The following is a 72,089-nucleotide window of genomic DNA, read 5'->3' on the forward strand; positions in this document are numbered from 1 at the left end:
ACATTCCGGAACCTTGGTGCATTCCGGAACTCTGAACATTCCGGAACTCTGAACATTCCGGAACTCTGAACATTCCGGAATTCCGAACATTCCGGAACCTTGGTGCATTCCGGAATTCCGAACATTCCGGAACCTTGGTGCATTCCGGAACTCTGAACATTCCGGAATTCCGAACATTCCGGAACCTTGGTGCATTCCGGAACTCCGAACATTCCGGAACCTTTGCGCATTCCGGAACCTTGGTGCATTCCGGAACCTTGGTGCATTCCGGAACTCTGAACATTCCGGAATTCCGAACATTCCGGAACCTTGGTGCAATCCGGAATTCCGAACATTCCGGAACCTTGGTGCATTCCGGAATTCCGAACATTCCGGAACCTTGGTGCATTCCGGAACTCTGAACATTCCGGAATTCTGAACATTCCGGAACCTTGGTGCATTCCGGAATTCCGAACATTCCGGAAACTTGGTGCATTCCGGAATTCCGAACATTCCGGAACCTTGGTGCATTCCGGAATTCCGAACATTCCGGAACTCTGAACATTCCGGAATTCCAAACATTCCGGAACCTTGGTGCATTCCGGAATTCTGAACATTCCGGAACCTTGGTGCATTCCGGAATTCCGAACATTCCGGAACCTTGGTGCATTCCGGAACTCTGAACATTCCGGAACTCTGAACATTCCGGAACCTTGGTGCATTCCGGAACTCTGAACATTCCGGAACTCTGAACATTCCGGAACCTTGGTGCATTCCGGAACTCTGAACATTCCGGAATTCCGAACATTCCGGAACCTTGGTGCATTCCGGAATTCCGAACATTCCGGAACCTTGGTGCATTCCGGAACCTTGGTGCATTCCGGAATTCCGAACATTCCGGAACCTTGGTGCATTCCGGAATTCCGAACATTCCGGAACCTTGGTGCATTCCGGAACCTTGGTGCATTCCGGAATTCCGAACATTCCGGAACCTTGGTGCATTCCGGAACTCTGAACATTCCGGAATTCCGAACATTCCGGAACCTTGGTGCATTCCGGAACTCTGAACATTCCGGAACCTTGGTACATTCCGGAATTCCGAACATTCCGGAACCTTGGTGCATTCCGGAACTCTGAACATTCCGGAATTCTGAACATTCCGGAACCTTGGTGCATTCCGGTATTCCGAACATTCCGGAACCTTGGTGCATTCCGGAACTCTGAACATTCCGGAATTCCGAACATTCTGGAACCTTGGTGCATTCCGGAATTCCGAACATTCCGGAACCTTGGTGCATTCCGGAACTCTGAACATTCCGGAACTCTGAACATTCCGGAACCTTGGTGCATTCCGGAACTCTGAACATTCCGGAATTCCGAACATTCCGGAACCTTGGTGCATTCCGGAACTCTGAACATTCCGGAATTCCGAACATTCCGGAACCTTGGTGCATTCCGGAATTCCGAACATTCCGGAACCTTGGTGCATTCCGGAACCTTGGTGCATTCCGGAATTCCGAACATTCCGGAACCTTGGTGCATTCCGGAATTCCGAACATTCCGGAACCTTGGTGCATTCCGGAACCTTGGTGCATTCCGGAATTCCGAACATTCCGGAACCTTGGTACATTCCGGAATTCCGAACATTCCGGAACCTTGGTGCATTCCGGAACTCTGAACATTCCGGAATTCCGAACATTCCGGAACCTTGGTGCATTCCGGAACTCTGAACATTCCGGAACCTTGGTACATTCCGGAATTCCGAACATTCCGGAACCTTGGTGCATTCCGGAACTCTGAACATTCCGGAATTCTGAACATTCCGGAACCTTGGTGCATTCCGGAATTCCGAACATCCCGGAACCTTGGTGCATTCCGGAACTCTGAACATTCCGGAATTCCGAACATTCCGGAACCTTGGTGCATTCCGGAATTCCGAACATTCCGGAACCTTGGTGCATTCCGGAACTCTGAACATTCCGGAACTCTGAACATTCCGGAACCTTGGTGCATTCCGGAACTCTGAACATTCCGGAATTCCGAACATTCCGGAACCTTGGTGCATTCCGGAACTCTGAACCTTCCGGAACTCCGAACATTCCGGAACCTTTGCGCATTCCGGAACCTTGGTGCATTCCGGAACCTTGGTGCATTCCGGAATTCCGAACATTACGGAACCTTGGTGCATTCCGGAATTCCGAACATTACGGAACCTTGGTGCATTCCGGAACCTTGGTGCATTCCGGAACTCTGAACATTCCGGAACCTTGGTGCATTCTGGAATTCCGAACATTACGGAACCTTGGTGCATTCCGGAATTCCGAACATTCCGGAAACTTGGTGCATTCCGGAATTCCGAACATTCCGGAACCTTGGTGCATTCCGGAATTCCGAACATTCCGGAACTCTGAACATTCCGGAATTCCAAACATTCCGGAACCTTGGTGCATTCCGGAACTCTGAACATTCCGGAATTCTGAACATTCCGGAACCTTGGTACATTCCGGAATTCCGAACATTCCGGAACCTTGGTGCATTCCGGAATTCCGAACATTCCGGAACCTTGGTGCATTCCGGAATTCCGAACATTCCGGAACCTTGGTGCATTCCGGAATTCCGAACATTCCGGAACCTTGGTGCATTCCGGAATTCCGAACATTCCGGAACCTTGGTGCATTCCGGAATTCCGAACATTCCGGAACCTTGGTGCATTCCGGAACCTTGGTGCATTCCGGAATTCCGAACATTCCGGAACCTTGGTGCATTCCGGAATTCCGAACATTCCGGAACCTTGGTGCATTCCGGAACCTTGGTGCATTCCGGAATTCCGAACATTCCGGAACCTTGGTACATTCCGGAATTCCGAACATTCCGGAACCTTGGTGCATTCCGGAACTCTGAACATTCCGGAATTCCGAACATTCCGGAACCTTGGTGCATTCCGGAACTCTGAACATTCCGGAACCTTGGTACATTCCGGAATTCCGAACATTCCGGAACCTTGGTGCATTCCGGAACTCTGAACATTCCGGAATTCTGAACATTCCGGAACCTTGGTGCATTCCGGAATTCCGAACATCCCGGAACCTTGGTGCATTCCGGAACTCTGAACATTCCGGAATTCCGAACATTCCGGAACCTTGGTGCATTCCGGAATTCCGAACATTCCGGAACCTTGGTGCATTCCGGAACTCTGAACATTCCGGAACTCTGAACATTCCGGAACCTTGGTGCATTCCGGAACTCTGAACATTCCGGAATTCCGAACATTCCGGAACCTTGGTGCATTCCGGAACTCTGAACCTTCCGGAACTCCGAACATTCCGGAACCTTTGCGCATTCCGGAACCTTGGTGCATTCCGGAACCTTGGTGCATTCCGGAATTCCGAACATTACGGAACCTTGGTGCATTCCGGAATTCCGAACATTACGGAACCTTGGTGCATTCCGGAACCTTGGTGCATTCCGGAACTCTGAACATTCCGGAACCTTGGTGCATTCTGGAATTCCGAACATTACGGAACCTTGGTGCATTCCGGAATTCCGAACATTCCGGAAACTTGGTGCATTCCGGAATTCCGAACATTCCGGAACCTTGGTGCATTCCGGAATTCCGAACATTCCGGAACTCTGAACATTCCGGAATTCCAAACATTCCGGAACCTTGGTGCATTCCGGAACTCTGAACATTCCGGAATTCTGAACATTCCGGAACCTTGGTACATTCCGGAATTCCGAACATTCCGGAACCTTGGTGCATTCCGGAATTCCGAACATTCCGGAACCTTGGTGCATTCCGGAATTCCGAACATTCCGGAACCTTGGTGCATTCCGGAATTCCGAACATTCCGGAACCTTGGTGCATTCCGGAATTCCGAACATTCCGGAACCTTGGTGCATTCCGGAATTCCGAACATTCCGGAACCTTGGTGCATTCCGGAACTCTGAACATTCCGGAACTCTGAACATTCCGGAACTCTGAACATTCCGGAATTCCGAACATTCCGGAACCTTGGTGCATTCCGGAATTCCGAACATTCCGGAACCTTGGTGCATTCCGGAACTCTGAACATTCCGGAATTCCGAACATTCCGGAACCTTGGTGCATTCCGGAACTCCGAACATTCCGGAACCTTTGCGCATTCCGGAACCTTGGTGCATTCCGGAACCTTGGTGCATTCCGGAATTCCGAACATTCCGGAACCTTGGTGCATTCCGGAATTCCGAACATTACGGAACCTTGGTGCATTCCGGAATTCCGAACATTCCGGAACCTTGGTGCATTCCGGAATTCCGAACATTCCGGAACCTTGGTGCATTCCGGAACTCTGAACATTCCGGAATTCTGAACATTCCGGAACCTTGGTGCATTCCGGAATTCCGAACATTCCGGAACCTTGGTGCATTCCGGAACTCTGAACATTCCGGAACTCTGAACATTCCGGAACCTTGGTGCATTCCGGAACTCTGAACATTCCGGAATTCCGAACATTCCGGAACCTTGGTGCATTCCGGAATTCCGAACATTCCGGAACCTTGGTGCATTCCGGAACTCTGAACATTCCGGAATTCCGAACATTCCGGAACCTTGGTGCATTCCGGAATTCCGAACATTCCGGAACCTTGGTGCATTCCGGAATTCCGAACATTCCGGAACCTTGGTGCATTCCGGAACTCTGAACATTCCGGAATTCTGAACATTCCGGAACCTTGGTACATTCCGGAATTCTGAACATTCCGGAATTCCGAACATTCCGGAACCTTGGTGCATTCCGGAATTCCGAACATTCCGGAACCTTGGTGCATTCCGGAACTCTGAACATTCCGGAATTCCGAACATTCCGGAACCTTGGTGCATTCCGGAATTCCGAACATTCCGGAAACTTGGTGCATTCCGGAATTCCGAACATTCCGGAACCTTGGTGCATTCCGGAATTCCGAACATTCCGGAACTCTGAACATTCCGGAATTCCAAACATTCCGGAACCTTGGTGCATTCCGGAACTCTGAACATTCCGGAATTCTGAACATTCCGGAACCTTGGTACATTCCGGAATTCTGAACATTCCGGAACCTTGGTGCATTCCGGAATTCCGAACATTCCGGAACCTTGGTGCATTCCGGAATTCCGAACATTCCGGAACCTTGGTGCATTCCGGAATTCCGAACATTCCGGAACCTTGGTGCATTCCGGAATTCCGAACATTCCGGAACCTTGGTGCATTCCGGAACTCTGAACATTCCGGAATTCCAAACATTCCGGAACCTTGGTGCATTCCGGAACTCCGAACATTCCGGAACCTTTGCGCATTCCGGAACCTTGGTGCATTCCGGAACCTTGGTGCATTCCGGAATTCCGAACATTCCGGAACCTTGGTGCATTCCGGAATTCCGAACATTCCGGAACCTTGGTGCATTCCGGAATTCCGAACATTCCGGAACCTTGGTGCATTCCGGAACTCTGAACATTCCGGAATTCCGAACATTCCGGAACCTTGGTGCATTCCGGAACTCTGAACATTCCGGAACCTTGGTGCATTCCGGAATTCCGAACATTCCGGAACCTTGGTGCATTCCGGAACTCTGAACATTCCGGAACTCTGAACATTCCGGAACCTTGGTGCATTCCGGAACTCTGAACATTCCGGAATTCCGAACATTCCGGAACCTTGGTGCATTCCGGAATTCCGAACATTCCGGAACCTTGGTGCATTCCGGAATTCCGAACATTACGGAACCTTGGTGCATTCCGGAACCTTGGTGCATTCCGGAATTCCGAACATTCCGGAACCTTGGTGCATTCCGGAACCTTGGTGCATTCCGGAATTCCGAACATTCCGGAACCTTGGTACATTCCGGAATTCCGAACATTCCGGAACCTTGGTGCATTCCGGAACTCTGAACATTCCGGAATTCCGAACATTCCGGAACCTTGGTGCATTCCGGAACTCTGAACATTCCGGAACCTTGGTGCATTCCGGAATTCCGAACATTCCGGAACCTTGGTGCATTCCGGAACTCTGAACATTCCGGAATTCCGAACATTCTGGAACCTTGGTGCATTCCGGAATTCCGAACATTCCGGAACCTTGGTGCATTCCGGAACTCTGAACATTCCGGAACTCTGAACATTCCGGAACCTTGGTGCATTCCGGAACTCTGAACATTCCGGAACCTTGGTGCATTCCGGAATTCCGAACATTCCGGAACCTTGGTGCATTCCGGAACTCTGAACATTCCGGAATTCCGAACATTCCGGAACCTTGGTGCATTCCGGAACTCTGAACATTCCGGAACCTTGGTACATTCCGGAATTCCGAACATTCCGGAACCTTGGTGCATTCCGGAACTCTGAACATTCCGGAATTCTGAACATTCCGGAACCTTGGTGCATTCCGGAATTCCGAACATTCCGGAACCTTGGTGCATTCCGGAACTCTGAACATTCCGGAATTCCGAACATTCCGGAACCTTGGTGCATTCCGGAATTCCGAACATTCCGGAACCTTGGTGCATTCCGGAATTCCGAACATTACGGAACCTTGGTGCATTCCGGAACCTTGGTGCATTCCGGAATTCCGAACATTCCGGAACCTTGGTGCATTCCGGAACCTTGGTGCATTCCGGAATTCCGAACATTCCGGAACCTTGGTACATTCCGGAATTCCGAACATTCCGGAACCTTGGTGCATTCCGGAACTCTGAACATTCCGGAATTCCGAACATTCCGGAACCTTGGTGCATTCCGGAACTCTGAACATTCCGGAACCTTGGTGCATTCCGGAATTCCGAACATTCCGGAACCTTGGTGCATTCCGGAACTCTGAACATTCCGGAATTCCGAACATTCTGGAACCTTGGTGCATTCCGGAATTCCGAACATTCCGGAACCTTGGTGCATTCCGGAACTCTGAACATTCCGGAACTCTGAACATTCCGGAACCTTGGTGCATTCCGGAACTCTGAACATTCCGGAATTCCGAACATTCCGGAACCTTGGTGCATTCCGGAACTCTGAACATTCCGGAACTCTGAACATTCCGGAACCTTGGTGCATTCCGGAATTCCGAACATTCCGGAACCTTGGTGCATTCCGGAACCTTGGTGCATTCCGGAATTCCGAACATTCCGGAACCTTGGTGCATTCCGGAACTCTGAACATTCCGGAATTCCGAACATTCCGGAACCTTGGTGCATTCCGGAACTCTGAACATTCCGGAACCTTGGTACATTCCGGAATTCCGAACATTCCGGAACCTTGGTGCATTCCGGAACTCTGAACATTCCGGAATTCTGAACATTCCGGAACCTTGGTGCATTCCGGAATTCCGAACATTCCGGAACCTTGGTGCATTCCGGAACTCTGAACATTCCGGAATTCCGAACATTCCGGAACCTTGGTGCATTCCGGAATTCCGAACATTCCGGAACCTTGGTGCATTCCGGAATTCCGAACATTACGGAACCTTGGTGCATTCCGGAACCTTGGTGCATTCCGGAATTCCGAACATTCCGGAACCTTGGTGCATTCCGGAACTCTGAACATTCCGGAATTCCAAACATTCCGGAACCTTGGTGCATTCCGGAACTCTGAACATTCCGGAATTCCGAACATTCCGGAACCTTGGTACATTCCGGAATTCCGAACATTCCGGAACCTTGGTGCATTCCGGAATTCCGAACATTCCGGAACCTTGGTGCATTCCGGAATTCCGAACATTCCGGAACCTTGGTGCATTCCGGAACTCTGAACATTCCGGAACTCTGAACATTCCGGAACTCTGAACATTCCGGAATTCCGAACATTCCGGAACCTTGGTGCATTCCGGAATTCCGAACATTCCGGAACCTTGGTGCATTCCGGAACTCTGAACATTCCGGAATTCCGAACATTCCGGAACCTTGGTGCATTCCGGAACTCCGAACATTCCGGAACCTTTGCGCATTCCGGAACCTTGGTGCATTCCGGAACCTTGGTGCATTCCGGAACTCTGAACATTACGGAACCTTGGTGCATTCCGGAATTCCGAACATTCCGGAACCTTGGTGCATTCCGGAATTCCGAACATTACGGAACCTTGGTGCATTCCGGAATTCCGAACATTCCGGAACCTTGGTGCATTCCGGAATTCCGAACATTCCGGAACCTTGGTGCATTCCGGAACTCTGAACATTCCGGAATTCCGAACATTCCGGAACCTTGGTGCATTCCGGAATTCCGAACATTCCGGAACCTTGGTGCATTCCGGAATTCCGAACATTCCGGAACCTTGGTGCATTCCGGAACTCTGAACATTCCGGAATTCTGAACATTCCGGAACCTTGGTACATTCCGGAATTCTGAACATTCCGGAATTCCGAACATTCCGGAACCTTGGTGCATTCCGGAATTCCGAACATTCCGGAACCTTGGTGCATTCCGGAACTCTGAACATTCCGGAATTCCGAACATTCCGGAACCTTGGTGCATTCCGGAATTCCGAACATTCCGGAAACTTGGTGCATTCCGGAATTCCGAACATTCCGGAACCTTGGTGCATTCCGGAATTCCGAACATTCCGGAACTCTGAACATTCCGGAATTCCAAACATTCCGGAACCTTGGTGCATTCCGGAACTCTGAACATTCCGGAATTCTGAACATTCCGGAACCTTGGTACATTCCGGAATTCTGAACATTCCGGAACCTTGGTGCATTCCGGAATTCCGAACATTCCGGAACCTTGGTGCATTCCGGAATTCCGAACATTCCGGAACCTTGGTGCATTCCGGAATTCCGAACATTCCGGAACCTTGGTGCATTCCGGAATTCCGAACATTCCGGAACCTTGGTGCATTCCGGAACTCTGAACATTCCGGAATTCCGAACATTCCGGAACCTTGGTGCATTCCGGAACTCCGAACATTCCGGAACCTTTGCGCATTCCGGAACCTTGGTGCATTCCGGAACCTTGGTGCATTCCGGAATTCCGAACATTCCGGAACCTTGGTGCATTCCGGAATTCCGAACATTCCGGAACCTTGGTGCATTCCGGAATTCCGAACATTCCGGAACCTTGGTGCATTCCGGAACTCTGAACATTCCGGAATTCCGAACATTCCGGAACCTTGGTGCATTCCGGAACTCTGAACATTCCGGAACCTTGGTACATTCCGGAATTCCGAACATTCCGGAACCTTGGTGCATTCCGGAACTCTGAATTCCGGAATTCCGAACATTCCGGAACCTTGGTGCATTCCGGAACTCTGAACATTCCGGAACTCTGAACATTCCGGAATTCCGAACATTCCGGAACTCTGAACATTCCGGAACCTTGGTGCATTCCGGAATTCCGAACATTCCGGAACCTTGGTGCATTCCGGAATTCCGAACATTCCGGAACCTTGGTGCATTCCGGAATTCCGAACATTCCGGAACCTTGGTGCATTCCGGAACTCTGAACATTCCGGAATTCCGAACATTCCGGAATTCCGAACATTCCGGAACTCTGAACATTCCGGAACTCTGAACATTCCGGAACTCTGAACATTCCGGAATTCCGAACATTCCGGAACCTTTGTGCATTCCGGAATTCCGAACATTCCGGAACCTTGGTGCATTCCGGAATTCCGAACATTCCGGAACCTTGGTGCATTCCGGAACCTTGGTACATTCCGGAATTCCGACCATTCCGGAACCTTGGTGCATTCCGGAATTCCGAACATTCCGGAACCTTGGTGCATTCCGGAATTCCGAACATTCCGGAAACTTGGTGCATTCCGGAATTCCGAACATTCCGGAACCTTGGTGCATTCCGGAATTCCGAACATTCCGGAACTCTGAACATTCCGGAATTCCAAACATTCCGGAACCTTGGTGCATTCCGGAACTCTGAACATTCCGGAATTCTGAACATTCCGGAACCTTGGTACATTCCGGAATTCTGAACATTCCGGAACCTTGGTGCATTCCGGAATTCCGAACATTCCGGAACCTTGGTGCATTCCGGAATTCCGAACATTCCGGAACCTTGGTGCATTCCGGAATTCCGAACATTCCGGAACCTTGGTGCATTCCGGAATTCCGAACATTCCGGAACCTTGGTGCATTCCGGAACTCTGAACATTCCGGAATTCCGAACATTCCGGAACCTTGGTGCATTCCGGAACTCCGAACATTCCGGAACCTTTGCGCATTCCGGAACCTTGGTGCATTCCGGAACCTTGGTGCATTCCGGAATTCCGAACATTCCGGAACCTTGGTGCATTCCGGAATTCCGAACATTCCGGAACCTTGGTGCATTCCGGAATTCCGAACATTCCGGAACCTTGGTGCATTCCGGAACTCTGAACATTCCGGAATTCCGAACATTCCGGAACCTTGGTGCATTCCGGAACTCTGAACATTCCGGAACCTTGGTACATTCCGGAATTCCGAACATTCCGGAACCTTGGTGCATTCCGGAACTCTGAATTCCGGAATTCCGAACATTCCGGAACCTTGGTGCATTCCGGAACTCTGAACATTCCGGAACTCTGAACATTCCGGAATTCCGAACATTCCGGAACTCTGAACATTCCGGAACCTTGGTGCATTCCGGAATTCCGAACATTCCGGAACCTTGGTGCATTCCGGAATTCCGAACATTCCGGAACCTTGGTGCATTCCGGAATTCCGAACATTCCGGAACCTTGGTGCATTCCGGAACTCTGAACATTCCGGAATTCCGAACATTCCGGAACCTTTGTGCATTCCGGAACTCTGAACATTCCGGAACCTTGGTGCATTCCGGAATTCCGAACATTCCGGAACCTTGGTGCATTCCGGAATTCCGAACATTCCGGAACCTTGGTGCATTCCGGAACTCTGAACATTCCGGAACTCTGAACATTCCGGAACTCTGAACATTCCGGAATTCCGAACATTCCGGAACCTTTGTGCATTCCGGAATTCCGAACATTCCGGAACCTTGGTGCATTCCGGAATTCCGAACATTCCGGAACCTTGGTGCATTCCGGAACCTTGGTACATTCCGGAATTCCGACCATTCCGGAACCTTGGTGCATTCCGGAACTCTGAACATTCCGGAATTCCGAACATTCCGGAACTCTGAACATTCCGGAACCTTGGTGCATTCCGGAATTCCGAACATTCCGGAACCTTGGTGCATTCCGGAATTCCGAACATTCCGGAACCTTGGTGCATTCCGGAACTCTGAACATTCCGGAACTCTGAACATTCCGGAACCTTGGTGCATTCCGGAATTCCGAACATTCCGGAACCTTGGTGCATTCCGGAACTCTGAACATTCCGGAACTCTGAACATTCCGGAACCTTGGTGCATTCCGGAACTCTGAACATTCCGGAATTCCGAACATTCCGGAACCTTGGTGCATTCCGGAATTCCGAACATTCCGGAACCTTGGTGCATTCCGGAACCTTGGTGCATTCCGGAATTCCGAACATTCCGGAACCTTGGTGCATTCCGGAATTCCGAACATTCCGGAACCTTGGTGCATTCCGGAACCTTGGTGCATTCCGGAATTCCGAACATTCCGGAACCTTGGTACATTCCGGAATTCCGAACATTCCGGAACCTTGGTGCATTCCGGAACTCTGAACATTCCGGAATTCCGAACATTCCGGAACCTTGGTGCATTCCGGAACTCTGAACATTCCGGAACCTTGGTACATTCCGGAATTCCGAACATTCCGGAACCTTGGTGCATTCCGGAACTCCGAACATTCCGGAATTCTGAACATTCCGGAACCTTGGTGCATTCCGGAATTCCGAACATTCCGGAACCTTGGTGCATTCCGGAACCTTGGTGCATTCCGGAACTCTGAACATTCCGGAACCTTGGTGCATTCTGGAATTCCGAACATTACGGAACCTTGGTGCATTCCGGAATTCCGAACATTCCGGAAACTTGGTGCATTCTGGAATTCCGAACATTACGGAACCTTGGTGCATTCCGGAATTCCGAACATTCCGGAAACTTGGTGCATTCCGGAATTCCGAACATTCCGGAACCTTGGTGCATTCCGGAACTCTGAACATTCCGGAACTCTGAACATTCCGGAACCTTGGTACATTCCGGAATTCCGAACATTCCGGAACCTTGGTGCATTCCGGAATTCCGAACATTCCGGAACCTTGGTGCATTCCGGAATTCCGAACATTCCGGAACCTTGGTGCATTCCGGAATTCCGAACATTCCGGAACCTTGGTGCATTCCGGAATTCCGAACATTCCGGAACCTTGGTGCATTCCGGAATTCCGAACATTCCGGAACCTTGGTGCATTCCGGAACTCTGAACATTCCGGAACTCTGAACATTCCGGAACTCTGAACATTCCGGAATTCCGAACATTCCGGAACCTTGGTGCATTCCGGAATTCCGAACATTCCGGAACCTTGGTGCATTCCGGAACTCTGAACATTCCGGAATTCCGAACATTCCGGAACCTTGGTGCATTCCGGAACTCCGAACATTCCGGAACCTTTGCGCATTCCGGAACCTTGGTGCATTCCGGAACCTTGGTGCATTCCGGAACTCTGAACATTACGGAACCTTGGTGCATTCCGGAATTCCGAACATTCCGGAACCTTGGTGCATTCCGGAATTCCGAACATTACGGAACCTTGGTGCATTCCGGAATTCCGAACATTCCGGAACCTTGGTGCATTCCGGAATTCCGAACATTCCGGAACCTTGGTGCATTCCGGAACTCTGAACATTCCGGAATTCCGAACATTCCGGAACCTTGGTGCATTCCGGAATTCCGAACATTCCGGAACCTTGGTGCATTCCGGAATTCCGAACATTCCGGAACCTTGGTGCATTCCGGAACTCTGAACATTCCGGAATTCTGAACATTCCGGAACCTTGGTACATTCCGGAATTCTGAACATTCCGGAATTCCGAACATTCCGGAACCTTGGTGCATTCCGGAATTCCGAACATTCCGGAACCTTGGTGCATTCCGGAACTCTGAACATTCCGGAATTCCGAACATTCCGGAACCTTGGTGCATTCCGGAATTCCGAACATTCCGGAAACTTGGTGCATTCCGGAATTCCGAACATTCCGGAACCTTGGTGCATTCCGGAACTCTGAACATTCCGGAATTCCGAACATTCCGGAACCTTGGTGCATTCCGGAACTCTGAACATTCCGGAACCTTGGTACATTCCGGAATTCCGAACATTCCGGAACCTTGGTGCATTCCGGAACTCTGAATTCCGGAATTCCGAACATTCCGGAACCTTGGTGCATTCCGGAACTCTGAACATTCCGGAACTCTGAACATTCCGGAACTCTGAACATTCCGGAACCTTGGTGCATTCCGGAATTCCGAACATTCCGGAACCTTGGTGCATTCCGGAATTCCGAACATTCCGGAACCTTGGTGCATTCCGCAATTCCGAACATTCCGGAACCTTGGTGCATTCCGGAACTCTGAACATTCCGGAATTCCGAACATTCCGGAACCTTTGTGCATTCCGGAACTCTGAACATTCCGGAACCTTGGTGCATTCCGGAATTCCGAACATTCCGGAACCTTGGTGCATTCCGGAATTCCGAACATTCCGGAACCTTGGTGCATTCCGGAACTCTGAACATTCCGGAACTCTGAACATTCCGGAACTCTGAACATTCCGGAATTCCGAACATTCCGGAACCTTTGTGCATTCCGGAATTCCGAACATTCCGGAACCTTGGTGCATTCCGGAATTCCGAACATTCCGGAACCTTGGTGCATTCCGGAACCTTGGTACATTCCGGAATTCCGACCATTCCGGAACCTTGGTGCATTCCGGAACTCTGAACATTCCGGAATTCCGAACATTCCGGAACTCTGAACATTCCGGAACCTTGGTGCATTCCGGAATTCCGAACATTCCGGAACCTTGGTGCATTCCGGAATTCCGAACATTCCGGAACCTTGGTGCATTCCGGAACTCTGAACATTCCGGAACTCTGAACATTCCGGAACCTTGGTGCATTCCGGAATTCCGAACATTCCGGAACCTTGGTGCATTCCGGAACTCTGAACATTCCGGAACTCTGAACATTCCGGAACCTTGGTGCATTCCGGAACTCTGAACATTCCGGAATTCCGAACATTCCGGAACCTTGGTGCATTCCGGAATTCCGAACATTCCGGAACCTTGGTGCATTCCGGAACCTTGGTGCATTCCGGAATTCCGAACATTCCGGAACCTTGGTGCATTCCGGAATTCCGAACATTCCGGAACCTTGGTGCATTCCGGAACCTTGGTGCATTCCGGAATTCCGAACATTCCGGAACCTTGGTACATTCCGGAATTCCGAACATTCCGGAACCTTGGTGCATTCCGGAACTCTGAACATTCCGGAATTCCGAACATTCCGGAACCTTGGTGCATTCCGGAACTCTGAACATTCCGGAACCTTGGTACATTCCGGAATTCCGAACATTCCGGAACCTTGGTGCATTCCGGAACTCCGAACATTCCGGAATTCTGAACATTCCGGAACCTTGGTGCATTCCGGAATTCCGAACATTCCGGAACCTTGGTGCATTCCGGAACCTTGGTGCATTCCGGAACTCTGAACATTCCGGAACCTTGGTGCATTCTGGAATTCCGAACATTACGGAACCTTGGTGCATTCCGGAATTCCGAACATTCCGGAAACTTGGTGCATTCCGGAATTCCGAACATTCCGGAACCTTGGTGCATTCCGGAACTCTGAACATTCCGGAATTCCAAACATTCCGGAACCTTGGTGCATTCCGGAACTCTGAACATTCCGGAATTCTGAACATTCCGGAACCTTGGTACATTCCGGAATTCCGAACATTCCGGAACCTTGGTGCATTCCGGAATTCCGAACATTCCGGAACCTTGGTGCATTCCGGAATTCCAAACATTCCGGAACCTTGGTGCATTCCGGAATTCCGAACATTCCGGAACCTTGGTGCATTCCGGAATTCCGAACATTCCGGAACCTTGGTGCATTCCGGAATTCCGAACATTCCGGAACCTTGGTGCATTCCGGAACTCTGAACATTCCGGAACTCTGAACATTCCGGAACTCTGAACATTCCGGAATTCCGAACATTCCGGAACCTTGGTGCATTCCGGAATTCCGAACATTCCGGAACCTTGGTGCATTCCGGAACTCTGAACATTCCGGAATTCCGAACATTCCGGAACCTTGGTGCATTCCGGAACTCCGAACATTCCGGAACCTTTGCGCATTCCGGAACCTTGGTGCATTCCGGAACCTTGGTGCATTCCGGAACTCTGAACATTACGGAACCTTGGTGCATTCCGGAATTCCGAACATTCCGGAACCTTGGTGCATTCCGGAATTCCGAACATTACGGAACCTTGGTGCATTCCGGAATTCCGAACATTCCGGAACCTTGGTGCATTCCGGAATTCCGAACATTCCGGAACCTTGGTGCATTCCGGAACTCTGAACATTCCGGAATTCCGAACATTCCGGAACCTTGGTGCATTCCGGAATTCCGAACATTCCGGAACCTTGGTGCATTCCGGAATTCCGAACATTCCGGAACCTTGGTGCATTCCGGAACTCTGAACATTCCGGAATTCTGAACATTCCGGAACCTTGGTACATTCCGGAATTCTGAACATTCCGGAATTCCGAACATTCCGGAACCTTGGTGCATTCCGGAATTCCGAACATTCCGGAACCTTGGTGCATTCCGGAACTCTGAACATTCCGGAATTCCGAACATTCCGGAACCTTGGTGCATTCCGGAATTCCGAACATTCCGGAAACTTGGTGCATTCCGGAATTCCGAACATTCCGGAACCTTGGTGCATTCCGGAATTCCGAACATTCCGGAACTCTGAACATTCCGGAATTCCAAACATTCCGGAACCTTGGTGCATTCCGGAACTCTGAACATTCCGGAATTCTGAACATTCCGGAACCTTGGTACATTCCGGAATTCTGAACATTCCGGAACCTTGGTGCATTCCGGAATTCCGAACATTCCGGAACCTTGGTGCATTCCGGAATTCCGAACATTCCGGAACCTTGGTGCATTCCGGAATTCCGAACATTCCGGAACCTTGGTGCATTCCGGAATTCCGAACATTCCGGAACCTTGGTGCATTCCGGAACTCTGAACATTCCGGAATTCCGAACATTCCGGAACCTTGGTGCATTCCGGAACTCCGAACATTCCGGAACCTTTGCGCATTCCGGAACCTTGGTGCATTCCGGAACCTTGGTGCATTCCGGAATTCCGAACATTCCGGAACCTTGGTGCATTCCGGAATTCCGAACATTCCGGAACCTTGGTGCATTCCGGAATTCCGAACATTCCGGAACCTTGGTGCATTCCGGAACTCTGAACATTCCGGAATTCCGAACATTCCGGAACCTTGGTGCATTCCGGAACTCTGAACATTCCGGAACCTTGGTACATTCCGGAATTCCGAACATTCCGGAACCTTGGTGCATTCCGGAACTCTGAATTCCGGAATTCCGAACATTCCGGAACCTTGGTGCATTCCGGAACTCTGAACATTCCGGAACTCTGAACATTCCGGAATTCCGAACATTCCGGAACTCTGAACATTCCGGAACCTTGGTGCATTCCGGAATTCCGAACATTCCGGAACCTTGGTGCATTCCGGAATTCCGAACATTCCGGAACCTTGGTGCATTCCGGAATTCCGAACATTCCGGAACCTTGGTGCATTCCGGAACTCTGAACATTCCGGAATTCCGAACATTCCGGAACCTTGGTACATTCCGGAATTCTGAACATTCCGGAATTCCGAACATTCCGGAACCTTGGTGCATTCCGGAATTCCGAACATTCCGGAACCTTGGTGCATTCCGGAACTCTGAACATTCCGGAATTCCGAACATTCCGGAACCTTGGTGCATTCCGGAATTCCGAACATTCCGGAAACTTGGTGCATTCCGGAATTCCGAACATTCCGGAACCTTGGTGCATTCCGGAATTCCGAACATTCCGGAACTCTGAACATTCCGGAATTCCAAACATTCCGGAACCTTGGTGCATTCCGGAACTCTGAACATTCCGGAATTCTGAACATTCCGGAACCTTGGTACATTCCGGAATTCTGAACATTCCGGAACCTTGGTGCATTCCGGAATTCCGAACATTCCGGAACCTTGGTGCATTCCGGAATTCCGAACATTCCGGAACCTTGGTGCATTCCGGAATTCCGAACATTCCGGAACCTTGGTGCATTCCGGAATTCCGAACATTCCGGAACCTTGGTGCATTCCGGAACTCTGAACATTCCGGAATTCCGAACATTCCGGAACCTTGGTGCATTCCGGAACTCCGAACATTCCGGAACCTTTGCGCATTCCGGAACCTTGGTGCATTCCGGAACCTTGGTGCATTCCGGAATTCCGAACATTCCGGAACCTTGGTGCATTCCGGAATTCCGAACATTCCGGAACCTTGGTGCATTCCGGAATTCCGAACATTCCGGAACCTTGGTGCATTCCGGAACTCTGAACATTCCGGAATTCCGAACATTCCGGAACCTTGGTGCATTCCGGAACTCTGAACATTCCGGAACCTTGGTACATTCCGGAATTCCGAACATTCCGGAACCTTGGTGCATTCCGGAACTCTGAATTCCGGAATTCCGAACATTCCGGAACCTTGGTGCATTCCGGAACTCTGAACATTCCGGAACTCTGAACATTCCGGAATTCCGAACATTCCGGAACTCTGAACATTCCGGAACCTTGGTGCATTCCGGAATTCCGAACATTCCGGAACCTTGGTGCATTCCGGAATTCCGAACATTCCGGAACCTTGGTGCATTCCGGAATTCCGAACATTCCGGAACCTTGGTGCATTCCGGAACTCTGAACATTCCGGAATTCCGAACATTCCGGAACCTTTGTGCATTCCGGAACTCTGAACATTCCGGAACCTTGGTGCATTCCGGAATTCCGAACATTCCGGAACCTTGGTGCATTCCGGAATTCCGAACATTCCGGAACCTTGGTGCATTCCGGAACTCTGAACATTCCGGAACTCTGAACATTCCGGAACTCTGAACATTCCGGAATTCCGAACATTCCGGAACCTTTGTGCATTCCGGAATTCCGAACATTCCGGAACCTTGGTGCATTCCGGAATTCCGAACATTCCGGAACCTTGGTGCATTCCGGAACCTTGGTACATTCCGGAATTCCGACCATTCCGGAACCTTGGTGCATTCCGGAACTCTGAACATTCCGGAATTCCGAACATTCCGGAACTCTGAACATTCCGGAACCTTGGTGCATTCCGGAATTCCGAACATTCCGGAACCTTGGTGCATTCCGGAATTCCGAACATTCCGGAACCTTGGTGCATTCCGGAACTCTGAACATTCCGGAACTCTGAACATTCCGGAACCTTGGTGCATTCCGGAATTCCGAACATTCCGGAACCTTGGTGCATTCCGGAACTCTGAACATTCCGGAACTCTGAACATTCCGGAACCTTGGTGCATTCCGGAACTCTGAACATTCCGGAACTCTGAACATTCCGGAACCTTGGTGCATTCCGGAACTCTGAACATTCCGGAATTCCGAACATTCCGGAACCTTGGTGCATTCCGGAATTCCGAACATTCCGGAACCTTGGTGCATTCCGGAACCTTGGTGCATTCCGGAATTCCGAACATTCCGGAACCTTGGTGCATTCCGGAATTCCGAACATTCCGGAACCTTGGTGCATTCCGGAACCTTGGTGCATTCCGGAATTCCGAACATTCCGGAACCTTGGTACATTCCGGAATTCCGAACATTCCGGAACCTTGGTGCATTCCGGAACTCTGAACATTCCGGAATTCCGAACATTCCGGAACCTTGGTGCATTCCGGAACTCTGAACATTCCGGAACCTTGGTACATTCCGGAATTCCGAACATTCCGCAACCTTGGTGCATTCCGGAACTCCGAACATTCCGGAATTCTGAACATTCCGGAACCTTGGTGCATTCCGGAATTCCGAACATTCCGGAACCTTGGTGCATTCCGGAACTCTGAACATTCCGGAACTCTGAACATTCCGGAACCTTGGTGCATTCCGGAACTCTGAACATTCCGGAATTCCGAACATTCCGGAACCTTGGTGCATTCCGGAATTCCGAACATTCCGGAACCTTGGTGCATTCCGGAACTCTGAACATTCCGGAATTCCGAACATTCCGGAACCTTGGTGCATTCCGGAATTCCGAACATTCCGGAACCTTGGTGCATTCCGGAACTCTGAACATTCCGGAACTCTGAACATTCCGGAACCTTGGTGCATTCCGGAACTCTGAACATTCCGGAACTCTGAACATTCCGGAACCTTGGTGCATTCCGGAACTCTGAACATTCCGGAACTCTGAACATTCCGGAACCTTGGTGCATTCCGGAATTCCGAACATTCCGGAACCATGGTGCATTCCGGAACTCCGAACATTCCGGAACCTTGGTGCATTCCGGAATTCCGAACATTCCGGAACCTTGGTGCATTCCGGAACTCTGAACATTCCGGAATTCCGAACATTCCGGAACCTTGGTGCATTCCGGAACTCCGAACATTCCGGAACCTTTGCGCATTCCGGAACCTTGGTGCATTCCGGAACCTTGGTGCATTCCGGAATTCCGAACATTCCGGAACCTTGGTGCATTCCGGAATTCCGAACATTCCGGAACCTTGGTGCATTCCGGAATTCCGAACATTCCGGAACCTTGGTGCATTCCGGAACTCTGAACATTCCGGAATTCCGAACATTCCGGAACCTTGGTGCATTCCGGAACTCTGAACATTCCGGAACCTTGGTACATTCCGGAATTCCGAACATTCCGGAACCTTGGTGCATTCCGGAACTCTGAATTCCGGAATTCCGAACATTCCGGAACCTTGGTGCATTCCGGAACTCTGAACATTCCGGAACTCTGAACATTCCGGAATTCCGAACATTCCGGAACTCTGAACATTCCGGAACCTTGGTGCATTCCGGAATTCCGAACATTCCGGAACCTTGGTGCATTCCGGAATTCCGAACATTCCGGAACCTTGGTGCATTCCGGAATTCCGAACATTCCGGAACCTTGGTGCATTCCGGAACTCTGAACATTCCGGAATTCCGAACATTCCGGAACCTTTGTGCATTCCGGAACTCTGAACATTCCGGAACCTTGGTGCATTCCGGAATTCCGAACATTCCGGAACCTTGGTGCATTCCGGAATTCCGAACATTCCGGAACCTTGGTGCATTCCGGAACTCTGAACATTCCGGAACTCTGAACATTCCGGAACTCTGAACATTCCGGAATTCCGAACATTCCGGAACCTTTGTGCATTCCGGAATTCCGAACATTCCGGAACCTTGGTGCATTCCGGAATTCCGAACATTCCGGAACCTTGGTGCATTCCGGAACCTTGGTACATTCCGGAATTCCGACCATTCCGGAACCTTGGTGCATTCCGGAATTCCGAACATTCCGGAACCTTGGTACATTCCGGAATTCCGAACATTCCGGAACCTTGGTGCATTCCGGAACTCTGAACATTCCGGAACTCTGAACATTCCGGAACCTTGGTGCATTCCGGAATTCCGAACATTCCGGAACCTTGGTGCATTCCGGAACTCTGAACATTCCGGAACTCTGAACATTCCGGAACCTTGGTGCATTCCGGAACTCTGAACATTCCGGAATTCCGAACATTCCGGAACCTTGGTGCATTCCGGAATTCCGAACATTCCGGAACCTTGGTGCATTCCGGAACCTTGGTGCATTCCGGAATTCCGAACATTCCGGAACCTTGGTGCATTCCGGAATTCCGAACATTCCGGAACCTTGGTGCATTCCGGAACCTTGGTGCATTCCGGAATTCCGAACATTCCGGAACCTTGGTACATTCCGGAATTCCGAACATTCCGGAACCTTGGTGCATTCCGGAACTCTGAACATTCCGGAATTCCGAACATTCCGGAACCTTGGTGCATTCCGGAACTCTGAACATTCCGGAACCTTGGTACATTCCGGAATTCCGAACATTCCGGAACCTTGGTGCATTCCGGAACTCCGAACATTCCGGAATTCTGAACATTCCGGAACCTTGGTGCATTCCGGAATTCCGAACATTCCGGAACCTTGGTGCATTCCGGAACTCTGAACATTCCGGAATTCCGAACATTCCGGAACCTTGGTGCATTCCGGAATTCCGAACATTCCGGAACCTTGGTGCATTCCGGAACTCTGAACATTCCGGAATTCCGAACATTCCGGAACCTTGGTGCATTCCGGAATTCCGAACATTCCGGAACCTTGGTGCATTCCGGAACTCTGAACATTCCGGAACTCTGAACATTCCGGAACCTTGGTGCATTCCGGAACTCTGAACATTCCGGAACTCTGAACATTCCGGAACCTTGGTGCATTCCGGAATTCCGAACATTCCGGAACCATGGTGCATTCCGGAACTCCGAACATTCCGGAACCTTGGTGCATTCCGGAATTCCGAACATTCCGGAACCTTGGTGCATTCCGGAATTCCGAACATTCCGGAACCTTGGTGCATTCCGGAACTCTGAACATTCCGGAATTCCGAACATTCCGGAACCTTGGTGCATTCCGGAATTCCGAACATTCCGGAACCTTGGTGCATTCCGGAACTCTGAACATTCCGGAATTCCGAACATTCCGGAACCTTGGTGCATTCCGGAATTCCGAACATTCCGGAACCTTGGTGCATTCCGGAACTCTGAACATTCCGGAACTCTGAACATTCCGGAACCTTGGTGCATTCCGGAACTCTGAACATTCCGGAACTCTGAACATTCCGGAACCTTGGTGCATTCCGGAACTCTGAACATTCCGGAACTCTGAACATTCCGGAACCTTGGTGCATTCCGGAATTCCGAACATTCCGGAACCATGGTGCATTCCGGAACTCCGAACATTCCGGAACCTTGGTGCATTCCGGAATTCCGAACATTCCGGAACCTTGGTGCATTCCGGAATTCCGAACATTCCGGAACCTTGGTGCATTCCGGAACTCTGAACATTCCGGAACTCTGAACATTCCGGAACCTTGGTGCATTCCGGAACTCTGAACATTCCGGAGTTCCGAACATTCCGGAACTCTGAACATTCCGGAACCTTGGTGCATTCCGGAATTCCGAACATTCCGGAACCTTGGTGCATTCCGGAATTCCGAACATTCCGGAACCTTGGTGCATTCCGGAACTCTGAACATTCCGGAACCTTGGTGCATTCCGGAACTCTGAACATTCCGGAACCTTGGTGGATTCCGGTACTCTGAACATTCCGGAACTCTGAACATTCCGGAATTCTGAACATTCCGGAACCTTGGTGCATTCCGGAATTCCGAACATTCCGGAACCTTGGTGCATTCCGGAACTCTGAACATTCCGGAACTCTGAACATTCCGGAATTCCGAACATTCCGGAACCTTGGTGCATTCCAGAATTCCGAACATTCCGGAACCTTGGTGCATTCCGGAACTCTGAACATTCCGGAACTCTGAACATTCCGGAACTCTTAACATTCCGGAATTCCGAACATTCCGGAACCTTGGTGCATTCCGGAACTCTGAACATTCCGGAATTCCGAACATTCCGGAACCTTGGTGCATTCCGGAACCTTGGTGCATTCCGGAATTCCGAACATTCCGGAACCTTGGTGCATTCCGGAATTCCGAACATTCCGGAACTCTGAACATTCCGGAATTCCGAACATTCCGGAACCTTGGTGCATTCCGGAACTCTGAACATTCCGGAACTCTGAACATTCCGGAACCTTGGTGCATTCCGGAATTCCGAACATTCCGGAACCTTGGTGCATTCCGGAACTCTGAACATTCCGGAACTCTGAACATTCCGGAACCTTGGTGCATTCCGGAACTCTGAACATTCCGGAATTCCGAACATTCCGGAACCTTGGTGCATTCCGGAACCTTGGTGCATTCCGGAATTCCGAACATTCCGGAACCTTGGTACATTCCGGAATTCCGAACATTCCGGAACCTTGGTGCATTCCGGAACTCTGAACATTCCGGAATTCCGAACATTCCGGAACCTTGGTGCATTCCGGAATTCCGAACATTCCGGAACCTTGGTGCATTCCGGAACTCTGAACATTCCGGAACTCTGAACATTCCGGAACCTTGGTGCATTCCGGAACTCTGAACATTCCGGAATTCCGAACATTCCGGAACCTTGGTGCATTCCGGAATTCCGAACATTCCGGAACCTTGGTGCATTCCGGAATTCCGAACATTCCGGAACCTTGGTGCATTCCGGAACCTTGGTGCATTCCGGAATTCCGAACATTCCGGAACCTTGGTACATTCCGGAATTCCGAACATTCCGGAACCTTGGTGCATTCCGGAACTCTGAACATTCCGGAACTCTGAACATTCCGGAATTCCGAACATTCCGGAACCTTTGTGCATTCCGGAACCTTGGTGCATTCCGGAACCTTGGTGCATTCCGGAATTCCGAACATTCCGGAACCTTGGTGCATTCCGGAACTCTGAACATTCCGGAACTCCGAACAATCCGGAACCTTTGCGCATTCCGGAACCTTGGTGCATTCCGGAACCTTGGTGCATTCCGGAATTCCGAACATTCCGGAACCTTGGTGCATTCCGGAATTCCGAACATTCCGGAACCTTGGTGCATTCCGGAACTCTGAACATTCCGGAATTCCGAACATTCCGGAACCTTGGTGCATTCCGGAATTCCGAACATTCCGGAACCTTGGTGCATTCCGGAACTCTGAACATTCCGGAACTCTGAACATTCCGGAACCTTGGTGCATTCCGGAACTCTGAACATTCCGGAACTCTGAACATTCCGGAACCTTGGTGCATTCCGGAACTCTGAACATTCCGGAACTCTGAACATTCCGGAACCTTGGTGCATTCCGGAACTCTGAACATTCCGGAATTCCGAACATTCCGGAACCTTGGTGCATTCCGGAACTCTGAACATTCCGGAATTCCGAACATTCCGGAACCTTGGTGCATTCCGGAACTCTGAACATTCCGGAATTCCGAACATTCCGGAACCTTGGTGCATTCCGGAACTCTGAACATTCCGGAACCTTGGTACATTCCGGAATTCCGAACATTCCGGAACCTTGGTGCATTCCGGAACTCTGAACATTCCGGAATTCCGAACATTCCGGAACTCTGAACATTCCGGAACCTTGGTGCATTCCGGAATTCCGAACATTCCGGAACCTTGGTGCATTCCGGAATTCCGAACATTCCGGAACCTTGGTGCATTCCGGAACCTTGGTGCATTCCGGAACTCTGAACATTCCGGAATTCCGAACATTCCGGAACCTTGGTGCATTCCGGAACTCTGAACATTCCGGAACCTTGGTACATTCCGGAATTCCGAACATTCCGGAACCTTGGTGCATTCCGGAACTCTGAACATTCCGGAATTCCGAACATTCCGGAACCTTGGTGCATTCCGGAATTCCGAACATTCCGGAACCTTGGTGCATTCCGGAACCTTGGTGCATTCCGGAATTCCGAACATTCCGGAACCTTGGTACATTCCGGAATTCCGAACATTCCGGAACCTTGGTGCATTCCGGAACTCTGAACACTCCGGAACTCTGAACATTCCGGAACATTGGTGCATTCCGGAACTCTGAACATTCCGGAATTCCGAACATTCCGGAACCTTGGTGCATTCCGGAACTCTGAACATTCCGGAATTCCGAACATTCCGGAACCTTTGTGCATTCCGGAACCTTGGTGCATTCCGGAACCTTGGTGCATTCCGGAATTCCGAACATTCCGGAACCTTGGTGCATTCCGGAACTCAGAACATTCCGGAACTCCGAACAATCCGGAACCTTTGCGCATTCCGGAACCTTGGTGCATTCCGGAACCTTGGTGCATTCCGGAATTCCGAACATTCCGGAACCTTGGTGCATTCCGGAACTCTGAACATTCCGGAACTCTGAACATTCCGGAACCTTGGTGCATTCCGGAACTCTGAACATTCCGGAACTCTGAACATTCCGGAACCTTGGTGCATTCCGGAACTCTGAACATTCCGGAATTCCGAACATTCCGGAACTCTGAACATTCCGGAACCTTGGTGCATTCCGGAACCTTGGTGCATTCCGGAATTCCGAACATTCCGGAACCTTGGTACATTCCGGAATTCCGAACATTCCGGAACCTTGGTGCATTCCGGAACTCTGAACATTCCGGAATTCCGAACATTCCGGAACCTTGGTGCATTCCGGAATTCCGAACATTCCGGAACTCTGAACATTCCGGAACCTTGGTGCATTCCGGAACTCTGAACACTCCGGAATTCCGAACATTCCGGAACCTTGGTGCATTCCGGAACTCTGAACATTCCGGAACTCTGAACATTCCGGAATCTTGGTGCATTCCGGAATTCCGAACATTCCGGAACCTTGGTGCATTCCGGAATTCCGAACATTCCGGAACCTTGGTGCATTCCGGAATTCCGAACATTCCGGAACCTTGGTGCATTCCGGAACTCTGAACATTCCGGAATTCCGAACATTCCGGAACCTTGGTGCATTCCGGAATTCCGAACATTCCGGAACCTTGGTGCATTCCGGAACCTTGGTGCATTCCGGAACTCTGAACATTCCGGAATTCTGAACATTCCGGAACCTTGGTGCATTCCGGAACTCTGAACCTTCCGGAACTCTGAACATTCCGGAATTCCGAACATTCCGGAACCTTGGTGCATTCCGGAACCTTGGTGCATTCCGGAATTCCGAACATTCCGGAACCTTGGTGCATTCCGGAACTATGAACATTCCGGAACCTTGGTGCATTCCGGAACTCTGAACATTCCGGAACCTTGGTGCATTCCGGAATTCCGAACATTCCGGAACCTTGGTGCATTCCGGAACTCTGAACATTCCGGAACCTTGGTGCATTCCGGAACCTTGGTGCATTCCGGAACTCTGAACATTCCGGAATTCTGAACATTCCGGAACCTTGGTGCATTCCGGAACTCTGAACCTTCCGGAACTCTGAACATTCCGGAATTCCGAACATTCCGGAACCTTGGTGCATTCCGGAACCTTGGTGCACTCCGGAACTCTGAACACTCCGGAACTCTGAACATTCCGGAATTCCGAACATTCCGGAACCTTGGTGCATTCCGGAACTCTGAACATTCCGGAATTCCGAACATTCCGGAACCTTGGTGCATTCCGGAACCTTGGTGCATTCCGGAATTCCGAACATTCCGGAACCTTGGTGCATTCCGGAACCTTGGTACATTCCGGAATTCCGACCATTCCGGAACCTTGGTGCATTCCGGAACTCTGAACATTCCGGAATTCCGAACATTCCGGAACTCTGAACATTCCGGAACCTTGGTGCATTCCGGAATTCCGAACATTCCGGAACCTTGGTGCATTCCGGAATTCCGAACATTCCGGAACCTTGGTGCATTCCGGAACCTTGGTGCACTCCGGAACTCTGAACACTCCGGAACTCTGAACATTCCGGAATTCCGAACATTCCGGAACCTTGGTGCATTCCGGAACTCTGAACATTCCGGAATTCCGAACATTCCGGAACCTTGGTGCATTCCGGAACCTTGGTGCATTCCGGAACTCTGAACATTCCGGAATTCCGAACATTCCGGAACTCTGAACATTCCGGAATTCCGAACATTCCGGAACTCTGAACATTCCGGAACCTTGGTGCAATCCGGAACTCCAAACATTCCGGAACTCTGAACATTCCGGAATTCCGAACATTCCGGAATTCCGAACATTCCGGAACCTTGGTGCATTCCGGAACTCTGAATTCCGGAACCTTGGTGCATTCCGGAATTCCGAACATTCCGGAACCTTGGTGCATTCCGGAATTCCGAACATTCCGGAACCTTGGTGCATTCCGGAACTCTGAACATTCCGGAATTCCGAACATTCCGGAACCTTGGTGCATTCCGGAACTCTGAACATTCCGGAACCTTGGTGCATTCCGGAATTCCGAACATTCCGGAACCTTGGTGCATTCCGGAACTCTGAACATTCCGGAACTCTGAACATTCCGGAACCTTGGTGCATTCCGGAACTCTGAACATTCCGGAATTCCGAACATTCCGGAACCTTGGTGCATTCCGGAATTCCGAACATTCCGGAACCTTGGTACATTCCGGAATTCCGAACATTCCGGAACCTTGGTGCATTCCGGAACTCTGAACATTCCGGAATTCCGAACATTCCGGAACCTTGGTGCATTCCGGAATTCCGAACATTCCGGAACCTTGGTGCATTCCGGAATTCCGAACATTCCGGAACCTTGGTGCATTCCGGAACCTTGGTACATTCCGGAATTCCGACCATTCCGGAACCTTGGTGCATTCCGGAACTCTGAACATTCCGGAATTCCGAACATTCCGGAACTCTGAACATTCCGGAACCTTGGTGCATTCCGGAATTCCGAACATTCCGGAACCTTGGTGCATTCCGGAATTCCGAACATTCCGGAACCTTGGTGCATTCCGGAACCTTGGTGCACTCCGGAACTCTGAACACTCCGGAACTCTGAACATTCCGGAATTCCGAACATTCCGGAACCTTGGTGCATTCCGGAACCTTGGTGCATTCCGGAACTCTGAACATTCCGGAATTCCGAACATTCCGGAACTCTGAACATTCCGGAATTCCGAACATTCCGGAACTCTGAACATTCCGGAACCTTGGTGCAATCCGGAACTCCAAACATTCCGGAACTCTGAACATTCCGGAATTCCGAACATTCCGGAATTCCGAACATTCCGGAACCTTGGTGCATTCCGGAACTCTGAACATTCCGGAACCTTGGTGCATTCCGGAATTCCGAACATTCCGGAACCTTGGTGCATTCCGGAACTCTGAACATTCCGGAACCTTGGTGCATTCCGGAATTCCGAACATTCCGGAACCTTGGTGCATTCCGGAACTCTGAACATTCCGGAATTCCGAACATTCCGGAACCTTGGTGCATTCCGGAATTCCGAACATTCCGGAACCTTGGTGCATTCCGGAACTCTGAACATTCCGGAACCTTGGTGCATTCCGGAATTCCGAACATTCCGGAACCTTGGTGCATTCCGGAACTCTGAACATTCCGGAACTCTGAACATTCCGGAACCTTGGTGCATTCCGGAACTCTGAACATTCCGGAATTCCGAACATTCCGGAACCTTGGTGCATTCCGGAATTCCGAACATTCCGGAACCTTGGTACATTCCGGAATTCCGAACATTCCGGAACCTTGGTGCATTCCGGAACTCTGAACATTCCGGAATTCCGAACATTCCGGAACCTTGGTGCATTCCGGAATTCCGAACATTCCGGAACCTTGGTGCATTCCGGAACTCTTAACATTCCGGAACCTTGGTGCATTCCGGAAAAATGAACATTCCGGAATTCCGAACATTCCGGAACCTTGGTGCATTCCGGAACTCTGAACATTCCGGAATTCTGAACATTCCGGAACCTTGGTGCATTCCGGAACTCTGAACCTTCCGGAACTCTGAACATTCCGGAATTCCGAACATTCCGGAACCTTGGTGCATTCCGGAACCTTGGTGCACTCCGGAACTCTGAACACTCCGGAACTCTGAACATTCCGGAATTCCGAACATTCCGGAACCTTGGTGCATTCCGGAACTCTGAACATTCCGGAATTCCGAACATTCCGGAACCTTGGTGCATTCCGGAACCTTGGTGCATTCCGGAATTCCGAACATTCCGGAACCTTGGTGCATTCCGAAATTCCGAACATTCCGGAACCTTGGTGCATTCCGGAACCTTGGTGCATTCCGGAACTCTGAACATTCCGGAACCTTGGTGCATTCCGGAATTCCGAACATTCCGGAACCTTGGTGCATTCCGGAACTCTGAACATTCCGGAACTCTGAACATTCCGGAACCTTGGTGCATTCCGGAATTCCGAACATTCCGGAACCTTGGTGCATTCCGGAACTCTTAACATTCCGGAACCTTGGTGCATTCCGGAAAAATGAACATTCCGGAATTCCGAACATTCCGGAACCTTGGTGCATTCCGGAACTCTGAACATTCCGGAATTCTGAACATTCCGGAACCTTGGTGCATTCCGGAACGCTGAACCTTCCGGAACTCTGAACATTCCGGAATTCCGAACATTCCGGAACCTTGGTGCATTCCGGAACCTTGGTGCACTCCGGAACTCTGAACACTCCGGAACTCTGAACATTCCGGAATTCCGAACATTCCGGAACCTTGGTGCATTCCGGAACTCTGAACATTCCGGAATTCCGAACATTCCGGAACCTTGGTGCATTCCGGAACCTTGGTGCATTCCGGAATTCCGAACATTCCGGAACCTTGGTGCATTCCGGAATTCCGAACATTCCGGAACCTTGGTGCATTCCGGAACCTTGGTACATTCCGGAATTCCGACCATTCCGGAACTCTGAACATTCCGGAACCTTGGTGCATTCCGGAATTCCGAACATTCCGGAACCTTGGTGCATTCCGGAATTCCGAACATTCCGGAACCTTGGTGCATTCCGGAACCTTGGTGCATTCCGGAATTCCGAACATTCCGGAACCTTGGTACATTCCGGAATTCCGAACATTCCGGAACCTTGGTGCATTCCGGAACTCTGAACATTCCGGAATTCCGAACATTCCGGAACCTTGGTGCATTCCGGAACTCTGAACATTCCGGAACCTTGGTACATTCCGGAATTCCGAACATTCCGGAACCTTGGTGCATTCCGGAACTCTGAACACTCCGGAACTCTGAACATTCCGGAACATTGGTGCATTCCGGAACTCTGAACATTCCGGAATTCCGAACATTCCGGAACCTTGGTGCATTCCGGAACTCTGAACATTCCGGAACTCTGAACATTCCGGAATTCCGAACATTCCGGAACCTTTGTGCATTCCGGAACCTTGGTGCATTCCGGAACCTTGGTGCATTCCGGAATTCCGAACATTCCGGAACCTTGGTGCATTCCGGAACTCTGAACATTCCGGAACTCCGAACAATCCGGAACCTTTGCGCATTCCGGAACCTTGGTGCATTCCGGAACCTTGGTGCATTCCGGAATTCCGAACATTCCGGAACCTTGGTGCATTCCGGAATTCCGAACATTCCGGAACCTTGGTGCATTCCGGAACTCTGAACATTCCGGAATTCCGAACATTCCGGAACCTTGGTGCATTCCGGAATTCCGAACATTCCGGAACCTTGGTGCATTCCGGAATTCCGAACATTCCGGAACCTTGGTGCATTCCGGAACCTTGGTACATTCCGGAATTCCGACCATTCCGGAACCTTGGTGCATTCCGGAACTCTGAACATTCCGGAATTCCGAACATTCCGGAACTCTGAACATTCCGGAACCTTGGTGCATTCCGGAATTCCGAACATTCCGGAACCTTGGTGCATTCCGGAATTCCGAACATTCCGGAACCTTGGTGCATTCCGGAACCTTGGTGCACTCCGGAACTCTGAACACTCCGGAACTCTGAACATTCCGGAATTCCGAACATTCCGGAACCTTGGTGCATTCCGGAACCTTGGTGCATTCCGGAACTCTGAACATTCCGGAATTCCGAACATTCCGGAACTCTGAACATTCCGGAATTCCGAACATTCCGGAACTCTGAACATTCCGGAACCTTGGTGCAATCCGGAACTCCAAACATTCCGGAACTCTGAACATTCCGGAATTCCGAACATTCCGGAATTCCGAACATTCCGGAACCTTGGTGCATTCCGGAACTCTGAATTCCGGAACCTTGGTGCATTCCGGAATTCCGAACATTCCGGAACCTTGGTGCATTCCGGAATTCCGAACATTCCGGAACCTTGGTGCATTCCGGAACTCTGAACATTCCGGAACCTTGGTGCATTCCGGAATTCCGAACATTCCGGAACCTTGGTGCATTCCGGAACTCTGAACATTCCGGAATTCCGAACATTCCGGAACCTTGGTGCATTCCGGAATTCCGAACATTCCGGAACCTTGGTGCATTCCGGAACTCTGAACATTCCGGAACCTTGGTGCATTCCGGAATTCCGAACATTCCGGAACCTTGGTGCATTCCGGAACTCTGAACATTCCGGAACTCTGAACATTCCGGAACCTTGGTGCATTCCGGAACTCTGAACATTCCGGAATTCCGAACATTCCGGAACCTTGGTGCATTCCGGAATTCCGAACATTCCGGAACCTTGGTACATTCCGGAATTCCGAACATTCCGGAACCTTGGTGCATTCCGGAACTCTGAACATTCCGGAATTCCGAACATTCCGGAACCTTGGTGCATTCCGGAATTCCGAACATTCCGGAACCTTGGTGCATTCCGGAACTCTTAACATTCCGGAACCTTGGTGCATTCCGGAAAAATGAACATTCCGGAATTCCGAACATTCCGGAACCTTGGTGCATTCCGGAACTCTGAACATTCCGGAATTCTGAACATTCCGGAACCTTGGTGCATTCCGGAACTCTGAACCTTCCGGAATTCCGAACATTCCGGAACCTTGGTGCATTCCGGAACCTTGGTGCATTCCGGAATTCCGAACATTCCGGAACCTTGGTGCATTCCGAAATTCCGAACATTCCGGAACCTTGGTGCATTCCGGAACCTTGGTGCATTCCGGAACTCTGAACATTCCGGAACCTTGGTGCATTCCGGAATTCCGAACATTCCGGAACCTTGGTGCATTCCGGAACTCTGAACATTCCGGAACTCTGAACATTCCGGAACCTTGGTGCATTCCGGAATTCCGAACATTCCGGAACCTTGGTGCATTCCGGAACTCTTAACATTCCGGAACCTTGGTGCATTCCGGAAAAATGAACATTCCGGAATTCCGAACATTCCGGAACCTTGGTGCATTCCGGAACTCTGAACATTCCGGAATTCTGAACATTCCGGAACCTTGGTGCATTCCGGAACGCTGAACCTTCCGGAACTCTGAACATTCCGGAATTCCGAACATTCCGGAACCTTGGTGCATTCCGGAACCTTGGTGCACTCCGGAACTCTGAACACTCCGGAACTCTGAACATTCCGGAATTCCGAACATTCCGGAACCTTGGTGCATTCCGGAACTCTGAACATTCCGGAATTCCGAACATTCCGGAACCTTGGTGCATTCCGGAACCTTGGTGCATTCCGGAATTCCGAACATTCCGGAACCTTGGTGCATTCCGGAATTCCGAACATTCCGGAACCTTGGTGCATTCCGGAACCTTGGTACATTCCGGAATTCCGACCATTCCGGAACTCTGAACATTCCGGAACCTTGGTGCATTCCGGAATTCCGAACATTCCGGAACCTTGGTGCATTCCGGAATTCCGAACATTCCGGAACCTTGGTGCATTCCGGAACCTTGGTGCATTCCGGAATTCCGAACATTCCGGAACCTTGGTACATTCCGGAATTCCAAACATTCCGGAACCTTGGTGCATTCCGGAACTCTGAACATTCCGGAATTCCGAACATTCCGGAACCTTGGTGCATTCCGGAACTCTGAACATTCCGGAACCTTGGTACATTCCGGAATTCCGAACATTCCGGAACCTTGGTGCATTCCGGAACTCTGAACACTCCGGAACTCTGAACATTCCGGAACATTGGTGCATTCCGGAACTCTGAACATTCCGGAATTCCGAACATTCCGGAACCTTGGTGCATTCCGGAACTCTGAACATTCCGGAACTCTGAACATTCCGGAATTCCGAACATTCCGGAACCTTTGTGCATTCCGGAACCTTGGTGCATTCCGGAACCTTGGTGCATTCCGGAATTCCGAACATTCCGGAACCTTGGTGCATTCCGGAACTCTGAACATTCCGGAACTCCGAACAATCCGGAACCTTTGCGCATTCCGGAACCTTGGTGCATTCCGGAACCTTGGTGCATTCCGGAATTCCGAACATTCCGGAACCTTGGTGCATTCCGGAATTCCGAACATTCCGGAACCTTGGTGCATTCCGGAACTCTGAACATTCCGGAATTCCGAACATTCCGGAACCTTGGTGCATTCCGGAATTCCGAACATTCCGGAACCTTGGTGCATTCCGGAATTCCGAACATTCCGGAACCTTGGTGCATTCCGGAACCTTGGTACATTCCGGAATTCCGACCATTCCGGAACCTTGGTGCATTCCGGAACTCTGAACATTCCGGAATTCCGAACATTCCGGAACTCTGAACATTCCGGAACCTTGGTGCATTCCGGAATTCCGAACATTCCGGAACCTTGGTGCATTCCGGAATTCCGAACATTCCGGAACCTTGGTGCATTCCGGAACCTTGGTGCACTCCGGAACTCTGAACACTCCGGAACTCTGAACATTCCGGAATTCCGAACATTCCGGAACCTTGGTGCATTCCGGAACCTTGGTGCATTCCGGAACTCTGAACATTCCGGAATTCCGAACATTCCGGAACTCTGAACATTCCGGAATTCCGAACATTCCGGAACTCTGAACATTCCGGAACCTTGGTGCAATCCGGAACTCCAAACATTCCGGAACTCTGAACATTCCGGAATTCCGAACATTCCGGAATTCCGAACATTCCGGAACCTTGGTGCATTCCGGAACTCTGAATTCCGGAACCTTGGTGCATTCCGGAATTCCGAACATTCCGGAACCTTGGTGCATTCCGGAATTCCGAACATTCCGGAACCTTGGTGCATTCCGGAACTCTGAACATTCCGGAACCTTGGTGCATTCCGGAATTCCGAACATTCCGGAACCTTGGTGCATTCCGGAACTCTGAACATTCCGGAATTCCGAACATTCCGGAACCTTGGTGCATTCCGGAATTCCGAACATTCCGGAACCTTGGTGCATTCCGGAACTCTGAACATTCCGGAACCTTGGTGCATTCCGGAATTCCGAACATTCCGGAACCTTGGTGCATTCCGGAACTCTGAACATTCCGGAACTCTGAACATTCCGGAACCTTGGTGCATTCCGGAACTCTGAACATTCCGGAATTCCGAACATTCCGGAACCTTGGTGCATTCCGGAATTCCGAACATTCCGGAACCTTGGTACATTCCGGAATTCCGAACATTCCGGAACCTTGGTGCATTCCGGAACTCTGAACATTCCGGAATTCCGAACATTCCGGAACCTTGGTGCATTCCGGAATTCCGAACATTCCGGAACCTTGGTGCATTCCGGAACTCTTAACATTCCGGAACCTTGGTGCATTCCGGAAAAATGAACATTCCGGAATTCCGAACATTCCGGAACCTTGGTGCATTCCGGAACTCTGAACATTCCGGAATTCTGAACATTCCGGAACCTTGGTGCATTCCGGAACTCTGAACCTTCCGGAACTCTGAACATTCCGGAATTCCGAACATTCCGGAACCTTGGTGCATTCCGGAACCTTGGTGCACTCCGGAACTCTGAACACTCCGGAACTCTGAACATTCCGGAATTCCGAACATTCCGGAACCTTGGTGCATTCCGGAACTCTGAACATTCCGGAATTCCGAACATTCCGGAACCTTGGTGCATTCCGGAACCTTGGTGCATTCCGGAATTCCGAACATTCCGGAACCTTGGTGCATTCCGAAATTCCGAACATTCCGGAACCTTGGTGCATTCCGGAACCTTGGTGCATTCCGGAACTCTGAACATTCCGGAACCTTGGTGCATTCCGGAATTCCGAACATTCCGGAACCTTGGTGCATTCCGGAACTCTGAACATTCCGGAACTCTGAACATTCCGGAACCTTGGTGCATTCCGGAATTCCGAACATTCCGGAACCTTGGTGCATTCCGGAACTCTTAACATTCCGGAACCTTGGTGCATTCCGGAAAAATGAACATTCCGGAATTCCGAACATTCCGGAACCTTGGTGCATTCCGGAACTCTGAACATTCCGGAATTCTGAACATTCCGGAACCTTGGTGCATTCCGGAACGCTGAACCTTCCGGAACTCTGAACATTCCGGAATTCCGAACATTCCGGAACCTTGGTGCATTCCGGAACCTTGGTGCACTCCGGAACTCTGAACACTCCGGAACTCTGAACATTCCGGAATTCCGAACATTCCGGAACCTTGGTGCATTCCGGAACTCTGAACATTCCGGAATTCCGAACATTCCGGAACCTTGGTGCATTCCGGAACCTTGGTGCATTCCGGAATTCCGAACATTCCGGAACCTTGGTGCATTCCGGAATTCCGAACATTCCGGAACCTTGGTGCATTCCGGAACCTTGGTACATTCCGGAATTCCGACCATTCCGGAACTCTGAACATTCCGGAACCTTGGTGCATTCCGGAATTCCGAACATTCCGGAACCTTGGTGCATTCCGGAATTCCGAACATTCCGGAACCTTGGTGCATTCCGGAACCTTGGTGCATTCCGGAATTCCGAACATTCCGGAACCTTGGTACATTCCGGAATTCCGAACATTCCGGAACCTTGGTGCATTCCGGAACTCTGAACATTCCGGAATTCCGAACATTCCGGAACCTTGGTGCATTCCGGAACTCTGAACATTCCGGAACCTTGGTACATTCCGGAATTCCGAACATTCCGGAACCTTGGTGCATTCCGGAACTCTGAACACTCCGGAACTCTGAACATTCCGGAACATTGGTGCATTCCGGAACTCTGAACATTCCGGAATTCCGAACATTCCGGAACCTTGGTGCATTCCGGAACTCTGAACATTCCGGAACTCTGAACATTCCGGAATTCCGAACATTCCGGAACCTTTGTGCATTCCGGAACCTTGGTGCATTCCGGAACCTTGGTGCATTCCGGAATTCCGAACATTCCGGAACCTTGGTGCATTCCGGAACTCTGAACATTCCGGAACTCCGAACAATCCGGAACCTTTGCGCATTCCGGAACCTTGGTGCATTCCGGAACCTTGGTGCATTCCGGAATTCCGAACATTCCGGAACCTTGGTGCATTCCGGAATTCCGAACATTCCGGAACCTTGGTGCATTCCGGAACTCTGAACATTCCGGAATTCCGAACATTCCGGAACCTTGGTGCATTCCGGAATTCCGAACATTCCGGAACCTTGGTGCATTCCGGAACTCTGAACATTCCGGAACTCTGAACATTCCGGAACCTTGGTGCATTCCGGAACTCTGAACATTCCGGAACTCTGAACATTCCGGAACCTTGGTGCATTCCGGAACTCTGAACATTCCGGAACTCTGAACATTCCGGAACCTTGGTGCATTCCGGAACTCTGAACATTCCGGAATTCCGAACATTCCGGAACCTTGGTGCATTCCGGAACTCTGAACATTCCGGAATTCCGAACATTCCGGAACCTTGGTGCATTCCGGAACTCTGAACATTCCGGAACCTTGGTACATTCCGGAATTCCGAACATTCCGGAACCTTGGTGCATTCCGGAACTCTGAACATTCCGGAATTCCGAACATTCCGGAACTCTGAACATTCCGGAACCTTGGTGCATTCCGGAATTCCGAACATTCCGGAACCTTGGTGCATTCCGGAATTCCGAACATTCCGGAACCTTGGTGCATTCCGGAACCTTGGTGCATTCCGGAATTCCGAACATTCCGGAACCTTGGTACATTCCGGAATTCCGAACATTCCGGAACCTTGGTGCATTCCGGAACTCTGAACATTCCGGAATTCCGAACATTCCGGAACCTTGGTGCATTCCGGAACTCTGAACATTCCGGAACCTTGGTACATTCCGGAATTCCGAACATTCCGGAACCTTGGTGCATTCCGGAACTCTGAACACTCCGGAACTCTGAACATTCCGGAACATTGGTGCATTCCGGAACTCTGAACATTCCGGAATTCCGAACATTCCGGAACCTTGGTGCATTCCGGAACTCTGAACATTCCGGAACTCTGAACATTCCGGAATTCCGAACATTCCGGAACCTTTGTGCATTCCGGAACCTTGGTGCATTCCGGAACCTTGGTGCATTCCGGAATTCCGAACATTCCGGAACCTTGGTGCATTCCGGAACTCTGAACATTCCGGAACTCCGAACAATCCGGAACCTTTGCGCATTCCGGAACCTTGGTGCATTCCGGAACCTTGGTGCATTCCGGAATTCCGAACATTCCGGAACCTTGGTGCATTCCGGAATTCCGAACATTCCGGAACCTTGGTGCATTCCGGAACTCTGAACATTCCGGAACCTTGGTACATTCCGGAATTCCGAACATTCCGGAACCTTGGTGCATTCCGGAACTCTGAACATTCCGGAATTCCGAACATTCCGGAACCTTGGTGCATTCCGGAATTCCGAACATTCCGGAACCTTGGTGCATTCCGGAACCTTGGTGCATTCCGGAATTCCGAACATTCCGGAACCTTGGTGCATTCCGGAACTATGAACATTCCGGAACCTTGGTGCATTCCGGAACTCTGAACATTCCGGAACCTTGGTGCATTCCGGAATTCCGAACATTCCGGAACCTTGGTGAATTCCGGAACTCTGAACATTCCGGAACTCTGAACATTCCTGAACTCTGAACATTCCGGAATTCCGAACATTCCGGAACCTTGGTGCATTCCGGAATTCCGAACATTCCGGAACCTTGGTGCATTCCGGAACTCTTAACATTCCGGAACCTTGGTGCATTCCGGAAAAATGAACATTCCGGAATTCTGAACATTCCGGAACCTTGGTGCATTCCGGAACTCTGAACCTTCCGGAACTCTGAACATTCCGGAATTCCGAACATTCCGGAACCTTGGTGCATTCCGGAACCTTGGTGCACTCCGGAACTCTGAACACTCCAGAACTCTGAACATTCCGGAATTACGAACATTCCGGAACCTTGGTGCATTCCGGAACTCTGAACATTCCGGAATTCCGAACATTCCGGAACCTTGGTGCATTCCGGAACCTTGGTGCATTCCGGAATTCCGAACATTCCGGAACCTTGGTGCATTCCGGAATTCCGAACATTCCGGAACCTTGGTGCATTCCGGAACCTTGGTACATTCCGGAATTCCGACCATTCCGGAACCTTGGTGCATTCCGGAACTCTGAACATTCCGGAATTCCGAACATTCCGGAACTCTGAACATTCCGGAACCTTGGTGCATTCCGGAATTCCGAACATTCCGGAACCTTGGTGCATTCCGGAATTCCGAACATTCCGGAACCTTGGTGCATTCCGGAACTCTGAACATTCCGGAATTCCGAACATTCCGGAACCTTGGTGCATTCCGGAACCTTGGTGCATTCCGGAATTCCGAACATTCCGGAACCTTGGTGCATTCCGGAACCTTGGTGCATTCCGGAATTCCGAACATTCCGGAACCTTGGTGCATTCCGGAATTCCGAACATTCCGGAACCTTGGTGCATCCGGAACCTTGGTACATTCCGGAATTCCGACCATTCCGGAACCTTGGTGCATTCCGGAACTCTGAACATTCCGGAATTCCGAACATTCCGGAACTCTGAACATTCCGGAACCTTGGTGCATTCCGGAATTCCGAACATTCCGGAACCTTGGTGCATTCCGGAACCTTGGTGCATTCCGGAATTCCGAACATTCCGGAACCTTGGTACATTCCGGAATTCCGAACATTCCGGAACCTTGGTGCATTCCGGAACTCTGAACATTCCGGAATTCCGAACATTCCGGAACCTTGGTGCATTCCGGAACTCTGAACATTCCGGAACCTTGGTGCATTCCGGAACTCTGAACACTCCGGAACTCTGAACATTCCGGAACATTGGTGCATTCCGGAACTCTGAACATTCCGGAATTCCGAACATTCCGGAACCTTGGTGCATTCCGGAACTCTGAACATTCCGGAACTCTGAACATTCCGGAATTCTGAACATTCCGGAACCTTGGTGCATTCCGGAATTCCGAACATTCCGGAACCTTGGTGCATTCCGGAACTCTGAACATTCCGGAATTCCGAACATTCCGGAACCTTGGTGCATTCCGGAATTCCGAACATTCCGGAACCTTGGTGCATTCCGGAATTCCGAACATTCCGGAACCTTGGTGCATTCCGGAACTCTGAACATTCCGGAATTCCGAACATTCCGGAACCTTGGTGCATTCCGGAACTCTGAACATTCCGGAACTCTGAACATTCCGGAACCTTGGTGCATTCCGGAACTCTGAACATTCCGGAACTCTGAACATTCCGGAACCTTGGTGCATTCCGGAACTCTGAACATTCCGGAATTCCGAACATTCCGGAACCTTGGTGCATTCCGGAACTCTGAACATTCCGGAACTCCGAACATTCCGGAACCTTTGCGCATTCCGGAACCTTGGTGCATTCCGGAACCTTGGTGCATTCCGGAATTCCGAACATTCCGGAACCTTGGTGCATTCCGGAATTCCGAACATTACGGAACCTTGGTGCATTCCGGAACTCTGAACATTCCGGAATTCCGAACATTCCGGAACCTTGGTGCATTCCGGAATTCCGAACATTCCGGAACCTTGGTGCATTCCGGAACTCTGAACATTCCGGAACTCTGAACATTCCGGAATTCCGAACATTCCGGAACCTTGGTGCATTCCGGAATTCCGAACATTCCGGAACCTTGGTGCATTCCGGAACTCTGAACATTCCGGAACTCTGAACATTCCGGAACCTTGGTGCATTCCGGAACTCTGAACATTCCGGAACTCTGAACATTCCGGAACCTTGGTGCATTCCGGAACTCTGAACATTCCGGAATTCCGAACATTCCGGAACCTTGGTGCATTCCGGAACTCTGAACATTCCGGAATTCCGAACATTCCGGAACCTTGGTGCATTCCGGAACTCTGAACATTCCGGAATTCCGAACATTCCGGAACCTTGGTGCATTCCGGAACTCTGAACATTCCGGAATTCCGAACATTCCGGAACCTTGGTGCATTCCGGAACTCTGAACATTCCGGAACTCCGAACATTCCGGAACCTTTGCGCATTCCGGAACTCTGAACATTCCGGAATTCCGAACATTCCGGAACCTTGGTGCCTTCCGGAATTCCGAACATTCCGGAACCTTGGTGCATTCCGGAACTCTGAACATTCCGGAACTCTGAACATTCCGGAACCTTGGTGCATTCCGGAACTCTGAACATTCCGGAATTCCGAACATTCCGGAACCTTGGTGCATTCCGGAATTCCGAACATTCCGGAACCTTGGTGCATTCCGGAACCTTGGTGCATTCCGGAATTCCGAACATTCCGGAACCTTGGTGCATTCCGGAACTCTGAACATTCCGGAATTCCGAACATTCCGGAACCTTGGTGCATTCCGGAATTCCGAACATTCCGGAACCTTGGTGCATTCCGGAACTCTGAACATTCCGGAACTCTGAACATTCCGGAACCTTGGTGCATTCCGGAACTCTGAACATTCCGGAATTCCGAACATTCCGGAACCTTGGTGCATTCCGGAATTCCGAACATTCCGGAACCTTGGTGCATTCCGGAACCTTGGTGCATTCCGGAATTCCGAACATTCCGGAACCTTGGTGCATTCCGGAACTCTGAACATTCCGGAATTCCGAACATTCCGGAACCTTGGTGCATTCCGGAATTCCGAACATTCCGGAACCTTGGTGCATTCCGGAACTCTGAACATTCCGGAACTCTGAACATTCCGGAACCTTGGTGCATTCCGGAACTCTGAACATTCCGGAATTCCGAACATTCCGGAACCTTGGTGCATTCCGGAACTCTGAACATTCCGGAACTCTGAACATTCCGGAACCTTGGTGCATTCCGGAACTCTGAACATTCCGGAACTCTGAACATTCCGGAACCTTGGTGCATTCCGGAACTCTGAACATTCCGGAACTCTGAACATTCCGGAACCTTGGTGCATTCCGGAACTCTGAACATTCCGGAATTCCGAACATTCCGGAACCTTGGTGCATTCCGGAACTCTGAACATTCCGGAATTCCGAACATTCCGGAACCTTGGTGCATTCCGGAACTCTGAACATTCCGGAATTCCGAACATTCCGGAACCTTGGTGCATTCCGGAACTCTGAACATTCCGGAATTCCGAACATTCCGGAACCTTGGTGCATTCCGGAATTCCGAACATTCCGGAACCTTGGTGCATTCCGGAACTCTGAACATTCCGGAACTCTGAACATTCCGGAACTCTGAACATTCCGGAATTCCGAACATTCCGGAACCTTGGTGCATTCCGGAATTCCGAACATTCCGGAACCTTGGTGCATTCCGGAACTCTGAACATTCCGGAATTCCGAACATTCCGGAACCTTGGTGCATTCCGGAACTCCGAACATTCCGGAACCTTTGCGCATTCCGGAACCTTGGTGCATTCCGGAACCTTGGTGCATTCCGGAACTCTGAACATTCCGGAATTCCGAACATTCCGGAACCTTGGTGCAATCCGGAATTCCGAACATTCCGGAACCTTGGTGCATTCCGGAATTCCGAACATTACGGAACCTTGGTGCATTCCGGAATTCCGAACATTCCGGAACCTTGGTGCATTCCGGAATTCCGAACATTCCGGAACCTTGGTGCATTCCGGAACTCTGAACATTCCGGAATTCTGAACATTCCGGAACCTTGGTGCATTCCGGAATTCCGAACATTCCGGAACCTTGGTGCATTCCGGAACTCTGAACATTCCGGAACTCTGAACATTCCGGAACCTTGGTGCATTCCGGAACTCTGAACATTCCGGAATTCCGAACATTCCGGAACCTTGGTGCATTCCGGAACTCTGAACATTCCGGAACCTTGGTACATTCCGGAATTCCGAACATTCCGGAACCTTGGTGCATTCCGGAACTCTGAACATTCCGGAATTCCGAACATTCCGGAACTCTGAACATTCCGGAACCTTGGTGCATTCCGGAATTCCGAACATTCCGGAACCTTGGTGCATTCCGGAATTCCGAACATTCCGGAACCTTGGTGCATTCCGGAACCTTGGTGCATTCCGGAATTCCGAACATTCCGGAACCTTGGTACATTCCGGAATTCCGAACATTCCGGAACCTTGGTGCATTCCGGAACTCTGAACATTCCGGAATTCCGAACATTCCGGAACCTTGGTGCATTCCGGAACTCTGAACATTCCGGAACCTTGGTACATTCCGGAATTCCGAACATTCCGGAACCTTGGTGCATTCCGGAACTCTGAACACTCCGGAACTCTGAACATTCCGGAACATTGGTGCATTCCGGAACTCTGAACATTCCGGAATTCCGAACATTCCGGAACCTTGGTGCATTCCGGAACTCTGAACATTCCGGAACTCCGAACAATCCGGAACCTTTGTGCATTCCGGAACCTTGGTGCATTCCGGAACCTTGGTGCATTCCGGAATTCCGAACATTCCGGAACCTTGGTGCATTCCGGAACTCTGAACATTCCGGAACTCCGAACAATCCGGAACCTTTGCGCATTCCGGAACCTTGGTGCATTCCGGAACCTTGGTGCATTCCGGAATTCCGAACATTCCGGAACCTTGGTGCATTCCGGAATTCCGAACATTCCGGAACCTTGGTGCATTCCGGAATTCTGAACATTCCGGAACCTTGGTGCATTCCGGAATTCCGAACATTCCGGAACCTTGGTGCATTCCGGAATTCCGAACATTCCGGAACCTTGGTGCATTCCGGAACTCTGAACATTCCGGAATTCTGAACATTCCGGAACCTTGGTGCATTCCGGAATTCCGAACATTCCGGAACCTTGGTGCATTCCGGAACTCTGAACATTCCGGAACTCTGAACATTCCGGAACCTTGGTGCATTCCGGAACTCTGAACATTCCGGAATTCCGAACATTCCGGAACCTTGGTGCATTCCGGAACTCTGAACATTCCGGAACCTTGGTACATTCCGGAATTCCGAACATTCCGGAACCTTGGTGCATTCCGGAACTCTGAACATTCCGGAATTCCGAACATTCCGGAACTCTGAACATTCCGGAACCTTGGTGCATTCCGGAATTCCGAACATTCCGGAACCTTGGTGCATTCCGGAATTCCGAACATTCCGGAACCTTGGTGCATTCCGGAACCTTGGTGCATTCCGGAATTCCGAACATTCCGGAACCTTGGTACATTCCGGAATTCCGAACATTCCGGAACCTTGGTGCATTCCGGAACTCTGAACATTCCGGAATTCCGAACATTCCGGAACCTTGGTGCATTCCGGAACTCTGAACATTCCGGAACCTTGGTACATTCCGGAATTCCGAACATTCCGGAACCTTGGTGCATTCCGGAACTCTGAACACTCCGGAACTCTGAACATTCCGGAACATTGGTGCATTCCGGAACTCTGAACATTCCGGAATTCCGAACATTCCGGAACCTTGGTGCATTCCGGAACTCTGAACATTCCGGAACTCCGAACAATCCGGAACCTTTGTGCATTCCGGAACCTTGGTGCATTCCGGAACCTTGGTGCATTCCGGAATTCCGAACATTCCGGAACCTTGGTGCATTCCGGAACTCTGAACATTCCGGAACTCCGAACAATCCGGAACCTTTGCGCATTCCGGAACCTTGGTGCATTCCGGAACCTTGGTGCATTCCGGAATTCCGAACATTCCGGAACCTTGGTGCATTCCGGAATTCCGAACATTCCGGAACCTTGGTGCATTCCGGAACTCTGAACATTCCGGAACCTTGGTGCATTCCGGAATTCCGAACATTCCGGAACCTTGGTGCATTCCGGAACTCTGAACATTCCGGAACTCTGAACATTCCGGAACCTTGGTGCATTCCGGAACTCTGAACATTCCGGAACTCTGAACATTCCGGAACCTTGGTGCATTCCGGAACTCTGAACACTCCGGAACTCTGAACATTCCGGAACTCTGAACATTCTGGAATTCCGAACATTCCGGAACCTTGGTGCATTCCGGAACTCTGAACATTCCGGAATTCCGAACATTCCGGAACTCTGAACATTCCGGAACCTTGGTGCAATCCGGAACTCCAAACATTCCGGAACTCTGAACATTCCGGAATTCCGAACATTCCGGAATTCCCAACATTCCGGAACCTTGGTGCATTCCGGAACTCTGAATTCCGGAACCTTGGTGCATTCCGGAATTCCGAACATTCCGGAACCTTGGTGCATTCCGGAATTCCGAACATTCCGGAACCTTGGTGCATTCCGGAACTCTGAACATTCCGGAATTCCGAACATTCCGGAACCTTGGTGCATTCCGGAACTCTGAACATTCCGGAACCTTGGTGCATTCCGGAATTCCGAACATTCCGGAACCTTGGTGCATTCCGGAACTCTGAACATTCCGGAACTCTGAACATTCCGGAACCTTGGTGCATTCCGGAACTCTGAACATTCCGGAATTCCGAACATTCCGGAACCTTGGTGCATTCCGGAATTCCGAACATTCCGGAACCTTGGTGCATTCCGGAATTCCGAACATTCCGGAACCTTGGTGCATTCCGGAACCTTGGTGCATTCCGGAATTCCGAACATTCCGGAACCTTGGTACATTCCAGAATTCCGAACATTCCGGAACCTTGGTGCATTCCGGAACTCTGAACATTCCGGAATTCCGAACATTCCGGAACCTTGGTGCATTCCGGAACTCTGAACATTCCGGAACTCTGAACATTCCGGAACCTTGGTGCATTCCGGAACTCTGAACACTCCGGAATTCCGAACATTCCGGAACCTTGGTGCATTCCGGAACTCTGAACATTCCGGAACTCTGAACATTCCGGAACCTTGGTGCATTCCGGAATTCCGAACATTCCGGAACCTTGGTGCATTCCGGAACTCTGAACATTCCGGAACTCTGAACATTCCGGAACCTTGGTGCATTCCGGAACTCTGAACATTCCGGAATTCCGAACATTCCGGAACCTTGGTGCATTCCGGAATTCCGAACATTCCGGAACCTTGGTGCATTCCGGAACCTTGGTGCATTCCGGAATTCCGAACATTCCGGAACCTTGGTGCATTCCGGAATTCCGAACATTCCGGAACCTTGGTGCATTCCGGAACCTTGGTGCATTCCGGAATTCCGAACATTCCGGAACCTTGGTACATTCCGGAATTCCGAACATTCCGGAACCTTGGTGCATTCCGGAACTCTGAACATTCCGGAATTCCGAACATTCCGGAACCTTGGTGCATTCCGGAACTCTGAACATTCCGGAACCTTGGTACATTCCGGAATTCCGAACATTCCGGAACCTTGGTGCATTCCGGAACTCTGAACATTCCGGAATTCTGAACATTCCGGAACCTTGGTGCATTCCGGAATTCCGAACATTCCGGAACCTTGGTGCATTCCGGAACTCTGAACATTCCGGAATTCCGAACATTCCGGAACCTTGGTGCATTCCGGAACTCTGAACATTCCGGAACTCTGAACATTCCGGAACCTTGGTGCATTCCGGAACGCTGAACATTCCGGAATTCCGAACATTCCGGAACCTTGGTGCATTCCGGAACTCTGAACATTCCGGAACTCCGAACATTCCGGAACCTTTGCGCATTCCGGAACCTTGGTGCATTCCGGAATTCCGAACATTCCGGAACCTTGGTGCATTCCGGAACTCTGAACATTCCGGAACCTTGGTGGATTCCGGTACTCTGAACATTCCGGAACTCTGAACATTCCGGAATTCTGAACATTCCGGAACCTTGGTGCATTCCGGAATTCCGAACATTCCGGAACCTTGGTGCATTCCGGAACTCTGAACATTCCGGAACTCTGAACATTCCGGAATTCCGAACATTCCGGAACCTTGGTGCATTCCGGAATTCCGAACATTCCGGAACCTTGGTGCATTCCGGAACTCTGAACATTCCGGAACTCTGAACATTCCGGAACTCTTAACATTCCGGAATTCCGAACATTCCGGAACCTTGGTGCATTCCGGAACTCTGAACATTCCGGAATTCCGAACATTCCGGAACCTTGGTGCATTCCGGAACCTTGGTGCATTCCGGAATTCCGAACATTCCGGAACCTTGGTGCATTCCGGAATTCCGAACATTCCGGAACTCTGAACATTCCGGAATTCCGAACATTCCGGAACCTTGGTGCATTCCGGAACTCTGAACATTCCGGAACTCTGAACATTCCGGAACCTTGGTGCATTCCGGAACTCTGAACATTCCGGAATTCCGAACATTCCGGAACCTTGGTGCATTCCGGAACTCTGAACATTCCGGAACTCCGAATATTCCGGAACCTTTGCGCATTCCGGAACCTTGGTGCATTCCGGAATTCCGAACATTCCGGAACCTTGGTGCATTCCGGAACTCTGAACATTCCGGAACCTTGGTGGATTCCGGTACTCTGAACATTCCGGAACTCTGAACATTCCGGAATTCTGAACATTCCGGAACCTTGGTGCATTCCGGAATTCCGAACATTCCGGAACCTTGGTGCATTCCGGAACTCTGAACATTCCGGAACTCTGAACATTCCGGAATTCCGAACATTCCGGAACCTTGGTGCATTCCGGAATTCCGAACATTCCGGAACCTTGGTGCATTCCGGAACTCTGAACATTCCGGAACTCTGAACATTCCGGAACTCTTAACATTCCGGAATTCCGAACATTCCGGAACCTTGGTGCATTCCGGAACTCTGAACATTCCGGAATTCCGAACATTCCGGAACCTTGGTGCATTCCGGAACCTTGGTGCATTCCGGAATTCCGAACATTCCGGAACCTTGGTGCATTCCGGAATTCCGAACATTCCGGAACTCTGAACATTCCGGAATTCCGAACATTCCGGAACCTTGGTGCATTCCGGAATTCCGAACATTCCGGAACTCTGAACATTCCGGAATTCCGAACATTCCGGAACCTTGGTGCATTCCGGAACCTTGGTGCATTCCGGAATTCCGAACATTCCGGAACCTTGGTGCATTCCGGAACCTTGGTGCATTCCGGAACTCTGAACATTCCGGAACTCTGAACATTCCGGAACCTTGGTGCATTCCGGAGCTCTGAACATTCCGGAATTCCGAACATTCCGGAACCTTGGTGCATTCCGGAACTCTGAACATTCCGGAATTCCGAACATTCCGGAACCTTGGTGCATTCCGGAACTCTGAACATTCCGGAATTCCGAACATTCCGGAACCTTTGCGCATTCCGGAACTCTGAACATTCCGGAACCTTGGTACATTCCGGAATTCCGAACATTCCGGAACCTTGGTGCATTCCGGAACTCTGAACATTCCGGAATTCCAAACATTCCGGAACCTTGGTGCATTCCGGAATTCCGAACATTCCGGAACCTTGGTGCATTCCGGAACTCTGAACATTCCGGAATTCCGAACATTCCGGAACCTTGGTGCATTCCGGAACTCTGAACATTCCGGAACTCCGAACATTCCGGAACCTTTGCGCATTCCGGAACCTTGGTGCATTCCGGAACCTTGGTGCATTCCGGAATTCCGAACATTCCGGAACCTTGGTGCATTCCGGAATTCCGAACATTCCGGAACCTTGGTGCATTCCGGAACTCTGAACATTCCGGAACTCTGAACATTCCGGAACCTTGGTGCATTCCGGAACTCTGAACATTCCGGAATTCCGAACATTCCGGAACCTTGGTGCATTCCGGAATTCCGAACATTCCGGAACCTTGGTGCATTCCGGAACTCTGAACATTCCGGAATTCCGAACATTCCGGAACCTTGGTGCATTCCGGAATTCCGAACATTCCGGAACCTTGGTGCATTCCGGAACTCTGAACATTCCGGAACTCTGAACATTCCGGAACCTTGGTGCATTCCGGAACTCTGAACATTCCGGAATTCCGAACATTCCGGAACCTTGGTGCATTCCGGAACTCTGAACATTCCGGAACTCCGAACATTCCGGAACCTTTGCGCATTCCGGAACCTTGGTGCATTCCGGAACCTTGGTGCATTCCGGAATTCCGAACATTCCGGAACCTTGGTGCATTCCGGAATTCCGAACATTCCGGAACCTTGGTGCATTCCGGAACTCTGAACATTCCGGAATTCCGAACATTCCGGAACCTTGGTGCATTCCGGAATTCCGAACATTCCGGAACCTTGGTGCATTCCGGAACTCTGAACATTCCGGAACTCTGAACATTCCGGAACCTTGGTGCATTCCGGAACTCTGAACATTCCGGAACTCTGAACATTCCGGAACCTTGGTGCATTCCGGAACTCTGAACATTCCGGAACTCTGAACATTCCGGAACCTTGGTGCATTCCGGAACTCTGAACATTCCGGAACCTTGGTACATTCCGGAATTCCGAACATTCCGGAACCTTGGTGCATTCCGGAACTCTGAACATTCCGGAATTCCGAACATTCCGGAACCTTGGTGCATTCCGGAATTCCGAACATTCCGGAACCTTGGTGCATTCCGGAACTCTGAACATTCCGGAATTCCGAACATTCCGGAACCTTGGTGCATTCCGGAATTCCGAACATTCCGGAACCTTGGTGCATTCCGGAACTCTGAACATTCCGGAACTCTGAACATTCCGGAACCTTGGTGCATTCCGGAACTCTGAACATTCCGGAACTCTGAACATTCCGGAACCTTGGTGCATTCCGGAACTCTGAACATTCCGGAACTCTGAACATTCCGGAACCTTGGTGCATTCCGGAGCTCTGAACATTCCGGAATTCCGAACATTCCGGAACCTTGGTGCATTCCGGAACTCTGAACATTCCGGAATTCCGAACATTCCGGAACCTTGGTGCATTCCGGAACTCTGAACATTCCGGAATTCCGAACATTCCGGAACCTTGGTGCATTCCGGAACTCTGAACATTCCGGAACCTTGGTACATTCCGGAATTCCGAACATTCCGGAACCTTGGTGCATTCCGGAACTCTGAACATTCCGGAATTCCGAACATTCCGGAACCTTGGTGCATTCCGGAATTCCGAACATTCCGGAACCTTGGTGCATTCCGGAACCTTGGTGCATTCCGGAATTCCGAACATTCCGGAACCTTGGTGCATTCCGGAACTATGAACATTCCGGAACCTTGGTGCATTCCGGAACTCTGAACATTCCGGAACCTTGGTGCATTCCGGAATTCCGAACATTCCGGAACCTTGGTGCATTCCGGAACTCTGAACATTCCGGAACTCTGAACATTCCGGAACTCTGAACATTCCGGAATTCCGAACATTCCGGAACCTTGGTGCATTCCGGAATTCCGAACATTCCGGAACCTTGGTGCATTCCGGAACTCTTAACATTCCGGAACCTTGGTGCATTCCGGAAAAATGAACATTCCGGAATTCCGAACATTCCGGAACCTTGGTGCATTCCGGAACTCTGAACATTCCGGAATTCTGAACATTCCGGAACCTTGGTGCATTCCGGAACTCTGAACCTTCCGGAACCTTGGTGCAATCCGGAACTCCAAACATTCCGGAACTCCAAACATTCCGGAACTCTGAACATTCCGGAATTCCGAACATTCCGGAATTCCGAACATTCCGGAACCTTGGTGCATTCCGGAACTCTGAATTCCGGAACCTTGGTGCATTCCGGAATTCCGAACATTCCGGAACCTTGGTGCATTCCGGAATTCCGAACATTCTGGAACCTTGGTGCATTCCGGAACCTTGGTGCATTCCGGAATTCCGAACATTCCGGAACCTTGGTACATTCCGGAATTCCGAACATTCCGGAACCTTGGTGCATTCCGGAACTCTGAACATTCCGGAATTCCGAACATTCCGGAACCTTGGTGCATTCCGGAACTCTGAACATTCCGGAACTCTGAACATTCCGGAACCTTGGTGCATTCCGGAATTCCGAACATTCCGGAACCTTGGTGCATTCCGGAACTCTGAACATTCCGGAACTCTGAACATTCCGGAACCTTGGTGCATTCCGGAACTCTGAACATTCCGGAATTCCGAACATTCCGGAACCTTGGTGCATTCCGGAATTCCGAACATTCCGGAACCTTGGTGCATTCCGGAACCTTGGTGCATTCCGGAATTCCGAACATTCCGGAACCTTGGTGCATTCCGGAATTCCGAACATTCCGGAACCTTGGTGCATTCCGGAACCTTGGTGCATTCCGGAATTCCGAACATTCCGGAACCTTGGTGCATTCCGGAACCTTGGTGCATTCCGGAATTCCGAACATTCCGGAACCTTGGTACATTCCGGAATTCCGAACATTCCGGAACCTTGGTGCATTCCGGAACTCTGAACATTCCGGAATTCCGAACATTCCGGAACCTTGGTGCATTCCGGAATTCCGAACATTCCGGAACCTTGGTGCATTCCGGAACTCTGAACATTCCGGAACTCTGAACATTCCGGAACCTTGGTGCATTCCGGAACTCTGAACATTCCGGAATTCCGAACATTCCGGAACCTTGGTGCATTCCGGAATTCCGAACATTCCGGAACCTTGGTGCATTCCGGAATTCCGAACATTCCGGAACCTTGGTGCATTCCGGAACCTTGGTGCATTCCGGAATTCCGAACATTCCGGAACCTTGGTGCATTCCGGAATTCCGAACATTCCGGAACCTTGGTGCATTCCGGAACTCTGAACATTCCGGAATTCCGAACATTCCGGAACCTTGGTGCATTCCGGAATTCCGAACATTCCGGAACCTTGGTGCATTCCGGAACTCTGAACATTCCGGAATTCCGAACATTCCGGAACCTTGGTGCATTCCGGAACTCTGAACATTCCGGAACTCTGAACATTCCGGAACCTTGGTGCATTCCGGAACTCTGAACATTCCGGAACTCCGAACATTCCGGAACCTTGGTGCATTCCGGAACTCTGAACATTCCGGAATTCCGAACATTCCGGAACCTTGGTGCATTCCGGAACTCTGAACATTCCGGAATTCCGAACATTCCGGAACCTTGGTGCATTCCGGAACTCTGAACATTCCGGAATTCCGAACATTCCGGAACCTTGGTGCATTCCGGAACTCTGAACATTCCGGAACCTTGGTACATTCCGGAATTCCGAACATTCCGGAACCTTGGTGCATTCCGGAACTCTGAACATTCCGGAATTCCGAACATTCCGGAACCTTGGTGCATTCCGGAATTCCGAACATTCCGGAACCTTGGTGCATTCCGGAACTCTGAACATTCCGGAATTCCGAACATTCCGGAACCTTGGTGCATTCCGGAATTCCGAACATTCCGGAACCTTGGTGCATTCCGGAACTCTGAACATTCCGGAACTCTGAACATTCCGGAACCTTGGTGCATTCCGGAACTCTGAACATTCCGGAATTCTGAACATTCCGGAACCTTGGTGCATTCCGGAACTCTGAACATTCCGGAACTCTGAACATTCCGGAATTCCGAACATTCCGGAACCTTGGTGCATTCCGGAACCTTGGTGCACTCCGGAACTCTGAACACTCCGGAACTCTGAACATTCCGGAATTCCGAACATTCCGGAACCTTGGTGCATTCCGGAACTCTGAACATTCCGGAACTCTGAACATTCCGGAACTCTTAACATTCCGGAATTCCGAACATTCCGGAACCTTGGTGCATTCCGGAACTCTGAACATTCCGGAATTCCGAACATTCCGGAACCTTGGTGCATTCCGGAACCTTGGTGCATTCCGGAATTCCGAACATTCCGGAACCTTGGTGCATTCCGGAACCTTGGTGCATTCCGGAACTCTGAACATTCCGGAACTCTGAACATTCCGGAACCTTGGTGCATTCCGGAGCTCTGAACATTCCGGAATTCCGAACATTCCGGAACCTTGGTGCATTCCGGAACTCTGAACATTCCGGAATTCCGAACATTCCGGAACCTTGGTGCATTCCGGAACTCTGAACATTCCGGAATTCCGAACATTCCGGAACCTTTGCGCATTCCGGAACTCTGAACATTCCGGAACCTTGGTACATTCCGGAATTCCGAACATTCCGGAACCTTGGTGCATTCCGGAACTCTGAACATTCCGGAATTCCAAACATTCCGGAACCTTGGTGCATTCCGGAATTCCGAACATTCCGGAACCTTGGTGCATTCCGGAACTCTGAACATTCCGGAATTCCGAACATTCCGGAACCTTGGTGCATTCCGGAACTCTGAACATTCCGGAACTCCGAACATTCCGGAACCTTTGCGCATTCCGGAACCTTGGTGCATTCCGGAACCTTGGTGCATTCCGGAATTCCGAACATTCCGGAACCTTGGTGCATTCCGGAATTCCGAACATTCCGGAACCTTGGTGCATTCCGGAACTCTGAACATTCCGGAACTCTGAACATTCCGGAACCTTGGTGCATTCCGGAACTCTGAACATTCCGGAATTCCGAACATTCCGGAACCTTGGTGCATTCCGGAATTCCGAACATTCCGGAACCTTGGTGCATTCCGGAACTCTGAACATTCCGGAATTCCGAACATTCCGGAACCTTGGTGCATTCCGGAATTCCGAACATTCCGGAACCTTGGTGCATTCCGGAACTCTGAACATTCCGGAACTCTGAACATTCCGGAACCTTGGTGCATTCCGGAACTCTGAACATTCCGGAATTCCGAACATTCCGGAACCTTGGTGCATTCCGGAACTCTGAACATTCCGGAACTCCGAACATTCCGGAACCTTTGCGCATTCCGGAACCTTGGTGCATTCCGGAACCTTGGTGCATTCCGGAATTCCGAACATTCCGGAACCTTGGTGCATTCCGGAATTCCGAACATTCCGGAACCTTGGTGCATTCCGGAACTCTGAACATTCCGGAATTCCGAACATTCCGGAACCTTGGTGCATTCCGGAATTCCGAACATTCCGGAACCTTGGTGCATTCCAGAACTCTGAACATTCCGGAACTCTGAACATTCCGGAACCTTGGTGCATTCCGGAACTCTGAACATTCCGGAACTCTGAACATTCCGGAACCTTGGTGCATTCCGGAACTCTGAACATTCCGGAACTCTGAACATTCCGGAACCTTGGTGCATTCCGGAACTCTGAACATTCCGGAACCTTGGTACATTCCGGAATTCCGAACATTCCGGAACCTTGGTGCATTCCGGAACTCTGAACATTCCGGAATTCCGAACATTCCGGAACCTTGGTGCATTCCGGAATTCCGAACATTCCGGAACCTTGGTGCATTCCGGAACTCTGAACATTCCGGAATTCCGAACATTCCGGAACCTTGGTGCATTCCGGAATTCCGAACATTCCGGAACCTTGGTGCATTCCGGAACTCTGAACATTCCGGAACTCTGAACATTCCGGAACCTTGGTGCATTCCGGAACTCTGAACATTCCGGAACTCTGAACATTCCGGAACCTTGGTGCATTCCGGAACTCTGAACATTCCGGAACTCTGAACATTCCGGAACCTTGGTGCATTCCGGAGCTCTGAACATTCCGGAATTCCGAACATTCCGGAACCTTGGTGCATTCCGGAACTCTGAACATTCCGGAATTCCGAACATTCCGGAACCTTGGTGCATTCCGGAACTCTGAACATTCCGGAATTCCGAACATTCCGGAACCTTGGTGCATTCCGGAACTCTGAAAATTCCGGAACCTTGGTACATTCCGGAATTCCGAACATTCCGGAACCTTGGTGCATTCCGGAACTCTGAACATTCCGGAATTCCGAACATTCCGGAACCTTGGTGCATTCCGGAATTCCGAACATTCCGGAACCTTGGTGCATTCCGGAACCTTGGTGCATTCCGGAATTCCGAACATTCCGGAACCTTGGTGCATTCCGGAACTATGAACATTCCGGAACCTTGGTGCATTCCGGAACTCTGAACATTCCGGAACCTTGGTGCATTCCGGAATTCCGAACATTCCGGAACCTTGGTGCATTCCGGAACTCTGAACATTCCGGAACTCTGAACATTCCGGAACTCTGAACATTCCGGAATTCCGAACATTCCGGAACCTTGGTGCATTCCGGAATTCCGAACATTCCGGAACCTTGGTGCATTCCGGAACTCTTAACATTCCGGAACCTTGGTGCATTCCGGAAAAATGAACATTCCGGAATTCCGAACATTCCGGAACCTTGGTGCATTCCGGAACTCTGAACATTCCGGAATTCTGAACATTCCGGAACCTTGGTGCATTCCGGAACTCTGAACCTTCCGGAACCTTGGTGCAATCCGGAACTCCAAACATTCCGGAACTCCAAACATTCCGGAACTCTGAACATTCCGGAATTCCGAACATTCCGGAATTCCGAACATTCCGGAACCTTGGTGCATTCCGGAACTCTGAATTCCGGAACCTTGGTGCATTCCGGAATTCCGAACATTCCGGAACCTTGGTGCATTCCGGAATTCCGAACATTCCGGAACCTTGGTGCATTCCGGAACTCTGAACATTCCGGAACTCTGAACATTCCGGAACCTTGGTGCATTCCGGAACTCTGAACATTCCGGAATTCCGAACATTCCGGAACCTTGGTGCATTCCGGAATTCCGAACATTCCGGAACCTTGGTGCATTCCGGAACCTTGGTGCATTCCGGAATTCCGAACATTCCGGAACCTTGGTGCATTCCGGAATTCCGAACATTCCGGAACCTTGGTGCATTCCGGAACCTTGGTGCATTCCGGAATTCCGAACATTCCGGAACCTTGGTGCATTCCGGAACCTTGGTGCATTCCGGAATTCCGAACATTCCGGAACCTTGGTACATTCCGGAATTCCGAACATTCCGGAACCTTGGTGCATTCCGGAACTCTGAACATTCCGGAATTCCGAACATTCCGGAACCTTGGTGCATTCCGGAATTCCGAACATTCCGGAACCTTGGTGCATTCCGGAACTCTGAACATTCCGGAACTCTGAACATTCCGGAACCTTGGTGCATTCCGGAACTCTGAACATTCCGGAATTCCGAACATTCCGGAACCTTGGTGCATTCCGGAATTCCGAACATTCCGGAACCTTGGTGCATTCCGGAATTCCGAACATTCCGGAACCTTGGTGCATTCCGGAACCTTGGTGCATTCCGGAATTCCGAACATTCCGGAACCTTGGTGCATTCCGGAATTCCGAACATTCCGGAACCTTGGTGCATTCCGGAACTCTGAACATTCCGGAATTCCGAACATTCCGGAACCTTGGTGCATTCCGGAATTCCGAACATTCCGGAACCTTGGTGCATTCCGGAACTCTGAACATTCCGGAATTCCGAACATTCCGGAACCTTGGTGCATTCCGGAACTCTGAACATTCCGGAACTCTGAACATTCCGGAACCTTGGTGCATTCCGGAACTCTGAACATTCCGGAACTCCGAACATTCCGGAACCTTGGTGCATTCCGGAACTCTGAACATTCCGGAATTCCGAACATTCCGGAACCTTGGTGCATTCCGGAACTCTGAACATTCCGGAATTCCGAACATTCCGGAACCTTGGTGCATTCCGGAACTCTGAACATTCCGGAATTCCGAACATTCCGGAACCTTGGTGCATTCCGGAACTCTGAACATTCCGGAACCTTGGTACATTCCGGAATTCCGAACATTCCGGAACCTTGGTGCATTCCGGAACTCTGAACATTCCGGAATTCCGAACATTCCGGAACCTTGGTGCATTCCGGAATTCCGAACATTCCGGAACCTTGGTGCATTCCGGAACTCTGAACATTCCGGAATTCCGAACATTCCGGAACCTTGGTGCATTCCGGAATTCCGAACATTCCGGAACCTTGGTGCATTCCGGAACTCTGAACATTCCGGAACTCTGAACATTCCGGAACCTTGGTGCATTCCGGAACTCTGAACATTCCGGAATTCTGAACATTCCGGAACCTTGGTGCATTCCGGAACTCTGAACATTCCGGAACTCTGAACATTCCGGAATTCCGAACATTCCGGAACCTTGGTGCATTCCGGAACCTTGGTGCACTCCGGAACTCTGAACACTCCGGAACTCTGAACATTCCGGAATTCCGAACATTCCGGAACCTTGGTGCATTCCGGAACTCTGAACATTCCGGAACTCTGAACATTCCGGAACTCTTAACATTCCGGAATTCCGAACATTCCGGAACCTTGGTGCATTCCGGAACTCTGAACATTCCGGAATTCCGAACATTCCGGAACCTTGGTGCATTCCGGAACCTTGGTGCATTCCGGAATTCCGAACATTCCGGAACCTTGGTGCATTCCGGAACCTTGGTGCATTCCGGAACTCTGAACATTCCGGAACTCTGAACATTCCGGAACCTTGGTGCATTCCGGAGCTCTGAACATTCCGGAATTCCGAACATTCCGGAACCTTGGTGCATTCCGGAACTCTGAACATTCCGGAATTCCGAACATTCCGGAACCTTGGTGCATTCCGGAACTCTGAACATTCCGGAATTCCGAACATTCCGGAACCTTTGCGCATTCCGGAACTCTGAACATTCCGGAACCTTGGTACATTCCGGAATTCCGAACATTCCGGAACCTTGGTGCATTCCGGAACTCTGAACATTCCGGAATTCCAAACATTCCGGAACCTTGGTGCATTCCGGAATTCCGAACATTCCGGAACCTTGGTGCATTCCGGAACTCTGAACATTCCGGAATTCCGAACATTCCGGAACCTTGGTGCATTCCGGAACTCTGAACATTCCGGAACTCCGAACATTCCGGAACCTTTGCGCATTCCGGAACCTTGGTGCATTCCGGAACCTTGGTGCATTCCGGAATTCCGAACATTCCGGAACCTTGGTGCATTCCGGAATTCCGAACATTCCGGAACCTTGGTGCATTCCGGAACTCTGAACATTCCGGAACTCTGAACATTCCGGAACCTTGGTGCATTCCGGAACTCTGAACATTCCGGAATTCCGAACATTCCGGAACCTTGGTGCATTCCGGAATTCCGAACATTCCGGAACCTTGGTGCATTCCGGAACTCTGAACATTCCGGAATTCCGAACATTCCGGAACCTTGGTGCATTCCGGAATTCCGAACATTCCGGAACCTTGGTGCATTCCGGAACTCTGAACATTCCGGAACTCTGAACATTCCGGAACCTTGGTGCATTCCGGAACTCTGAACATTCCGGAATTCCGAACATTCCGGAACCTTGGTGCATTCCGGAACTCTGAACATTCCGGAACTCCGAACATTCCGGAACCTTTGCGCATTCCGGAACCTTGGTGCATTCCGGAACCTTGGTGCATTCCGGAATTCCGAACATTCCGGAACCTTGGTGCATTCCGGAATTCCGAACATTCCGGAACCTTGGTGCATTCCGGAACTCTGAACATTCCGGAATTCCGAACATTCCGGAACCTTGGTGCATTCCGGAATTCCGAACATTCCGGAACCTTGGTGCATTCCAGAACTCTGAACATTCCGGAACTCTGAACATTCCGGAACCTTGGTGCATTCCGGAACTCTGAACATTCCGGAACTCTGAACATTCCGGAACCTTGGTGCATTCCGGAACTCTGAACATTCCGGAACTCTGAACATTCCGGAACCTTGGTGCATTCCGGAACTCTGAACATTCCGGAACCTTGGTACATTCCGGAATTCCGAACATTCCGGAACCTTGGTGCATTCCGGAACTCTGAACATTCCGGAATTCCGAACATTCCGGAACCTTGGTGCATTCCGGAATTCCGAACATTCCGGAACCTTGGTGCATTCCGGAACTCTGAACATTCCGGAATTCCGAACATTCCGGAACCTTGGTGCATTCCGGAATTCCGAACATTCCGGAACCTTGGTGCATTCCGGAACTCTGAACATTCCGGAACTCTGAACATTCCGGAACCTTGGTGCATTCCGGAACTCTGAACATTCCGGAACTCTGAACATTCCGGAACCTTGGTGCATTCCGGAACTCTGAACATTCCGGAACTCTGAACATTCCGGAACCTTGGTGCATTCCGGAGCTCTGAACATTCCGGAATTCCGAACATTCCGGAACCTTGGTGCATTCCGGAACTCTGAACATTCCGGAATTCCGAACATTCCGGAACCTTGGTGCATTCCGGAACTCTGAACATTCCGGAATTCCGAACATTCCGGAACCTTGGTGCATTCCGGAACTCTGAAAATTCCGGAACCTTGGTACATTCCGGAATTCCGAACATTCCGGAACCTTGGTGCATTCCGGAACTCTGAACATTCCGGAATTCCGAACATTCCGGAACCTTGGTGCATTCCGGAATTCCGAACATTCCGGAACCTTGGTGCATTCCGGAACCTTGGTGCATTCCGGAATTCCGAACATTCCGGAACCTTGGTGCATTCCGGAACTATGAACATTCCGGAACCTTGGTGCATTCCGGAACTCTGAACATTCCGGAACCTTGGTGCATTCCGGAATTCCGAACATTCCGGAACCTTGGTGCATTCCGGAACTCTGAACATTCCGGAACTCTGAACATTCCGGAACTCTGAACATTCCGGAATTCCGAACATTCCGGAACCTTGGTGCATTCCGGAATTCCGAACATTCCGGAACCTTGGTGCATTCCGGAACTCTTAACATTCCGGAACCTTGGTGCATTCCGGAAAAATGAACATTCCGGAATTCCGAACATTCCGGAACCTTGGTGCATTCCGGAACTCTGAACATTCCGGAATTCTGAACATTCCGGAACCTTGGTGCATTCCGGAACTCTGAACCTTCCGGAACCTTGGTGCAATCCGGAACTCCAAACATTCCGGAACTCCAAACATTCCGGAACTCTGAACATTCCGGAATTCCGAACATTCCGGAATTCCGAACATTCCGGAACCTTGGTGCATTCCGGAACTCTGAATTCCGGAACCTTGGTGCATTCCGGAATTCCGAACATTCCGGAACCTTGGTGCATTCCGGAATTCCGAACATTCTGGAACCTTGGTGCATTCCGGAACCTTGGTGCATTCCGGAATTCCGAACATTCCGGAACCTTGGTACATTCCGGAATTCCGAACATTCCGGAACCTTGGTGCATTCCGGAACTCTGAACATTCCGGAATTCCGAACATTCCGGAACCTTGGTGCATTCCGGAACTCTGAACATTCCGGAACTCTGAACATTCCGGAACCTTGGTGCATTCCGGAATTCCGAACATTCCGGAACCTTGGTGCATTCCGGAACTCTGAACATTCCGGAACTCTGAACATTCCGGAACCTTGGTGCATTCCGGAACTCTGAACATTCCGGAATTCCGAACATTCCGGAACCTTGGTGCATTCCGGAATTCCGAACATTCCGGAACCTTGGTGCATTCCGGAACCTTGGTGCATTCCGGAATTCCGAACATTCCGGAACCTTGGTGCATTCCGGAATTCCGAACATTCCGGAACCTTGGTGCATTCCGGAACCTTGGTGCATTCCGGAATTCCGAACATTCCGGAACCTTGGTGCATTCCGGAACCTTGGTGCATTCCGGAATTCCGAACATTCCGGAACCTTGGTACATTCCGGAATTCCGAACATTCCGGAACCTTGGTGCATTCCGGAACTCTGAACATTCCGGAATTCCGAACATTCCGGAACCTTGGTGCATTCCGGAATTCCGAACATTCCGGAACCTTGGTGCATTCCGGAACTCTGAACATTCCGGAACTCTGAACATTCCGGAACCTTGGTGCATTCCGGAACTCTGAACATTCCGGAATTCCGAACATTCCGGAACCTTGGTGCATTCCGGAATTCCGAACATTCCGGAACCTTGGTGCATTCCGGAATTCCGAACATTCCGGAACCTTGGTGCATTCCGGAACCTTGGTGCATTCCGGAATTCCGAACATTCCGGAACCTTGGTGCATTCCGGAATTCCGAACATTCCGGAACCTTGGTGCATTCCGGAACTCTGAACATTCCGGAATTCCGAACATTCCGGAACCTTGGTGCATTCCGGAATTCCGAACATTCCGGAACCTTGGTGCATTCCGGAACTCTGAACATTCCGGAATTCCGAACATTCCGGAACCTTGGTGCATTCCGGAACTCTGAACATTCCGGAACTCTGAACATTCCGGAACCTTGGTGCATTCCGGAACTCTGAACATTCCGGAACTCCGAACATTCCGGAACCTTGGTGCATTCCGGAACTCTGAACATTCCGGAATTCCGAACATTCCGGAACCTTGGTGCATTCCGGAACTCTGAACATTCCGGAATTCCGAACATTCCGGAACCTTGGTGCATTCCGGAACTCTGAACATTCCGGAATTCCGAACATTCCGGAACCTTGGTGCATTCCGGAACTCTGAACATTCCGGAACCTTGGTACATTCCGGAATTCCGAACATTCCGGAACCTTGGTGCATTCCGGAACTCTGAACATTCCGGAATTCCGAACATTCCGGAACCTTGGTGCATTCCGGAATTCCGAACATTCCGGAACCTTGGTGCATTCCGGAACTCTGAACATTCCGGAATTCCGAACATTCCGGAACCTTGGTGCATTCCGGAATTCCGAACATTCCGGAACCTTGGTGCATTCCGGAACTCTGAACATTCCGGAACTCTGAACATTCCGGAACCTTGGTGCATTCCGGAACTCTGAACATTCCGGAATTCTGAACATTCCGGAACCTTGGTGCATTCCGGAACTCTGAACATTCCGGAACTCTGAACATTCCGGAATTCCGAACATTCCGGAACCTTGGTGCATTCCGGAACCTTGGTGCACTCCGGAACTCTGAACACTCCGGAACTCTGAACATTCCGGAATTCCGAACATTCCGGAACCTTGGTGCATTCCGGAACTCTGAACATTCCGGAAATCCGAACATTCCGGAACCTTGGTGCATTCCGGAACCTTGGTGCATTCCGGAATTCCGAACATTCCGGAACCTTGGTGCATTCCGGAATTCCGAACATTCCGGAACCTTGGTGCATTCCGGAACCTTGGTGCATTCCGGAATTCCGAACATTCCGGAACCTTGGTGCATTCCGGAATTCCGAACATTCCGGAACCTTGGTGCATTCCGGAACCTTGGTACATTCCGGAATTCCGACCATTCCGGAACCTTGGTGCATTCCGGAACTCTGAACATTCCGGAATTCCGAACATTCCGGAACTCTGAACATTCCGGAACCTTGGTGCATTCCGGAATTCCGAACATTCCGGAACCTTGGTGCATTCCGGAATTCCGAACATTCCGGAACCTTGGTGCATTCCGGAACCTTGGTGCATTCCGGAATTCCGAACATTCCGGAACCTTGGTACATTCCGGAATTCCGAACATTCCGGAACCTTGGTGCATTCCGGAACTCTGAACATTCCGGAATTCCGAACATTCCGGAACCTTGGTGCATTCCGGAACTCTGAACATTCCGGAACCTTGGTACATTCCGGAATTCCGAACATTCCGGAACCTTGGTGCATTCCGGAACTCTGAACACTCCGGAACTCTGAACATTCCGGAACCTTGGTGCATTCCGGAACTCTGAACATTCCGGAACTCTGAACATTCCGGAATTCCGAACATTCCGGAACCTTGGTGCATTCCGGAATTCCGAACATTCCGGAACCTTGGTGCATTCCGGAATTCCGAACATTCCGGAACCTTGGTGCATTCCGGAACTCTGAACATTCCGGAATTCCGAACATTCCGGAACCTTGGTGCATTCCGGAACCTTGGTACATTCCGGAATTCCGAACATTCCGGAACCTTTGCGCATTCCGGAACCTTGGTGCATTCCGGAACCTTGGTGCATTCCGGAACCTTGGTGCATTCCGGAACTCTGAACATTCCGGAATTCTGAACATTCCGGAACCTTGGTGCATTCCGGAACTCTGAACATTCCGGAACTCTGAACATTCCGGAACCTTGGTGCATTCCGGAATTCCGAACATTCCGGAACCTTGGTGCATTCCGGAACTCTGAACATTCCGGAACTCTGAACATTCCGGAACCTTGGTGCATTCCGGAACTCTGAACATTCCGGAATTCCGAACATTCCGGAACCTTGGTGCATTCCGGAATTCCGAACATTCCGGAACCTTGGTGCATTCCGGAACCTTGGTGCATTCCGGAACCTTGGTGCATTCCGGAATTCCGAACATTCCGGAACCTTGGTGCATTCCGGAATTCCGAACATTCCGGAACCTTGGTGCATTCCGGAACCTTGGTGCATTCCGGAATTCCGAACATTCCGGAACCTTGGTGCATTCCGGAACCTTGGTGCATTCCGGAATTCCGAACATTCCGGAACCTTGGTACATTCCGGAATTCCGAACATTCCGGAACCTTGGTGCATTCCGGAACTCTGAACATTCCGGAACTCTGAACATTCCGGAACCTTGGTGCATTCCGGAACTCTGAACATTCCGGAATTCCGAACATTCCGGAACCTTGGTGCATTCCGGAATTCCGAACATTCCGGAACCTTGGTGCATTCCGGAATTCCGAACATTCCGGAACCTTGGTGCATTCCGGAACCTTGGTGCATTCCGGAATTCCGAACATTCCGGAACCTTGGTACATTCCGGAATTCCGAACATTCCGGAACCTTGGTGCATTCCGGAACTCTGAACATTCCGGAATTCCGAACATTCCGGAACCTTGGTGCATTCCGGAATTCCGAACATTCCGGAACCTTGGTGCATTCCGGAACTCTGAACATTCCGGAACTCTGAACATTCCGGAACCTTGGTGCATTCCGGAACTCTGAACACTCCGGAATTCCGAACATTCCGGAACCTTGGTGCATTCCGGAACTCTGAACATTCCGGAACCTTGGTGCATTCCGGAATTCCGAACATTCCGGAACCTTGGTGCATTCCGGAACTCTGAACATTCCGGAACTCTGAACATTCCGGAACCTTGGTGCATTCCGGAACTCTGAACATTCCGGAATTCCGAACATTCCGGAACCTTGGTGCATTCCGGAATTCCGAACATTCCGGAACCTTGGTGCATTCCGGAACCTTGGTGCATTCCGGAATTCCGAACATTCCGGAACCTTGGTGCATTCCGGAATTCCGAACATTCCGGAACCTTGGTGCATTCCGGAACCTTGGTGCATTCCGGAATTCCGAACATTCCGGAACCTTGGTACATTCCGGAATTCCGAACATTCCGGAACCTTGGTGCATTCCGGAACTCTGAACATTCCGGAATTCCGAACATTCCGGAACCTTGGTGCATTCCGGAACTCTGAACATTCCGGAACCTTGGTACATTCCGGAATTCCGAACATTCCGGAACCTTGGTGCATTCCGGAACTCTGAACATTCCGGAATTCTGAACATTCCGGAACCTTGGTGCATTCCGGAATTCCGAACATTCCGGAACCTTGGTGCATTCCGGAACCTTGGAACATTCCGGAACCTTGGTGCATTCCGGAATTCCGAACATTCCGGAACCTTGGTGCATTCCGGAACTCTGAACATTCCGGAACTCTGAACATTCCGGAACCTTGGTGCATTCCGGAACTCTGAACATTCCGGAATTCCGAACATTCCGGAACCTTGGTGCATTCCGGAACTCTGAACATTCCGGAACTCCGAACATTCCGGAACCTTTGCGCATTCCGGAACCTTGGTGCATTCCGGAATTCCGAACATTACGGAACCTTGGTGCATTCCGGAATTCCGAACATTCCGGAACCTTGGTGCATTCCGGAATTCCGAACATTACGGAACCTTGGTGCATTCCGGAATTCCGAACATTCCGGAACCTTGGTGCATTCCGGAACTCTGAACATTCCGGGATTCCGAACATTCCGGAACCTTGGTGCATTCCGGAACTCTGAACATTCCGGAACTCTGAACATTCCGGAACCTTGGTGCATTCCGGAACTCTGAACATTCCGGAACTCTGAACATTCCGGAACCTTGGTGCATTCCGGAACTCTGAACATTCCGGAATTCCGAACCTTCCGGAACCTTGGTGCATTCCGGAACTCTGAACATTCCGGAACTCCGAACATTCCGGAACCTTTGCGCATTCCGGAACCTTGGTGCATTCCGGAACCTTGGTGCATTCCGGAATTCCGAACATTCCGGAACCTTGGTGCATTCCGGAACTCTGAACATTCCGGAACTCTGAACATTCCGGAACCTTGGTGCATTCCGGAACTCTGAACATTCCGGAATTCCGAACATTCCGGAACCTTGGTGCATTCCGGAATTCCGAACATTCCGGAACCTTGGTGCATTCCGGAACCTTGGTGCATTCCGGAATTCCGAACATTCCGGAACCTTGGTGCATTCCGGAACTCTGAACATTCCGGAACTCTGAACATTCCGGAATTCCGAACATTCCGGAACCTTGGTGCATTCCGGAACTCTGAACATTCCGGAACTCCGAACATTCCGGAACCTTTGCGCATTCCGGAACCTTGGTGCATTCCGGAATTCCGAACATTACGGAACCTTGGTGCATTCCGGAACTCTGAACATTCCGGAATTCCGAACATTCCGGAACCTTGGTGCATTCCGGAACTCTGAACATTCCGGAACTCCGAACATTCCGGAACCTTTGCGCATTCCGGAACCTTGGTGCATTCCGGAACCTTGGTGCATTCCGGAACTCTGAACATTCCGGAATTCCGAACATTCCGGAACCTTGGTGCATTCCGGAATTCCGAACATTACGGAACCTTGGTGCATTCCGGAATTCCGAACATTCCGGAACCTTGGTGCATTCCGGAACTCTGAACATTCCGGAATTCCGAACATTCCGGAACCTTGGTGCATTCCGGAATTCCGAACATTCCGGAACCTTGGTGCATTCCGGAATTCCGAACATTCCGGAACCTTGGTGCATTCCGGAACTCTGAACATTCCGGAACTCTGAACATTCCGGAACCTTGGTGCATTCCGGAACTCTGAACATTCCGGAACTCTGAACATTCCGGAACCTTGGTGCATTCCGGAACTCTGAACATTCCGGAATTCCGAACCTTCCGGAACCTTGGTGCATTCCGGAACTCTGAACATTCCGGAACTCTGAACATTCCGGAACCTTGGTGCATTCCGGAACTCTGAACATTCCGGAATTCCGAACATTCCGGAACCTTGGTGCATTCCGGAACTCTGAACATTCCGGAATTCCGAACATTCCGGAACCTTGGTGCATTCCGGAACTCTGAACATTCCGGAATTCCGAACATTCCGGAACCTTGGTGCATTCCGGAATTCCGAACATTCCGGAACCTTGGTGCATTCCGGAACTCTGAACATTCCGGAACTCTGAACATTCCGGAACCTTGGTGCATTCCGGAACTCTGAACATTCCGGAACTCTGAACATTCCGGAACTCTGAACATTCCGGAACCTTGGTGCATTCCGGAACTCTGAACATTCCGGAACTCTGAACATTCCGGAACCTTGGTGCATTCCGGAACTCTGAACATTCCGGAATTCCGAACATTCCGGAACCTTGGTGCATTCCGGAACTCTGAACATTCCGGAATTCCGAACATTCCGGAACCTTGGTGCATTCCGGAACTCTGAACATTCCGGAATTCCGAACATTCCGGAACCTTGGTGCATTCCGGAACTCTGAACATTCCGGAACTCTGAACATTCCGGAACCTTGGTGCATTCCGGAACTCTGAACATTCCGGAACTCTGAACATTCCGGAACCTTGGTGCATTCCGGAACTCTGAACATTCCGGAACCTTGGTGCATTCCGGAATTCCGAACATTCCGGAACCATGGTGCATTCCGGAATTCCGAACATTCCGGAACCTTGGTGCATTCCGGAATTCCGAACATTCCGGAACCTTGGTGCATTCCGGAAGTCTGAACATTCCGGAACTCTGAACATTCCGGAACCTTGGTGCATTCCGGAACTCTGAACATTCCGGAACTCTGAACATTCCGGAACCTTGGTGCATTCCGGAACCTTGGTACATTCCGGAATTCCGACCATTCCGGAACCTTGGTGCATTCCGGAATTCCGAACATTCCGGAACCTTGGTGCATTCCGGAACCTTGGTGCATTCCGGAATTCCGAACATTCCGGAACCTTGGTGCATTCCGGAATTCCGAACATTCCGGAACCTTGGTGCATTCCGGAACCTTGGTGCATTCCGGAATTCCGAACATTCCGGAACCTTGGTACATTCCGGAATTCCGAACATTCCGGAACCTTGGTGCATTCCGGAACTCTGAACATTCCGGAATTCTGAACACTCCGGAACCTTGGTGCATTCCGGAATTCCGAACATTCCGGAACCTTGGTGCATTCCGGAACTCTGAACATTCCGGAATTCCGAACATTCCGGAACCTTGGTGCATTCCGGAATTCCGAACATTCCGGAACCTTGGTGCATTCCGGAACTCTGAACATTCCGGAACTCTGAACATTCCGGAACCTTGGTGCATTCCGGAACTCTGAACATTCCGGAATTCCGAACATTCCGGAACCTTGGTGCATTCCGGAACTCTGAACCTTCCGGAACTCCGAACATTCCGGAACCTTTGCGCATTCCGGAACCTTGGTGCATTCCGGAATTCCGAACATTCCGGAAACTTGGTGCATTCCGGAATTCCGAACATTCCGGAACCTTGGTGCATTCCGGAATTCCGAACATTCCGGAACTCTGAACATTCCGGAATTCCAAACATTCCGGAACCTTGGTGCATTCCGGAACTCTGAACATTCCGGAATTCTGAACATTCCGGAACCTTGGTACATTCCGGAATTCTGAACATTCCGGAACCTTGGTGCATTCCGGAATTCCGAACATTCCGGAACCTTGGTGCATTCCGGAATTCCGAACATTCCGGAACCTTGGTGCATTCCGGAATTCCGAACATTCCGGAACCTTGGTGCATTCCGGAATTCCGAACATTCCGGAACCTTGGTGCATTCCGGAATTCCGAACATTCCGGAACCTTGGTGCATTCCGGAATTCCGAACATTCCGGAACCTTTGTGCATTCCGGAACTCTGAACATTCCGGAACTCTGAACATTCCGGAACTCTGAACATTCCGGAATTCCGAACATTCCGGAACCTTGGTGCATTCCGGAATTCCGAACATTCCGGAACCTTGGTGCATTCCGGAACTCTGAACATTCCGGAATTCCGAACATTCCGGAACCTTGGTGCATTCCGGAACTCCGAACATTCCGGAACCTTTGCGCATTCCGGAACCTTGGTGCATTCCGGAACCTTGGTGCATTCCGGAACTCTGAACATTCCGGAATTCCGAACATTCCGGAACCTTGGTGCAATCCGGAATTCCGAACATTCCGGAACCTTGGTGCATTCCGGAATTCCGAACATTACGGAACCTTGGTGCATTCCGGAATTCCGAACATTCCGGAACCTTGGTGCATTCCGGAATTCCGAACATTCCGGAACCTTGGTGCATTCCGGAACTCTGAACATTCCGGAACTCTGAACATTCCGGAACCTTGGTGCATTCCGGAACTCTGAACATTCCGGAATTCCGAACATTCCGGAACCTTGGTGCATTCCGGAATTCCGAACATTCCGGAACCTTGGTGCATTCCGGAACTCTGAACATTCCGGAATTCCGAACATTCCGGAACCTTGGTGCATTCCGGAATTCCGAACATTCCGGAACCTTGGTGCATTCCGGAATTCCGAACATTCCGGAACCTTGGTGCATTCCGGAACTCTGAACATTCCGGAACTCTGAACATTCCGGAACCTTGGTGCATTCCGGAACTCTGAACATTCCGGAACTCTGAACATTCCGGAACCTTGGTGCATTCCGGAATTCCGAACATTCCGGAACCTTGGTGCATTCCGGAACTCCGAACATTCCGGAACCTTGGTGCATTCCGGAATTCCGAACATTCCGGAACCTTGGTGCATTCCGGAATTCCGAACATTCCGGAACCTTGGTGCATTCCGGAATTCCGAACATTCCGGAACCTTGGTGCATTCCGGAACTCTGAACATTCCGGAATTCCGAACATTCCGGAACCTTGGTGCATTCCGGAACTCTGAACATTCCGGAACCTTGGTACATTCCGGAATTCCGAACATTCCGGAACCTTGGTGCATTACGGAACTCTGAATTCCGGAATTCCGAACATTCCGGAACCTTGGTGCATTCCGGAACTCTGAACATTCCGGAACTCTGAACATTCCGGAATTCCGAACATTCCGGAACTCTGAACATTCCGGAACCTTGGTGCATTCCGGAATTCCGAACATTCCGGAACCTTGGTGCATTCCGGAATTCCGAACATTCCGGAACCTTGGTGCATTCCGGAACTCTGAACATTCCGGAACTCTGAACATTCCGGAACTCTGAACATTCCGGAACCTTGGTGCATTCCGGAATTCCGAACATTCCGGAACCTTGGTGCATTCCGGAATTCCGAACATTACGGAACCTTGGTGCATTCCGGAACTCTGAACATTCCGGAATTCCGAACATTCCGGAACCTTGGTGCATTCCGGAACTCTGAACATTCCGGAACTCCGAACATTCCGGAACCTTTGCGCATTCCGGAACCTTGGTGCATTCCGGAACCTTGGTGCATTCCGGAACTCTGAACATTCCGGAATTCCGAACATTCCGGAACCTTGGTGCATTCCGGAATTCCGAACATTACGGAACCTTGGTGCATTCCGGAATTCCGAACATTCCGGAACCTTGGTGCATTCCGGAACTCTGAACATTCCGGAATTCCGAACATTCCGGAACCTTGGTGCATTCCGGAATTCCGAACATTCCGGAACCTTGGTGCATTCCGGAATTCCGAACATTCCGGAACCTTGGTGCATTCCGGAACTCTGAACATTCCGGAACTCTGAACATTCCGGAACCTTGGTGCATTCCGGAACTCTGAACATTCCGGAACTCTGAACATTCCGGAACCTTGGTGCATTCCGGAACTCTGAACATTCCGGAATTCCGAACCTTCCGGAACCTTGGTGCATTCCGGAACTCTGAACATTCCGGAACTCTGAACATTCCGGAACCTTGGTGCATTCCGGAACTCTGAACATTCCGGAATTCCGAACATTCCGGAACCTTGGTGCATTCCGGAACTCTGAACATTCCGGAATTCCGAACATTCCGGAACCTTGGTGCATTCCGGAACTCTGAACATTCCGGAATTCCGAACATTCCGGAACCTTGGTGCATTCCGGAATTCCGAACATTCCGGAACCTTGGTGCATTCCGGAACTCTGAACATTCCGGAACTCTGAACATTCCGGAACCTTGGTGCATTCCGGAACTCTGAACATTCCGGAACTCTGAACATTCCGGAACTCTGAACATTCCGGAACCTTGGTGCATTCCGGAACTCTGAACATTCCGGAACTCTGAACATTCCGGAACCTTGGTGCATTCCGGAACTCTGAACATTCCGGAATTCCGAACATTCCGGAACCTTGGTGCATTCCGGAACTCTGAACATTCCGGAATTCCGAACATTCCGGAACCTTGGTGCATTCCGGAACTCTGAACATTCCGGAATTCCGAACATTCCGGAACCTTGGTGCATTCCGGAACTCTGAACATTCCGGAACTCTGAACATTCCGGAACCTTGGTGCATTCCGGAACTCTGAACATTCCGGAACTCTGAACATTCCGGAACCTTGGTGCATTCCGGAACTCTGAACATTCCGGAACCTTGGTGCATTCCGGAATTCCGAACATTCCGGAACCATGGTGCATTCCGGAATTCCGAACATTCCGGAACCTTGGTGCATTCCGGAATTCCGAACATTCCGGAACCTTGGTGCATTCCGGAAGTCTGAACATTCCGGAACTCTGAACATTCCGGAACCTTGGTGCATTCCGGAACTCTGAACATTCCGGAACTCTGAACATTCCGGAACCTTGGTGCATTCCGGAACCTTGGTACATTCCGGAATTCCGACCATTCCGGAACCTTGGTGCATTCCGGAATTCCGAACATTCCGGAACCTTGGTGCATTCCGGAACCTTGGTGCATTCCGGAATTCCGAACATTCCGGAACCTTGGTGCATTCCGGAATTCCGAACATTCCGGAACCTTGGTGCATTCCGGAACCTTGGTGCATTCCGGAATTCCGAACATTCCGGAACCTTGGTACATTCCGGAATTCCGAACATTCCGGAACCTTGGTGCATTCCGGAACTCTGAACATTCCGGAATTCTGAACACTCCGGAACCTTGGTGCATTCCGGAATTCCGAACATTCCGGAACCTTGGTGCATTCCGGAACTCTGAACATTCCGGAATTCCGAACATTCCGGAACCTTGGTGCATTCCGGAATTCCGAACATTCCGGAACCTTGGTGCATTCCGGAACTCTGAACATTCCGGAACTCTGAACATTCCGGAACCTTGGTGCATTCCGGAACTCTGAACATTCCGGAATTCCGAACATTCCGGAACCTTGGTGCATTCCGGAACTCTGAACCTTCCGGAACTCCGAACATTCCGGAACCTTTGCGCATTCCGGAACCTTGGTGCATTCCGGAATTCCGAACATTCCGGAAACTTGGTGCATTCCGGAATTCCGAACATTCCGGAACCTTGGTGCATTCCGGAATTCCGAACATTCCGGAACTCTGAACATTCCGGAATTCCAAACATTCCGGAACCTTGGTGCATTCCGGAACTCTGAACATTCCGGAATTCTGAACATTCCGGAACCTTGGTACATTCCGGAATTCTGAACATTCCGGAACCTTGGTGCATTCCGGAATTCCGAACATTCCGGAACCTTGGTGCATTCCGGAATTCCGAACATTCCGGAACCTTGGTGCATTCCGGAATTCCGAACATTCCGGAACCTTGGTGCATTCCGGAATTCCGAACATTCCGGAACCTTGGTGCATTCCGGAATTCCGAACATTCCGGAACCTTGGTGCATTCCGGAATTCCGAACATTCCGGAACCTTTGTGCATTCCGGAACTCTGAACATTCCGGAACTCTGAACATTCCGGAACTCTGAACATTCCGGAATTCCGAACATTCCGGAACCTTGGTGCATTCCGGAATTCCGAACATTCCGGAACCTTGGTGCATTCCGGAACTCTGAACATTCCGGAATTCCGAACATTCCGGAACCTTGGTGCATTCCGGAACTCCGAACATTCCGGAACCTTTGCGCATTCCGGAACCTTGGTGCATTCCGGAACCTTGGTGCATTCCGGAACTCTGAACATTCCGGAATTCCGAACATTCCGGAACCTTGGTGCAATCCGGAATTCCGAACATTCCGGAACCTTGGTGCATTCCGGAATTCCGAACATTACGGAACCTTGGTGCATTCCGGAATTCCGAACATTCCGGAACCTTGGTGCATTCCGGAATTCCGAACATTCCGGAACCTTGGTGCATTCCGGAACTCTGAACATTCCGGAACTCTGAACATTCCGGAACCTTGGTGCATTCCGGAACTCTGAACATTCCGGAATTCCGAACATTCCGGAACCTTGGTGCATTCCGGAATTCCGAACATTCCGGAACCTTGGTGCATTCCGGAACTCTGAACATTCCGGAATTCCGAACATTCCGGAACCTTGGTGCATTCCGGAATTCCGAACATTCCGGAACCTTGGTGCATTCCGGAATTCCGAACATTCCGGAACCTTGGTGCATTCCGGAACTCTGAACATTCCGGAACTCTGAACATTCCGGAACCTTGGTGCATTCCGGAACTCTGAACATTCCGGAACTCTGAACATTCCGGAACCTTGGTGCATTCCGGAATTCCGAACATTCCGGAACCTTGGTGCATTCCGGAACTCCGAACATTCCGGAACCTTGGTGCATTCCGGAATTCCGAACATTCCGGAACCTTGGTGCATTCCGGAATTCCGAACATTCCGGAACCTTGGTGCATTCCGGAATTCCGAACATTCCGGAACCTTGGTGCATTCCGGAACTCTGAACATTCCGGAATTCCGAACATTCCGGAACCTTGGTGCATTCCGGAACTCTGAACATTCCGGAACCTTGGTACATTCCGGAATTCCGAACATTCCGGAACCTTGGTGCATTACGGAACTCTGAATTCCGGAATTCCGAACATTCCGGAACCTTGGTGCATTCCGGAACTCTGAACATTCCGGAACTCTGAACATTCCGGAATTCCGAACATTCCGGAACTCTGAACATTCCGGAACCTTGGTGCATTCCGGAATTCCGAACATTCCGGAACCTTGGTGCATTCCGGAATTCCGAACATTCCGGAACCTTGGTGCATTC

This window comes from Rhamphochromis longiceps, linkage group LG13, assembly GCF_057381845.1.
Source record: "Rhamphochromis longiceps isolate RC_006_pf linkage group LG13, R_longiceps_female_GT1.1, whole genome shotgun sequence".
Lineage (NCBI taxonomy): Eukaryota > Metazoa > Chordata > Actinopteri > Cichliformes > Cichlidae > Rhamphochromis > Rhamphochromis longiceps.